Consider the following 51,698-nt stretch of genomic DNA (forward strand, 5'->3'; position numbering starts at 1 on the left):
TTTACAATGAAGCACAAAAACCCTCTTTGTATTAAGCTAGCTGCCACAGAAAGTACAGCTTAACATGCTAACCTTTGGTGGAGAGCTACAGTTAGCTAACTTCATGTTCAACACAACACCTCTAATGGCATTACATTGACGATTTTAAACAAAACGTAACTCTCTCAACTTGTAAGATAACGTTAAGTTAACTTACAACTTATAGCTGCATCACGTTTTTCAGGGGAAACACAAACTGCAGAAAACGTTAGCTGCTAACTGTTGTTAGCTAAGACAGCTAGCCTCCTAGCAAACGTAAGGTTAAGTTAACATTAACGTAACGTTGTAAGAAAGCAAAACGAACCTTCGAGAAAGCTTTTACTCTCAGACTTGGTGAAATTGTGTAGTGTTGCTTACCTCCAGAGGGACTTTTAGCGCGTTTCCCAGTAGACAGAGCTGTCAGAGCGGTGCCTCTCAGAAGAGCAGCTGCTGGGCGGAGTCACAGAAACGTTCAACTGATCTTCACTCCTCGACCGTTTGTGCCAGTCAAAACATACCGCTTTGTTTCAACCACTGCCGTCTCGCCGTTCCCCCGTGTCCCGCCCTCTCTGTCTGTCTGTGTCTATTTCAGTTTCGCTAGCAAGACTGCTGATAGACCAGCTTCACCAGCTTCACCAGCATAGACCAGCTAAAACCAGCATAGACCAGCATGACATCCATGCTGGGCTATGCTGGTTTAGCTGACCAGGCTGGTCTTGAACCAGCAAGAACAGCCTGGCCAGCTTGTCCAGCCTGGTAAACCAACTAAACCAGCCTAACACCAGCCTAAAACCAGCTAAAACCAGCAACCATCTTAAGCTGGTCTATGCTGGTTTTTTCAGCAGGGATGAGATACATGTATGCAAGACCATCTGCTGATATTAGAGTTGATATATGGAAACTCTAGCAACTTAGTTAGCACAGTTAGCACTGTGTCAATGGCTTAGCAGTCCAACACAGTTTACACATTTAAACAGTCTTGTTTGATAAATACATAAATAACAATGCAAACTTACAGGTTGTGTACCCGGATCTTCCCCTGCTCCAAACGGTCCAAACAAGCTGTGCATATCCGGCCTCAAACTGGGCAATGTTTTGGAAGCTTTCTTCTGTGAAATGCCGGTTCTTCGAACCTCTGGAGGAACACGCCACTGCTGGTGTGGCCATAGCTCTTCGGGATTGGTCCATTTCGTTCCGGGTACCGCATGACATCAGGCGGTACCCGGAACTAAATGGAAGACTCAAATGGGCAGTGACGTATCTCCAACGAGGCGTTTTGGGGAGGTATTTTCTGTGTTAGAGTTGTACTCGCTACAGGGTGTACTTTGAGGGTTTTGACTCTGCACACCGTTTACATGCATAAAAACCTTCATAACACGGGTCGGGACGGGTAATAACCGGAAAAGCATGACATGGGAGCTTTAAAGAAAGGATTGCCTACTAACTTTCGATCAATCGATTTATCATTAGGCGACTAATTGTTTCAGCGTTACAAGGTTTTTTCTTTTTTTTAATTAGTGTTTCACATACACACTCAATCCCAAATCTGACCAAAACATATGAGAACTAACTTGAATTACAAACAAAGACATTAACGTTTTATCTTTTTTTACTGTTCATGACTGAAGTAACAGACATATTTATAAACTCAAACATGATAACAGGTTATTATTTTGTGTTTCATATTTTGGTGTTGGAGTAACACTTCTGTTTACATGTGGTAGTTACTTTCAATTGTATGAATACCTAAGTGTGATGTAAGAGACAGTTACCTGATAACCTTGAGGAAAATGAATGCTTTGCTTTGTATTTGGTATTGTGCATAAACATTCTAACATGCCTGCAGAGTGACAGAATTCTACCCCAAATCCATTTGACTTTAATTAAGCCTATGAAGGTCGACAACATTACATTTGTGTTGACAGTTTTGCAGGAATACTTCATATTTGCATATGGAAAAGCTAACTATAGGGGGGTAAAGTTAATGGTGTGTGTGTTGTATTTTTCACACAGATCTGAGGAAGTAGTTCATCAGATGCATATTGCTTTGGAGCAGTTTTGCCAAACAGTAAAATGTCTGAACAGCTGGCGACTCACAGCGCACCGCCTGGCGCCCACAGCTCTCCAGGCTGATAAGTGCTCTGAGAGAGGTGGGGGGAGATTCATTTAGGGCTGAGACTCGCCATAACCTCAACAGCCCAGAGAGCTGTACAGTTAAATTAAAGAAACACCTCCCTGGTGATCTAGAGCATTAATAACACAGTTTATGTTGCAGCTTTATGCGCACAACAGAAGGTACGCGCACATGGGCGAACATTTGAGTCAGTGACAGAAAAAAAAACTTTGAGAAGTCGACACAGCGACCGAGGAATAAGAGGAAGCTACAATGTCTAATTCGGTTTCCTATCCCGGGAAGACACGGAGGTCTTCTGCTGTGGCACGTGCAAACAAACCTCCGGATTTAGAGCTGTCGCAAACTACTTTCACCCCACCTGAACCGGAGACACCTGTGGGCAACGACACGTTTTCTGAAAGAGACACAATGCAAGAGGATGGTAACTCTTCAACAAATGTACCAACTGTTCACCTCCACCCGTACTTATCTCATCCCCGGATGTCTGTGCGGATGTCGGTGTACAGTACCGGGGTTCGTCCAGTCGTCACCCGCGCCTACATCCAAGGACGTGTGTATAACTTCCTGGAAAGGCCGTCTGGCTGGAAATGCTTCGTGTATCATTTCACAGTGTAAGTATGTTTTTTTAATTTTCATAATCATCCAGATCCATGGGGTATTCAAGGGTATAATTGCAACTGTAAGATCTTAATTAAACAGGGAGTTAATTGCGCATGTAGAGCCTTGGAAGCTCTCCTTACAAAGAACTGTGAATTTGAGAAAGATGCTGCAAAGATATCATAACACAACTGGAGGTCCCGCTAGAAATATCATAAGGAAATGTAAGTCTAGCCATAGCAGATAAAAACACGGAATATAAATTCATAACAGACAAGAGAAACTCAGAGAAAAAAAAATTGCTCTCACAGGAACACTAAAGGAGTATAACATTGATCTTTCATTTGGGAGCCTATTATCCATTTAATTTTCCAAAACCGTTTGAATACAAAAACACAGAGCTGGGTCTGGTGCTCATTCACTAAGTTTTTCAATTTGAAATGAGCTTCTTTTTTTCCTTCCTGACTGTATGACAGCCAGGTATGTGAGACTAACTGGTTTAATGAAAATGAAACATAAATAATACAGCTAGTAATGAAAATAAATCCACTGTGGGATGGATTGTATCTGCTAAAGCTCCAATATCATGAATATGTCACATTATGGTCCGCCCCTCAGAATTGATGTGGCAGTTTTGTCAGGTAGCTTTAAAACCTGTCCTTTTCTGACAAATGAAATGTTACTCATGATAAGCAGCTCTCTTTACTCCACTGATGTAATGCCAAAAGATACATTTCACAATTTTTATTTTTTCGTATAAACCACAGTCAGGAAAGTGACAGTTCAATAGATCCAGTGTTCAGGCAGAGGTTTAGGAATGTGGGCTGTGATCTACCAGCTCACCCCCATGTGTGCTGTCTGTCCCCACTTGCTGGCACTGATAGCAGGCAGCTAAACTTGGCAGTGTGTGTGTGCTGGGGAGGAGGTAGCAGCCCTGTATGGCGCTGCCACCCTGTGACCCTGCAGTGTTGGAGGGGACACAGCCTGTCGGTGACTCAAAGGGAGCATGAGCCAACACAGCGCAGCGCAATAACAAGAAGCTAGTGACTGCTTTGTTTAGGCATCAACTTTCATTATATTATATTATAATACTCTACATGAGGTTCAAACCAGCAAGGGCGAGGTGCTTTAACCTTCCTGTAATGGCCACTACAATCCTGATTCCAAGAAGATTCAGCCTGCATGTAATGACAGGAAACCCCACAAGCATTAAAGAAGTGGCTGAGCCACGGTGTAGTCACCCTTTGGTTTTCACAGTATAGTTTTGAGTTTGTAATTTTAGCTGTCGCCATCTTGTTTTTTTTTGGAACCAGATTGCCAGATGTGCCCAAGAAGAAGGTCGAAAAAATAAATAGTTTGGCAGCCAGAATTGTACAATTTATTTTCATGGCCTGAAGACACACTGTAAATGGGTTAAAGGTAATAACATAAAGAAACCAAATCAGACCTCACAGGTATCAAACCTGTCCATCACAGGGCAGCCCTGTCCTAAAGCATATGCTTCTTTATTGTCCATTGTACTGTAAATGGGACCATAATTCACAAAACCAACATGCTGCTGTATTGAAGAATACTTGAAATAAGTGATTGAGACCATAAACTCAAAAGAAAATAACATACAGAGATGATCATTCAAGTTAGAAGAGGGGTCATTTTCTCATAGACTTCTATACAATCAGACATCTTTTGATAAACAGTGGATTAGCCCCCTAGGAATTGTTTTCTCTACAGTGTGTTATTAAAACTGGGCAGGTGACAAACTGTTCTAACAATTTGTGAGAGGGATGCCGCACTAAGTTGTTTGTGTTTCTATCGGCTGGCTCTGTACACATGGTCAAAGTTGAACCATTGTTATCATCAACATTTAAGTCCACTGCAGCCAGCGAGGAGATTGCACCAAATAAGGAAGCGCATCCTTGAATGTGTGTGTTGTGTGGGCTTCAATTGACGTGAGTGGGAGACAATATTTGCACAGAAGTGAAATGTGATCGTACCTTTACTGAAAAGGTTTGACAGGAAGCTGTACACCCAAATCCAGGCTTTACAAACATATAGCTTTTCGAAACTTTCAGTATATTCTGAAGTGTCAGCAGTACTCAGAGTTTGAGTTATGTTATATTTCATTAGATAGGTTCAAATTGAGTGGATTTAGCTTAAATCAAACTCTCTAAATTCTGTAATAAAGAAGGTGTTTGTTTTAAGAGCATGTTGCCAGCAGGGTTTTCGGATAACTTCGGTACCTTGTTTTGAAAATGTTTGAGTGGGAGCAGTTAAGAGCAAGCACAGCCTTATCATGGACCCAAAACGTGAACGTCAGAGTGACCAGAGTCCTTATCAGAGGTACTCCTATGTGTGTTTGAACATGCATATGTTTGTCAGTTTTTGCGTGTGGCTGCTCCTGTGTGTTTACTTAGCCTCAGGTCTGTTTTGGTGAAAAAGAAAGCAAGAGCAGTTGACTGGAAAGAAGAATTGTATATATTTAGCTTTATCCAATTAAAAAAAAAAAGTATATCCCATGCTCTCGCTGGGTGTCTGTCTGCAGTGTGCGGCAGAGTAAACGCAGTGTATATTGGTTTTAAACAGCATGAGTCCATCCCACATGCTGGTTGTAGATGAGTGGATCAGAGGAGTTGGGAGAAACCAAATTCAGAAAGCATTTTTCAACCTCGGCGGCATTAAAATGATCCAGATATTCGGTCAAACAGCATCAAGCTAGAGGTAATCAATACTGGCACAATTTTTTTTATGATTTAGCAAACCAGCTAACAGTCTATGTCCTGTTTTTCTTTTCAAAATGAGGAACATTTTTGACTCAAGCTGCTTTGTATTCCATGCTGTATTTTAGTGTCTGGGGAAAAGGCTTTCATATTTTTATCTTTTGCTTTCTTTAACAAAACGCAGGAGCTCAGATTGTTAATGGAGCATATAGACAAGGTCACTTGTTGGTGACTGCCTTATATCTCTGAAGTTTTACCCCAATAACAGCTAAAGTTTCTGAAAAAGGCTTCTATTGTCTGTCGAAATTACATAAAATAATCACTTGAATACATTGGAAGTTTATCTTCTATCGAAGTATTTATCCAAACATTTGTGTTGTGTTCCATTGCTTTTGTTAGATCTATCTTTTGTCTTATATTAATATGCTAAGTCACTCACTGTGATACAAATAAAGTTTGACTGTTGTTCCAAACAGGATATTTGATGTTGACAGCCAGTGACATGGTCAGTAGCGTCACAACTCTTATCCTGTCCCCTGCTTTGCCTTCACACTCACTGCACAGCGGACTGCAAGTGAATCTGCCCATCAATAATAGATAGGAGCAATGCTTTGAGCTTCGGTTTGTAGTTCAGTGGGGCCTATGTAGCTCAGCCTATGTATTGTTTTGTCTATTGCTCCACAAAGGCCACTGGAGGTAAAAAGTGAAATATGATGGGGCAGTTAGTAGAGAAGAACTGACGAGTCGGATCGTCTCAGATGGATTCAAAGAGAAGCAGAAGTGTAGGCTCAGCATACTGAGTGTGTATGTTTACTGGCATTTCAAATGCCCTGAAAGAATTCAGGCAGAGCTTCGCTGACAAATTGCAGTCATTAGCATAGCATAGTGTTTGCTTGGAAAGTTTGATGTTCATTTGTTTTTCTTTTGATCTTCTTTTCAACTTGCTCTGTCTTATTTGAACATAAGATTTCATAAATTATACTGCGTCCTCACTTATTTCTTTGTTTATGCTCTATGTGCCCTGCTCTTTGTAATAGACACATTTGTTACCATTTAAAGAAATAGGAGACCGTGGTTATTTTGCCAAAGACACTGTTAACTACAAATTAGTTTTTCTCACGAATCTGACAAAGACAAACAATGTTCCCACATCCACAGACCCTTCACACTAACCGAAAAACAAAACATAACGCCAACAATTACGTATTACTTTCAAATAAAGTTAGGGAAAACAAGAAGAAAATAAAAAATACATAGCAACAACCAAACGACCCAAAATTATATATATAAAGAAAATTGAAAGATAAAATATATTATTCTCAATGACATTCCTTAAGGTACATTTTTTTAAAGTAAACTATAAGATTGTTAACTACAGAGTCATTTTTCCGGGTGGTATTGTCTACTTTATCTGTTCCTTCAAACAGAAGCCGCTGCTTTGTTAGCCTCAAAACACGCCAGTCCATCTTCCCTGAGCAGGTCTCCCCGCGGTCTTTTATCTGTGTTGACGTGTGGCGTGCACGTCAAAGCCTGTGTGTGTGTGTGTGTGTGTGTGTGTGTGTTGTGTGTGTGTGTGTGTGTGTGTTAAAAGGGGGGTATTTGGATTCCTGGCCTGTCTTCAATAAACTCAGGCTGTAGCATGTGGTGATAAGCCTCCATGGTGCAAACACTGACTGGAAACTAAAACTCCCTCTACACATATTTTCCATCAAGTTATCTCATATATAGGAGCAAGACAGGGATTCTGTAAGGGCTGTTTTCTGAACAATAGCTTAAAACAATATCGACGATGAGCAAATACTTCAAACACTGTGCTGTATTTTCAAGATATGCCCATGTCTTTTTTACAAACCAGTACCACTCACACAAGAGCACTATCTGCAATGTCCTTGGTCAATGTTGTTCCTTATTTCCTTTTACCTTTAACTCATATTTAATAAAATAAATTAAAAGTTAACAACTAACTATAAACCCATTTCAAGTCTTAACCTTTCTCATTAACAGCAATGAGTGTTTTTAAAAAATATATATTTTCAAACAAAGTTTAAGTTTATTCATGTGTAGAACCCATTCAAGGTATCATATATTCATATTTTACTGAATCATTTTGCTTTTTGTTCAGTAAGCAAAGACATGCTCTTCTGTCACAGTACCAAGCATTGGAATACATATTGGCTGTGCAGCTATGTGTTAACAGAAAGCCATCTTTCCAGTGCCTCCATGTTCTTTCGATCGGTCCAATCGTGGAAGTGGGTTCTGTCAGCTGATTGGCTAATGAAATCAGATGGTGTCATGTGAATCCATTCAGAAGTTTTGCCTTCCACATCTGTTGCCAACGGAAATGAAAATTTAATCAGTTTGTCCTTGCCACAATGCCAAGCTTTTCACAAAGTCTAACACACATTCATATTCTAAGATAGCTTTCAAACAGACAAGCATAAAGAAACAGGGTGAAACATAACCTTAATTTCCACTCAAAAAGTGGACACAATGCTGTACTTACGCAAATGAAAAAACAGGAACTAATGCCTTTCTGGCCCTGTGGACTGAAACATGTAGGAACAAGCTTATACATATTTGGGGATGGGTTATCATCTTTATTTCAGGCAGCCATGCATCCCATCATACTCCCCTCCTATCGCATTAAACAGGATCCCTCCCTATGACTTTTATGAACAGCTGTGACAACATTACTACTTAAATGTATATGGTGTTACAAGATGTAAGCAAACACAAGATGTGAGCAAACACAAGATGTGAGCCTGAGTTGGTGTTTTTTTTTTTTAAATAACAAAAAAGACCCAGTACGTTTTTGTTGAAGATTTATGGAGTAAAACATCCAAGGCCACATAAGAGAGTGGTATGGTTTTGCATTGTGCTCTGAAATAAATGAAACATCTTCCTATTATGGAAGTTGAAAAACGTGTGACCTTGTGGGGGATTAAGGAGAATGTTAAGGAGCCATTTAGTGTTTGTTGAAACTGTGTGTGTGTGTGCGTGTGTGTGCGTATGTGTGCGTGTGTGTGCTCATTATTTGACAAGTTTATCATGCGTTTTGCATTCATGTGGAGTTCAGAAGGTTCACAGTATTTCCTCGGGAGGGCTGTCCTTGAATGTTTGCTCAAAATCAGTCAGATGCGTTTCCTGACAAAAATATAAAGTAATGTTATGCTGTCTTGTAAGTATTTTATTTTTGAAAGTTATTGACTCGAACCACACACCAAAGCTGACTGAAGTTTGCAGATGAAATCAAAGTCTGAAATGTTGACATGAATATGAGTAGGAGAGTGGATTGGGGAGATCCGTCTCTCCCTCTTAGACCTGCCTGATGACAAGTTATGTAAAGCTTTGATTCAAGCTTGTTTTTAAGTTAAAAAGGATTTGAGGTCTGGACTTCATCCAATTGAATGATATAAGAAAAAAAGAAGAAACAAAAATAACCACCCACATGAACTTTAATCATGTTTTATCTGCCTTATCTCCTACAGGTTTCTCATAGTTCTGGCCTGTCTGATCCTCAGCGTTCTGTCTACCATCGACCAGTACCAGGCTCTGGCTCACACAACACTCTTCTGGGTGGTTAGTATTCATTTGTTTAAAAGCAACTCTGGGATTAGCTGCAGAAACATTGTTCTTTCTGTGTCATTTCTGTCGTTTGTCAGAATGTATCTACCCAAACAGAGGTTTTAGAAAAGCAAAAGATGATTTTAATCCCAATGGGACAACCCTAACTCTCAGAGCTGAGAGCTGGGTTTTGAGTCAGATAGGCCAAGATGATTTATGCTGTAGGGAGAGGGCTCAAAACTAGAGATTTTATATCCCTGGTTAGACCACAAGGTGGCTTATGATATTCATAGATGTTGCTGTTGTAATGATTATGTATGGGGTAAGTTAGCTTGGTAAAAAACACGAGAATAAGTAAGTTCTTTAAAGTTACTTAACTTTTACTTGTATTACCAGGAACGGTGCTTATTAATCGCCATTTTTTTTTACATTTCTCTGGCACCTGACTTGCATGTTGGCAGCCTGTCTTATTTTCTCCAGGACACACTACAGCTACAATCAGAATAAGCTCCTAAACATCAGGACATGATGTACTTTATCTATTATAATCAACTTCCATACAATATCAAACAGTAACCTAGCCATTGCATTATTCCCTAAATATTTAGAATTATCGGGTTTCATTTAGATTTAAATGTATTTTTCTTTATTTTCTTTCTAACCTACTGTTTTCACTTACCTGTTCAACGCTGCTGTACCACCAAGTGTAGGTACATTTGTCAAATGAAGTGCTTAATGATGCAATTCAATACAAATAGAGTAAAAACATGCATTACAATAGTAGCAGGTATATACACAATGATAGTATTTAGCTGTGTTGCCAGAGATCAGGTTTTGTGGCTTCTCGTAATTGCAGTTTTGCTACCTCTTAACTTAATGTGTTCAGGTTAGGTGAATAAGTCATCCCACTTTATTCAATAGGACGATTATTCCAGTATCTGGTGGGTCTGACTGAGAATGCTGTTTGCCAAACTTGCTTTTGCTCTTTTGTGAACACAGTCCCCTCTGGTAGATGCCCTTGTTGACCTTCTGCTATTATCCTTCCACATTAAGAATTGACTAAGTGTGGGAGGTGCACGCCAACGTAAAACCTTGAAGACAGAAAATTGAGAAACTGTACTTCGAGGTAAATTCTTGACTAATTCGTATGCTGCTCTCCTGCAACTGCAGTCTGCGGATACATACCGGATCTCTGTTGTGGGGCAGACCAGGGTTATATAAAGTTTATATAATAAGATACTTTTCTCCTTTTTAGACTCTCCGGGTCTCTTTTTCCTTAACAAATCAGCACTACAGAGATATTTGTTCTCAACTCATGCAGTGGTGTGAAGCAATCAGAGATTGAAAGAGTGGAATCTGAAAGTAATCCCTGCAGGAGCTAAGGAGAGTTTGAGAAAAAGAGAAGAATAGCTTTAACTCCAGCTCCACATCTAATGATACTCCCATAAAGATTATATAGATCAGTGTAGCACTTTGACAAAACCACTGGTGTTACTGCATGTTAAAGGTCACCTATCATGCTATTTTTAGGCACTAGCATCGGTCTCAGATATATACAAATATATAAGAAAACATGTCTATGAAGTGTTTTGCTCAAAATACCAAACAGATCACCCATTCTAGCCACGCCTCATATCCCTCTATTTCACTTTCTGTTACTAAAGTGCTGATTCTGGGTATACAGCTTTAAAAAAAAAAATAATAATAATACAATTTAAAAAAACGTATGCCTGCTCATGCGGGAGATTTCTAGGGATGAAACGCCATATCAAGTTCCAAACCACATCAAGGATTATTTCTGAAACAGTATGGAGCTCAAATGCTTTTTCTCTTGCAGGTTTACCACAAGCTGAGTTCCTTTTTTATTTCCTGCTTCTTCACACATGCTCTCTCCAGTACAGGTTAGCTCTGAGTGTTAGCGATGCTTGCTAATGTAAACAAAGACCATATTACGTCCGAAACGTTGCACATTGTTTCTGATAGCAACGTTTCTGATAGTGCCGTGGGTCCACATTTCCGATATTACGTCATATCGGACGCAAATCTGGATCAGCTCCGTTGTACCCTCGTTTTTAGAGATGTGGGTACGGAGGAAAAGAGAGAGGGTTTTATTTTCTGACACTTTGTGAGTTCCCTGACACACAGGGGACATATATTTATCTATGAAAGACATCGAAAAGTGCATTTTGCATGATAGGTCCCCTTTAAATCGACTAACATTTTGGTGCATAACAAACTACATTTTCTCATTTAACCAATGAAGGTCATGACAAAAGGTTTAACGGTCAAGTTTCACACCCCGTGTCTGTAGCGATGCTCCAGAAGGTAGCAGTGCACCAATACCGTATATGGGCCCCAGGTATCATGATAAATAAATACAAAATCATCAGCTTTATGGATATTTTACGAGGTATCATACATCCAAAGATTGCCTCAAGGATTTGCGAGAATGTTTTAAGGCAACACACGAATGTATACAATTGCTGTGTGCAGGACATGTTTTAGTGTACTGAATCTTTAATGATCCTGATCACTGGTCCATGAACGACAGATACAAGCAGAGTGATTGAGATGTGAAAGAATCTAATCTCCATCTTATCTACATGTTGCATTGTTTACACTGTAGATGAAGCCTGCAGCCTTGTCTCCTGATCTGGTCTTTCACCATCTGCTCTGCACTTCTGTCTCTGTCTGTTGGCTGGCATCTGCAAACAGACCTGACTCTCATCTTCTGATAGTTTTGTTTCCGTTCCATGTCAAACAGCAAAGACAAAAAAAAGAGGATGCTTGTAAAACAATGCAGTTAAAAGACATCGATTTATTCATAACGCTTTTTGAAATAAAACACATGTTGGATAACCTTGTTACTATAAAAGTTTGTATATTTTCAATGGCATCACTATGATATTGGGGATGTTGCTGAAACAACAAATAACAAACAGTTTATTTTGTTTGAAAAGCAATTTCAAAGGTTTGACTCTCCTAACCGCTGCCTCACGAAAAAACAATTTAGGGACACTTTATTTGTAACTGCATCGACTTCCCACTCTGCAAACATTTTCAGGGCGTCCCGCTGGCCTAAGAGGGCGAAGGCTCTTCTTTTAAAGTCAATAGTAAATGGGATCAACTTAACCCTGAGAAACTAGCTGCTGAGCACAGGAACTGTTTGTGATGGGTGAGTCACTCAAGCCCAAACAAAAGAAAACCCAGAGAAAGGATAAAAAGGACTTTGCGGCGGCCTGGAGCGTGCCACATGTGACAAGTTCACCTTGGCCCGATGATAATGGGATAAAATGGTCATGGTGTTTCATGAGCCAGCATATAATCTGAAATCCTACAGGATCATTGGATTCACAGATTCAAGCTCTAGTCAGATCTATAATCATGAGGAAAAGTGAACAGCACATTTGTAAATAAATACCTCAATATCATGAAATATGCATCTTATGGCAAATGTGTTTCCGTCTTAAGTTTACCCTGGAGATATTTAATCTTCTTATTATTGTCTCCGACAGAGATTATGAATAATTAATATTTGCCACGCTACTAAACCAACCAAAATCTCAAACACTCATCTCTTTCCATCCTCAATCCCAAAGGGGTTGTTTTTGTACTTTTTGCTTTCTAGTTAAGATATTTACCGTGACCCCGCAACTCTTTCATTCTCTCCTCCCCACACCACAAAAGCATCTTCTTTGTGTTGTTTCTTTGTTCCTTCACACTCAAGGTCAACTACTCTGTTCTTTACTTGGAGATGCAGTGTTTGCTGACAGTGTTTGTAGTAGTGTGTTTGGCCAGATGCTTGGCAGCTAGCCCAAAGGATCCACGTTCCCAAAAGGGCTTGTTTGTTGTTTGGATCCAAAAATGAGTGTAAGCTTTAAAAAGTAAAGCTACACTTTATTTATTTATGGTTTAGTTGATGAGACAGAACCAACAGCTATCCAATGCAAATATCAAAGCGCTTATTCCCTAGAACGGCTTTCGCAAAACTAAGAGATTACAATAGTGAATTTGGAAGGAATGTGGAGAGATACGTGACTTCAAATGAGTTTATTGGAAAAGGGAGGATGAACAGGAGGGTTGGGGAGAGTGGGATGAAGGGGGACAAGATTGAAGAGAGGGATGAAATGAAGGTCGAGCAAGAGGGGATGAACCGAGAGTGAAATGGGGATCCATGATGGGTTTATGTCAAAAGATGTTGAGGATGAAATGAGACTCCATGTGGAATGACCAGATGAGGCATCCGAGCTATGTTGTCCCCCTTGTGGTTCCTTTAATACGTGGAAAAGGTGAGGAAGTAGAGAAGGGGGATTTGATGGGTGAAGGACGTGAGAACCAATTATTGGAAAGAATAGAGGGGTGAGGTTTAGGTAGATGGATGCTATTCAGTATTGGTTTTTGTTCTTTCATTTTCACATTTCTAACCAGGTGTCAAAAAGCTGTTAACCACCCAGATTGAATGTTTTAACCCCACAAAATTGTTATCAGTAGTCAGGCTTAGAGAATAACGGATTGCAGGTAACAGAATGACATAATCAGGATACAGAAATAGGTAACTGTTACAACCTTACAATTACATAAAAAAACAAGTTATCAGTTTACTGTTGCATTTTTAAAAGGTGGGGATTACTAGCAGGATTACAATGTTCCAATACTTTTTATATTAAAGAACCACATGAGATGAGTCTGAAATGAGTCTCGAGTGAGACCACAGATAATCTTCCAGGTAATCATCGAGGTCTCTAGTTCAAAGAATGCTTTTACTGACTGAACTTTTCGCCTTCATTTTGTGTTCAATCTGACTCTGAATCTGTCACTGCAGGGTTTTAAAATACATAATGTGCAGGCATGACATGAGCCTTGACACCTACTGTAGACATATTCAAAGTATTTGGTTACACCCAGTCATTTCATGCTAGGGCCAATAGTATAGCCTTTATTAGCTGAATGTGGATGAAGGCAGCAAATAGCCTTGGCTTCACAATGCATTTGAAATTTGAAAAGTAATCAGGTTACATTATGTTTATTGTGATACTTAAGTTGGGTTACTGATTCATTTTTTACAGGTCCTTTATAATTGGAATGTTGCAGACAATTCAAATGTTAAGCCAACATCTGGTGTTAAAGTTGTGTTATAGAGGGATCCAGCAGGTAAATGGACGATGGAGTAGACTTCTCTTTCCAAGGTCACAATGAAGTGCTCACAGCCACTCTCTTGATTCTCCTCTACGCCTGTTACTACTACCTCCCTGTTTGTTAATGTGTTGCGTCCTCGGATAGACAACTTGTTTTTCAACCTTGAAGTAGAAATCCTCAGTGAAGAAGTTATGGAATACAATATCGTAGATATTTGCTGCCAAGAACACATTTTAACATATTATTTATCCAATTTATGTTTAACAAGACGTGCCATTTTTGTATTCACTGCCATTTAAATCTCTGGCTGCCATGAATACAAATGCATCCAATAATTCCAAGCTGGAAACATCTCCTGCTGCACAGCATGCCACATCTTGTGCCTGATTCCCCCCAGGCTGTTCCTCCCATAATTCACTGCAAAATGATCAAGTCACCATTACAAATCTATGAAAGAGCATTGAGTCACTTTCAGACAGCTTCATTTCCAAATACAAGTCAATGATTTAGAGACGTGTGGCGGTATTAGCATTCTCATTCACTCCAGTTCATTAATTTCTACGTGTTGATGTAATTGTGTGCTGGAATAGATTTGATAAAATCCATTAGTCCTCAATGAGCACTGAAAGAACCTTACAGTACATGGAATTGAAATGGAGCAGCTTTGATTGAGAAGCTTTGATTGAATAATCTTCATGTTAAGCATTAGACACCTGCTGTTTGGGCTCATTTCAGTTAGTGTTATGCGAATTAGAAATAACAAAGAGAAAATAGAATTATACAGAATTATCCAAACTTTTTATTACAGAATCACTTTTTCCATCTACCAGATCCAGCTTCATGTAGCAGCTGAAATGGAGAATAAATCAATGTCTTAACAGAAATGAAACAGAGACAGATGATGCAGCTGCTGATTGAGAATCAATAATCCTTAATGAATTGCTGTGACAGCTTTAATGAGAGAAGCTGCACTTAACAGAGAAATAGGAAGTTTAGAGAACAGTTGTGCAACCGTCGCATCTACAATTAAACAATATCTGTTTTTGAAGCACTTTTCTGATGTCTGAGCAGCTGTTTAGGTGTTTTTGCACTCAATAGCCTGCAACAACACCCCATTCGTTTTTTCCACCTGTCCTTCTCCCTCATTGGTCTGTTTTGTTTCCCTAATTTCCCCAACAGGAGATTGTCCTTGTGGTGTTCTTCGGTGTGGAGTATTTTGTCCGCCTCTGGTCAGCAGGCTGCCGCAGTAAATATGTTGGCATCTGCGGCCGACTACGCTTTGCCAGGAAGCCGATATCTATTATAGGTGGGAACACAACCCCCATACACACTCATATCTCTGCATTTGCACAAAAACACATATCGCTCCCTACCCACACATAGTATTTAAACAATATCTATATCCTGAGCCTCTTCCCAAAATGAGATATCTCAGACAAATTCAGCGTGAAATTAAAAATGTCACTGCAATTATTTTTCTACCTTCAGCTTTTTATTCTTAAAATTGGAACCTCCAGGTGATATTTTTTTTAAATAAGCAGCAATAAGTATTAGCATTAATATTATTGGTAACCCCTTTGACTTCAATTAATTTATAGAATCATTTTTTTAATGAAAACCAAAGATAACTTCTTAATAGAGTACTTCCCATCCACTTTCTTTTACGACATTACAGAGGACAATGTTTGCTTTTGATATGCTGAATTTCTATATAATGAAAGTCTGCTCTCTTGTGCCTTTTTGTACTTACAGCCTCTTATTCTCTATCTTTATAGATCTGATTGTAGTTGCTGCCTCGATTATTGTGCTGTCGGTGGGCTCCAAAGGCCAGGTTTTTGCCACCTCTGCTGTAAGGTAAGAGACATTGTATATGGCCAAACGTATGTAGGCACTTTTATTTGACTTCTAGTGCGGGGGTTGTTTTTCAGTGTTTGAGTTAGGCCCCATGGTTCAAATTAAGAACTGGAATAGCACTCTGAGGGCAACCTCCGCAAAGGCCATACGGGATATTCCTTCTCCTCAGATGGCCCCATTTCGGATCGTTCTTCAGACATTGCTGTGTTCATGAGCTTTAAGTCGCAATGTGGAAACAACATAGAAGCCATGTAGGCGTATTTTACTGTATTTCTCAAAGTATTTCCAGTATTTAAATGACAGCAGAGAGCAAAGGAAATGGACCTAGTGAGCCAGTCGGTGATGTATTATTCCAATGTCTCCAACATCAATGTTAACAGCAGAAATACTTTAAGATTGTGACTAAAATCCTTTTGACAAATCGCGCCGAACACATAACCTCCTTAGTGGTGTTGAATATCTTGACAATACACCATACAAGGTCATTTGAGACAGTTGTGTCCTTCTAACGTTGTTGTTACAGTTTGGGAAAGGCCATTTCCCTTTTCAACATCACAATGCTCCACTGCACAAAACCAGGTCACATAAAGGGATGTTGTTTCCAGTTACCTGAGGAAGGACATGCCTGAGCTCCACAGCACCCTGACCTTAACCCATCTAACACCTTGGGATGAATTGGCCTATGGTGACATCATGAAAGAGCAAATCCTGCCACGAGGCTTCATGAGGAAAGCTGTTACAGGAGCAGAATAATGCCCATGGCTGTGGAATGATCACATACAGCCATACACATTTGGGAATCCACATATTTTTGCCCTGATAATGTGTGTGTACAAACATACGTCAATTGGCCTGAATACGAGATCAGCATTTAATCAATTGTGTTATTTTTCAGAGGGATTCGCTTCCTGCAGATCCTGCGAATGCTTCACGTGGATCGGCAGGGAGGAACCTGGCGTCTGCTCGGCTCTGTCGTCTTTATCCATCGCCAGGTACGCATTGCAGATTTGGAATCACTTTCCAGGTCCAAAGCATTCAAAGATTTTAGTTGTTAAAAGTAAGCTGGAGGCTTTCCGTCAGGAGATTTATAGCCTCTTCTCGTCATGTATTATGACGCTCTATTGTTCCTTTCTGTACTCTGGATTACAGCAAAAATTAATATTCAGCAGAGGCAGAAGAAAAGAGCCACTGTGCAGAGGGTTACGGCCATAATCTCCACTGCTGGAGAGGACTGTAGCCCTCTCACTATCATTGAGTTGAGAGATAGAGGTGTCTGTGATTATCCCCAGGGGCCACTGAGGTTGTCTTAGATGTCTGTGTAAAAACAGAGAGTGATGAAGGTGAGAGTCGGGGGTGTTGCTCATCCACTGCCGCCTGCAGTGATGCTGGTATTGGCCTGTGCTTATGGACATATTGCTCCTGGCTGAGGATGGTCATCAGCAGTCATTGACCTCAGCAGCGAGATATTCGGGCCCTTTCCAATAAGAAATCACTTTGCAGGAAGTAGCACCTGCTGCTATTAACTGAACTTCAGATTCAGGATATAAAAGGTGAACTTTGCACATTTTGTGTTGTTGCCGTAACCGTGAAACGTCTATCACCATGAATAATAATAGATCACGATTGCTTGTTAAGCTTTTAATATGATTGGTTTCCCTGCAAATGCACTACATCCCACTGGCAATCACGATGTGCAATAAAACAGATGCTGCACTCTTTATTAGAAGATTTAAAGCAGCATATGGGTATAAGTCATCAAATGCATTTATAAAGAGACATCAGTCATGGTTACTTTTATGTTGCTTTTATTTCATCCACCATGAAAAGGTTTTCAATGAAAACACTTTTGGCTTGTGACCAACAAAAGGAAAAGGATGTCTGGTTGTAACCCACTTCACAGGTTTAGGCTTTGGTTGTGTGCACGCATTTGTGCAGGAGTTTCTTTCTTCTTGATTTAGTTCTTCTCATATTGCTTTATTTGAATTACTTCTTAGAAGCCTTAAGGGGGTGACATCTAATATATCAGAGCTAACTCGAAAAAGTCTGAAATATGTAGCAGATGTACATTTTTCTTTTACTATTCCATGAATTATCTTGTGAACCCCTGAGATTTATTGAGCACTGGGTTGAGAGAACCTGTGATTTAGGCTACGTACATGACCGAAATAATATTAGCAAGGTGGAATTTAAATTCATACGATGTTTCTCTCCTTTATTCATCACCTCTACCTCCCATGCATTCAAGGTAGTGGAGGATAAGAAGTCGGCACTGGTGAGGACAAATTGAGCTTTTAAGTGGCTGGAGACCACTTCAGATTAGCAGGTTTGAGATTAAATTGAATATGGCGCATCTATCACAGAAATGTACAAATGGAGGCAGAGGGAGATGGTCAGTGTGTGATTAACATTTGGATAGTCCATTTTATAATAAATCCTGATTGGAAGTTGTTTTAACTGTGGTGTGTTCATTTTCATTTTTGTCACCTTGGACTACTTATTTTGACAATTAGATATTTATTTGTTAAATCCATAACAGCTCTTTTCACCCTACTGTGCACTACTTCTGAAATGTGTTCCTTTGTGACGTTCTGGCTATAAAATCCACACGAGACCTGAATATTTCTCTTACCCACGCACATGAAACTGCATCGCTTCCACAGTATGTCGACAGCTAAAGTTTGAGAGTCAATAGAGTGTCAGTCACTTCCATCAGTATGTATTCTTTGTTTAATTACAGCATTTCAATCCACATTGAGTATAGTAGGGCTGCTCAATTAATCGTATTTTAATCGCAATTACGATTTTGGCTTGCAACGATTATGAAAACAACAAAATCGAAATAAAACGATTATTTTATATATATATATTTTTTTTTTTATTGGTTTTTCAGTTGAATTATACTTAAAGTTCAGGGTAATCAACTGTTAAAAACATACTGTTCAATTTTTGTTTTGCATTAAAATGGATGTTTTCAAAGTAAATGGATAATTGTTTTTAATAATCGTGATATCAATTATTGACCCAAATAATCGAGATTATGATTTTTGCCATAATCGAGCAGCCCTAGAGTATAGTGCTTATGGCTTGTAAACACAATTTGCACAGTTGCTCCCCGTTTTGTCGCTGGCAGATTATGAGCATATGTTTCCTGAATGTGTTAGCCGGGTCGCAGCAGCAGCAACACATCTATTTAACCCCATGTAGTGACTCAAATGGGTTGTACCTGAACTTTTATGTTGCAAGCAATGATGTTATTATTATTGAAAGATGTTTCATGCTCAACTATTCACAGTCAAAGGTTTGATGACTAGAAAGTTCAAAATGTTCAAAAAGATGAGCTGTCAAATGAGGAAATGCAGACTAAAATGCAACGTAAGAAAAAAACCATAAGGACTTCTTGGGTAGGGTAATGTAGGAATGTATAATGTTGTTTTGAGAAATACCAACATAGCCAATCCCTGGGTTCTTTTTGTATAATCTACTGCTACTCCCCTGGTGCTCTGGGAGTGACAGTTTTGGGCCGATATACACTTGTGAATTTGACTGATCAGGAATTCAGTCTGATTTAGTACAGTGAATGTTCTGCCACTCCCTGGTTAAACACATGTTTAAATTATGTTATAGGTAAGTACGGACAGAACATTCACTTAAAGAGCTCTTTCACAAAGCACTATTCAAATTACAGTCAGACAGGATGAGAGCCAACACCAATTAGACCTCCTGTAAACACAGACCGCTCTTTACTGAATCTGCAATAAGATGCTTCATAATTATTTTTAATATGATGGAATAGATCAGCTGTCTGGACTTCCAAATTAATTTTAAATGAGTTAGTGCCCATCTGAATTCAATCAACACCCATCCAGTGATTATGAGTGAACATACTTTCAGTTTTATCTTGGCTGCCCTTTTGGTTCCTGCATGAAGCAGAATAATATGCAGGATGTGTGTTACTTTAGTTATACTTTTACATCAATTGTAAAATGAGGAATACATATACCTCATGATGTTTTGTTAATTTGGTTTAACATTTAGTTTTGAGATCATAAGTCTTTGTTTGTTTTTGTCATATTTATCAAATGTTATCCCTTTTATAATTTTTAATCTATGGACATGTGTCACAACTTTTTAGTTAAGACCAAAAAATAAGCATTTTAAACAAACGTCCCCTAATTGCTTTCAAATTTAATTTCATTCAATTGATTTTGGGCTTAAAGAACTAAAATAAGGATGATTGTATCATAACGTGTGCAGCTTTACAGAGACCCGGTCTGGTCTGCTGTTGTTTATTTACACAGTACATCCAGGCATGAAACATGTTCTAATTTACATGCTAATTTTAAACAAACCCAGTTCACCAAATAAGGCTCCTGGGGGAATGGAACATATGCTCTTTAAAATATAGTCCAATTATAAAGGCAGTCAACAACAACAAAAGACAGCTCTATAATTCAAGCCTTGGTGGTAGTGTGGGGATAGACTATATTGTGTTTAATAGCTTTTATGCTATGAACCAAATAGATTCAACAGGCATGGAACATTTAAAATTGATCAGACCTGACAGTTATATGTGTGTAGCAATTATTAAATGCAGGCTTTGGCATGGACATTATATCAACAAATCCCATGAAAATGCCAAAATCAACAATGAATTGATCCTATTAACAAGTGTTAACCGGGTAGCAAAAGCCGAATGCAACTTTATTCCAATGTGCAATCGAGCTCTGATGTTTTCAAATGCTTAAAAACATATCACTGAGCCACACCTGTGCACTGTGTAATATGTTACTTTATTTCACCACAATTTACTTTGAGGAAACTCCACATGCACCTGACGGTGACATGGACACTTAATAGCAAAATGAATGTGTTTGCAGTATTTAAAGAAATATATTGCAGTATTTATTCCCGTTTGAGCAACTTTTGCAAACAACTATAAAGCCCAGCTGTTTTGGGAATGTTCAGAGCTGTCTGAAAGGATGTTAAGTAGCAGCAAATGGGCTTGGGGCTGAGAGCCACAGAATTGAGAAATAGATTCTCACATTGTTGGTTTTAATTTTATTGATGGACTAGGCTACAACAAATTGTATTTGGGCAGCCCTGTAGTGCATAATGACAGCAAATAATGAATCCTTTAGGAACAAATATTTTCACCAAAAAAGTAGCCACTGTGCTTAAAGTGTGGATCCACTTTTAGTTTGCCATCAAGGCGACAGGGACTGCAGACTATTGAAATCATCATATTTACAACACATTCACATGAATATTCACACCCATATGTCCGATTAAAAGCAAACACTAGTCCCTAGGCAGAAGTTAAGTGATATAACAGACACATTTTGGACATAATGAAGGGTTTGCGAGAAAGTATATATACTGTATATATAGATTGACATATATATCATACAATCTCATTGTGTTATTTGACATAATCCCTTTGGCTTATTGATTTTGAAATATGTCGTGCGTATGTATTTCAGGAGCTGATCACTACCTTATACATTGGCTTTCTGAGCCTGATCTTCTCCTCGTACTTTGTCTACCTGGCAGAGAAAGATGCAGTCGACAGCAGCGGCTCCATAGAGTTTGGAAACTATGCCGATGCCCTGTGGTGGGGAGTGGTAAGCATATCTGTTTGTGTGTGTTTTGTTCACCTCTGATTTTGTACACATCTGATATATAACGGATATGATACGTTTTGATTGACAGAGTCTTCATTGCAGAATGATGAATACTTTATTTATCAAAGGAATAGTTTGACATTTTGGTAAGTACAGATGAGATGAAAAGATTGATTCCACTCTCATGTATGTAAGATGAATATCAAGCAGTAGCCAGGGGATGGTTAGCTTAGCATAAAGACCAGGAGCTGGGGGAAAAAGCTATCAAAGCTCTATCCAAAGGTTAAAAATAATCTGCTTACAAGCCTTTTTAAAGCTCACTAATTAACACGTTATGTCTTGTTTATTTTGTATAAAAAAAGGGTGTGAAAACAACAACGGTTATATAAGATTACTATGCCTGACTATTATCATATTTTAAATCCACAGAACTATTATCTTTCTTACATCTAAGTTGACCTTGATCATATCTATGTCCACCATAGATATTTTATTTTCTTAGAACAGTTGTTGGTTCTTTCCAATCTTGCCAAGAGTAAGATTGTGCAGAAAACACATATTTGTTTCAAACAGTATTTGGGAAGTGAAAGGTCAAACACAAACTGCTTCATCTGTACTACTGTTGCTACAGTGGGAGTTTTGTTAAGACCCTTGGGCACATCCAGTGGGCTGCTAATACAAACACAAAATAGTGCAGAGAATAGAGGATGGAAATGTATTTTCAGACAATAAGTCACTCTGCTTCTTGGAAACTTCAGAGACTCTGATATTAAAAAAAGGCCACACAGAGCAGAGTCAAAAACACTTTTCCATATAAATGAAAGTGTACTGTATATGCAATATTTACCCATTATATTCCAGGAGTTTTATGAGCTTTGGGTCAACTCTCTCCAACTCGCAGTCATGGGCCCTCTCAGTCCAATAATATCTAAGTGAGAGTCTGAGGGGTAAAAAGGTCAGCATTTTGGAGGGTCAGGGAAAGCTCAGGCCTCATGCAGTTCAGATAAGACTCACAGTGGATTGATTTTACAACCAATCTGAACTGTTTTTGTTCACCAATCATTTACATGTCAAACATTCTGGCTACCAACATGACAAAGCATTTTCTCTATAAGGCTGTATTCATATTGCTTTTAGTTTGTTGCTGTTGAAGCCTTGCTAGCTATGGCTCTATGGCAATGTTGGTTGGTCAGTCAATCTACTTGGATCCACTTTAATCTTGGCTGAAATAAATGTGTAATGGTTTGGCATGAAATACATATATTCATGGTGCCTACTGACTTTAGTAATCATCTGATTATTTACCTGTGACACATCAACATTCAAGCATTGTCATTTTCCTCATAGCATCCCCCTGAAATTTAGTTTAAAGTCAAGGCTCAAATTCTCATTTTTGGGGCAAAAAACTCAAGTCTTGACTATACAGATTTGTTGCTGCTCCAAAACGAATTCAAAATGTGACAGATAACTACAGGTGTTGATACTTTTCTTCTACTATCTATAAACCAAAATGTTGTGTGTTGGAACATTCTTTACAGCAAATATATGTGTTTTTATAGAATGAAAGTACCTGTATGAGTTCCTGTGTTGTTGTTTTTCAAAGGTGACAGTGACTACCATTGGGTACGGAGACAAAGTGCCACAAACCTGGATTGGAAAGACCATTGCATCCTGTTTCTCAGTCTTTGCCATTTCTTTCTTTGCTCTGCCTGCAGTAAGTGAAACGAGAAATTGTTGAACCAGGGTGGCTGCTATTCCGCCAAATGAATCCCTACTGAACTAAACGTGTAATTAGTTTAGTCTTTTATATGTACAGTAAATGAAGAAAACACTGTCTGCTAGTTTACATTTGATTACAAATATGTTCAGTTTACTGTTAATTTCTGAGTGAGGGTAACCCCCTTGCACCACCACTGTATTGTATAAGCTTAAATAGTTACTGTTCTAACATCTAAAATACCCTTTCCTCAAAAAGCTCTTTCTTTGAATGGCAAAGTAGGTTTTGTAGGAAGACAGTCTTAGAAATTAGGTACGCAAAATACCCATCATATTTTCTATAACTAATATATAATATAGTGGATATTTTGGGGCTATTACTATATTTCTTTGCACAATCTTTTGTCGTGAAATTACAATAAATTATCCTAATAAGTTGAGAAAATACCTAAATGTCTCACATCATCATCTATTTAAACATATTAAATTATAGTAGAGAAATATTTCAGCGTGAAACAGCCCATTATTCCTTAATCTTTGTTTAAATTGAATTTATTTTGGTCTTTTGAATCCTGCTGCTGCCTGTAAGTGAATCGTTAAAAGGGAATTAATGAGCAGGAACTCTGCTGTGCTTTTCTTCACAGGGAATCTTAGGCTCTGGCTTCGCCCTGAAGGTGCAGCAGAAGCAAAGACAAAAACACTTCAACAGACAGATCCCTGCAGCTGCCTGTCTCATTCAGGTATGTGACCAAATAACACAGAAACAGAACAATACAGCCGGGGGAGTGAACCGTCTCTGAGCCCCAGTGATATTATTGAAACAATCCTTTACTATCTTTCTCGCATGGCATGAAATTAGTCCTGTCCAACCAATATATTGCTTTTTTTCATGCCCCTTTAGACATCATGGAGATGTTTTGCTGTGGAGAACTTGGATTCAGCCACATTCAAAATGTTTTTGAAGAAGAGATCCCACTTCCCTGCCTCTTCTTTGTCCACCCCCAAGCCCAAGAAATCGGTTTGTAACAATTTTCATAGATTTCATTGCAACTGCTTCTCATGCTACTGCTCCATTTCCGTCTTAAAGCAAAAATGAATGCAATATGAAGCAACAGTCATGCAATACCGTAAAGTCTTAGTAGTGTAGAGGCTATGTTGGACTTCTGTAATGCTAAATTCAGCTGTAACTTATAAATGAAATAAATCACAGTCAAAGGAAGGCAACTCCACTAACTGTCCAATGTTAGACAGACTGAAGGGATTATTGTTAACATTGCATTATTTGATGTAAGTGTACCACAATTGTTGTGGGCGTTTGAAGGATTAACAAACTGGTATAATACTTGAAAGTGAAGTGTCTATAAATGACATTCAGAGCATTAATATAGCAGCAAAAACATGCTATGTTAATGTTGCTATCATGGAGTTATGTCTTCTTGAGCAGTGACACTCCTCCTGTGTGTGTTGTAGCCATACAACATCTATGTTTATGTTTGACTGTGTTTTGATTTGTTGAACTTGAAAAATCCAGACATAAAGTAAACGTTTCAGTTTGCTGAGATGTCGTTATCTTGTTGAACGCAGTGCTATATAATAATTTACAAATGCTGCACATGCGTGAATTTATTACAGCAGGTTTGTTGATTATCATACATCGTCTGTTATTCTGTAGCGTTGAAAAAGCTTAGCAAATCAAATTTAAACCTGAGCTCAGCAAACTTTATGTCTGGATGTTTCAGTGTCACAACACCAACACAAATCATCACAAAGACTCAAAACCATGAGCTACTATAAAGCAGCCGAGGGCAGCTAATACTTTAATAATTCATCCTTTGCATACACAGACACACAAGCCAAACAAGCACTACACAATTGAGTTTTTTACGCACAGTGACATTTCCAGGGACAGCTGCAGTTTAGGACATCAAACATCTGCACGTATGTTCACTCCATCCCTTCAGGTGAGCAAGCTCTGACTGTACTGTTATCGTTAGCTGCTAGCACTGTTACTTGCTAACATGTTAGCTGCTAGCTGACGGCTCATCCATTGCCCTGTTGAGACACACATGGAGGAAACCCCTTAAACTTAGAAGGCTCTGAATGTTGTATTAAAAAAGCTTTGAATGGCAAACACGTGGACTCGCTGCCGGACCAGCTACTTAAACAAAGAAGAGAGAAACTCAGAGTAGGCCTTCAACAAAAACAAAGGGAGAGTGACTATTCTCTGCTATTATTTCACTATAGCTTTACATGGACAGTAGTTGTTTGCTGCTGCATTCCACTGAATGCTTTTTGTAAAACATTTCAATAATTATCAATAACTCCATGGTGTTTATGTTGATGTGAAATCTCTGTGGGGAAAAACACAAGAAAGTAGGGCAGAAAATAAAATAGGGTATGCAACTGCCAGCAGAACGCCAGCTGCCGTTCAATATTAGTATTGATTATTCAATATTACTGCTGGGCCTACTTGGGTATTCGACCATGCCCACACTAATGCATAAACTTTAAAATGTTGTTTCTGTGTCAAAAGTGTTCCCTCTAGACTCAGGGTCTCACCTCAAAGTTGTGAAATCACAACAATATGACATTATTTAAATATAAAGTAGTCCATTTGATTACTGTGCTGCTGCACTTAGACCTCAATCAAATTGTTTATACATGAATTTAACAAAAATAGAAATCTACATCATTGACAACTTATTTTATTGGCTTTTTAACATACAGTCTACAGACTACAGATTCACAAGGCTGCATTTTTTGGCCATATCAGTGACAGCCTAATAAGTATGTCTGCATTTTTATCTTTCCATAAAGTGTGAACAGGGTTTTGCTATCCACAGGAAAACTTTCTTGAGCTGAGAATTTTGTATTTCTTGGGCAGGTGAAGATAAGGAGGAAGCTGAAGAGCAGTGACAAGGACAACGGTCCGACTTCTCCCACAATTCCCAGCATCACGTTCGACTCTGTATTCGACAGCGGCAGAGAGCTGAGCTCAGATGTGTACAGCACTGTGGGCACAGGTAAAGATAGGACAAACCGTACATTATTCTTATCTCTGATGCAGTAGGTTGTGTTGCTTTTTCCTTTATCAGTGCAAAGACCTTGTATACAACACAACGCATTTGAGAACACACTCTAGATGTTACAGTAAATAGGGCTACAATTTTTCTTTTAGTCATTTACGTGATTTAATTAAAATCTGCATTATCTCTCGCAATGTCACTCAAGGTGAACACAAGTTTGAAAGGAAAAGCCTGAAGCTGCGCTGGCTACAAACCACACATTCAGTGATGATAGAGTAAAAAGGAAATGTTGGAAGATTAGAGCTTCAGTAGTAGCCACAGGAGGTGGAGAGGACAAAGTCCAGGCATTAAAGATGGATGAGCACAATGCAGCAAGAAAATGTGAGGTTGCATTGATGAGCATGAACTCCACTATTGCACTGTTGAACTTTGATAACTCCACACAGTTTACTGTATACTGCAGGATCAAAAGTGTAGGGCTAAGAGTGATATAAAGAAGCAATTCAAATCATAAACTGCATCTCTCTAAAGCCATTTAAGGCAGCCTGCGTGTTCTCTCTTCACACGTCTCCAATCAATACATTTACATTTTTTGCAGTTTTTATAAAAGCAGAATTAGTGATAAAGTATTGGTTAAATTAAAAAAAATTTATAGCAGAATCTCAGTTGACTTTAATTTTACAAATGCTTTTGGTGCGGTAACGGTTCTGCACACGGAGATGTGGACTCACAGGCAGAGCAGTTCAAAGCAATCAAGCGTTTACTTGATCAGAGGTTCAAGGCCCAATCCAGCAATCAGTCAGCGAGGGAGAGCTAAACAGGCGATGGGGCAAGCAGGCAGAACAGGGAATCAGCTGTCTGGAAACAAAAACAAAGGATGGACCACTAAGACTGTGTGATGCAGACTATATGGCACATGACGGGAAGGTTGCTACATATGCAGGGGAGATTATAAGGGAATAGGGGAGAGTTGTGCCTATATAATGGCTTGGTGATCCCCTGGCTAGTGCCATCATCAGGTATGAAAACATATCATATAATGGATTTTCATTTGTCTGCACTGACAAAGAGCGCTAAATAAGGGTCCTTTCTTTGGATTTTGTTTAATGTTTTTTTTTGTTAGATGCCTGAAATAAGTTCAACACTTAACACTACCTTAAGAGATTTTCATGTTTTGTTATAACCATGTTTAATACCTCATCATAGCTTTGAAGTGTCTTAAAAAAGAGTGACTTTGACTTAAGATGATGTCAAGGAATTCTTTACTTTAGTCAGACTTTGTAGCCTCATTGTGCTTATACTGTTTTAAACTAGTATGTTCCAATTGTAATTTTTCTAAATTCTCTCAAAATCCAAAAACAAGTTGAACACCTTGTGGTGGTGATATTAGCGGCCTTCAGGGGTGGACTGGGACTAAAAATCACCCCGGGAATTCGCCACTGGCAGCCTTAGTGTGCTCATATCTCAAAAGTGAGCTAGGGAAGCTTTCAACTTGTTGTCTGTGTAAAGAGCAAAATAGTGTGTGAGTGTTTCACCCATCAACAGATCTCTCAAATATTAATCTGCCCTTGAATATCATCCCAGTCATTTTCTAATATCAACATGCTTTTAGCTCATATTCACTTCATGTTCTAGCGACCATGAGTTTGTTGGATCCTTTATTTTTTCAGCACAGAGAGCAGACTCAAGGTATTTAAGGAGTATCAAATAGAGCAGTGACAAAGAGTGATAGACATACAGCGTATTACAAATATGAATCAGAGCACAAATGATCCTCCGCCTTGGAATAAGAGTTACTGAGCTGTTTTTTTTAAACCTAAACACATCCCCAGAGCAACACACACTCGAGAAATTCAAAATCCTCCTTGACATAATTATTCATTTTATCCCTAATGATATCCCTTAATGTGTTCTCCTCATTGTGTATTATGCACTTATTTGAAACCATACCTTTTGAAGTCAGTGCTGCATAGAGGGCATTAATGGTCAAAATGAGATGCGAGAGAGGATAGTGTGTTGTTTTCAATAGGAGATAAATATGGATACTTTTAGCATGCTTGTAATATGTGGACATCGTATTAGATCACACTCTTTGTTGTGCTTATATAACCTTTTTATTTAACACCAGCTGGTAACCTGAAAAGCTGCCTGGCCAACATGTAGATGTGCAAATGGTTTTGCTTCGCACCCAGACCTGAGTGCAACAGCAGAATTTAATTTGCCCATGTTGTGAAGATGTATGCTTGTCTGTTCGCTTCGTGTTCAATGAAAATCAGTGTCTTTTGATTTGAAGCTAAATAGATTCCGCAGGTCGCACTGCACATCTAACATCTACAGCATGCTGCTTTTAACTATGAATCATTTAGCTAAATTGCCGCATTGCCATCTGGTGTGTGGCAACACTGGCTGGGTACACAAGTGATCTGCTGCTTGGAGTCAGCTAACATTATTGTCATGCATGGCTTTTAAGAAATACAACCTCTGTCTTTAAAATTCAATCATTTCAGACGGAAATTCAATTGTTACTGGATATTAGATTCAAGAGAAGTGTACTACTATTTCCACACAGTTGTCAATTTATTAGGTACACCTATTTAAAATAAATGCAGTCCACAACAGCAGCTGTACAATAAATGAATCAAAGTTATAATGTCAGCTTGTGTTGGATTTGTTGCAGAGGTGATGATTCAACATGAGTTTACACAACATTTCAATATTTTATGTGACCATTTGACTAGATCAACAGGAAATGGCACTCAGCACTGTTGCATTGACCAATGAGTAACAGGGGGTCAGGTCAGTCAGACAGGGCCTCCAGGTAGAGGGCTCCGCCTGTGTTTATATAACTAGGGTTACAATACGTAACCCCCCGTTATATCTCTCACAGGCTCCGCCCTCTACTGGACTCTATGGGTACAGTGGGCGGAGCCCCGATGTATAAACGCCCTGTCGTCCAACAACATCGACCCACCACACCGTCCCTGACCGGCTTTTGGCTAATTGGTCGGGGCCGCAACTTGGATAAGGCACACTCACACACGCTTACCTCGTGTAGATTGTGCATGGAAAAAAATTGTGCAGAGACTCCGTCTGGAGCCTACCCACCATGTTCCCCAGGTCCCTCAGGAGCATGGGAAAACATAAGTGCACCACATCCCCCACACTCACACACGCTCCGTGTAGAGTGGGCATGGACCATAGTGAGGAAGGCACTCCCAGGCAGGCGGGGAGAGTCCTCCAGCCCTGTATGGGGCTGATTGTACACCATGTCTCCCGAGTCCCTCAGGAGCATGGGAAAACACAAGTGCTTTATGTCCAGGGGGGGGAGGTCAGATACCTGCTGACCCACAGCCACCCCCCTCTCACCAGTCATGCGTTGCCCCGTCAAGCACAGACGACGAGAAGGAGCCAGACATGTCCAGGAGATAACATTTTATGAAGGGGCCTGGCGTAGACCAAGACGCCGCCGTGCATATATCTTCTACACTCACGCCGCTGAATAAGGCTGTTGACACAGCCACAACCCGTGTAGAATGTTCACGGACCCCAGTGGGGAGGGCTCTCCCCGCCCGTCCATAGGCATGTGTAATGCACCTGCATAGCCATCCTGTTAGGCGCTTCTTTGAGAGGGCTTTTCCAGCCACACCATCCCCAAAGCACACAAACAGTTGTTCAGTGCGCCTAATGGCAGCCGTGCGCTCTACATAGCATGCTAGCGCACGCACTGGGCAGAGGAGGTGCAATTTAGCCTCCCTGGCCCCAATATGGGGTGGAAGATTAAAGCCACCTAACTGAATAGCCCTTGATCTGAATGAACTTCTGATACTCTTAGGAGTAAAGGAGTGGTTCGGCCTGAGTGTCGCCCCGCTACGGTCACCCCGGATCAAAAGACAACTTGGGTGTACCGACAGAGCGGTCAGCTCGGACACTCTTTTAGCCGAAGTCAAGGCAAGTAGCAATGCTGTCTTCCATGACAGTGCTTTCAGGGAGGAGAGCTCCAGAGGCTCAAATGGTTCTGTGACCAGAGCCTCGAGCACCAACGGCAGGTCCCACTGCGGGGCGGAGGCGTGCACTACTGGGCGCTGCCTCCTGACCCCCTGCAAAAACCGCGCCATAAGAGGCTGACTGAAGGCTGACCTGCCTCCAAATCCCTCATGGCAGGACGAAATGGCTGCTGCATACACCTTAATTGTGGAATGAGCCAGCCCCCTGTCCACCAGTATCTGTAAGTAGGTAAGAATAGAGCCCAGCGTGCATGACAGAGGCTCTAGACTCCTTCCTTCACACCATCGCCGGAATCCCGCCCACTTTGGCCTGTAACAAGCTGTGGTGGATTCTGCTCTTGCTGCTTGGATAGTCTGAATAACGTTATCCGACAGCCCCACCTGTCTCAGCCTGTCCCTCTCAGGAGCCAAGCCTGGAGAGGTTGGCCCAGAGTGGGTAACGCCCCTATTGCACCTGCTTCCTGAGACAGCGCTCCCCAGACCTGAGGAATCGCCCAGGGCTGGCCCACCATCATCTGTGTTACCCCCGCGTTACCACGGCGCCAGGCGGCGATCTGGGGCCACCAGGATGATTGACAGCTGTTCCCGCCTCACCCTCTCCAGGAGGGGGTGGATAAGGTGCAGCGGTGGAAAGGCGTAAAGCAGCTTTCTTGGCCATGGCTCTTGTGCAAATGTGTCGACCCCCAAGGGCGGATTGTCCCACCGAGCCAGGGAGAACCACAGGGCACAGTGGCTGTTGCGCCGATTGGCGAACAGGTCCACCTCTGCTCTACCGAACTGAGTCCAGACCTGCTTCACCACCACCGGGTGAAGCCTCCACTCGTCTGGCAGGGGTCCGCCTCTTGACATGAGGTCGGCCCCCCTGTTCTCCCGTCCCGGGATGTGAAGAGCCCTTAGAGACAACACAATCTGTGAAACCCACAGCCACAGGTCAACTGCGGTCAACCAGGCTATTGAGCGGACTCCGCCCTGCCTGTTGATGTACGCCACTGTGGTGTGGTTGTCGCTCCTTACTAGCACCTGTTTGCCCTGTATTAAGGGTTTACAGTGCTGTAGGACCAACATCACTGCTTGCAGCTCCAGGAGGTTGCTGTGCCGCCAGAGGCCAGCAACCACCCACAGCCCTTTCTAGACACGTCCCCCCCCATCCTGTCACTTTCTTTTTCTTTGAAGCATCTGTGAAGACTGTGATATAGGAGGTTACCTGCCCCAGTGGAGCTCCCCTCCGCAGATTCTCTGGGGACCCCCAGAATCGGAGGTTGCTCTCTACTGAGGGGGGGGATGGCCACCAGACGTCGTTTGTGTCTTAAGATCTAAACGAAGGCCGGTAAACCACATCTGCATGCGACGTGCATGCAGCAGTCCGAGTGGCACTACGGAGTGAGCAGCCGTCATGAGACCCAAAGTCTGCATGATGATCAAAGCTGTCACCGTCGCCCCCTAACGCAGCCTGCAGACTGCCCGCAGCAGGGATGCCTGTCTGCTTTCTGTCAGGGTGACACGTAGTCTGCCTGCATCGAGCATCACCCCCAGATATTCTACCTGCTGGTGAGGTATGGGGGAGCTCTTCTTCCAATTGACCGCAACTTCTTTTTCAACCCAACTTGGTTAGGTGTAGGATCAATTGGGCTGTGTGCAGTATTGCCCATTCCCTGGACCTGGCCATAACTATGAGGTCGTCCCCCATGCCATGGTCCCGCAGCGGTTGCAGCGTCGTGGCTGAACGTGCGTGGGGATAGGGAGTAGCCGAACGGCAGTCTGTTGTACTCGTAGGCTACCCCCTGGAAGGCAAAACGCGAATACTTTCTGTGCTCTTGGAGCAATTTCGCCATGAAAGTAAGCGTTCTTCAGGTCGATGGTTGTGAACCAATCGCCTGGCTGCACCAGTCTCAGTAACTGTTTCATAGTTAACATATGGAACTTCTTGCATGCAATGTGCTGGTTCAGGCATTGAAGATCCAGAATGGGCCTGAATTCTCCTGTCTTCTTGGGAACCAGGAAGTACAGGGAATAATGCCCCTTCTCTCTGACTTGAGAGTGCACATGCTGAGAGGAAACCTCCTCCTGGGATGACAGATGTGCCTCTCTCCTGCCTCTGAACGGAGGAGGGATGCTGCAAAACTGGAGTGAATAACCCAGTCTCAGTGTCCTGTCCATGCACTCTGTTAATACACCACTGATTTTCCATTCCCCATAACATTGTGTTAGGGGATGTGCAATCAGCTGCGGCGCCGCAGCTATGAAGCTGTGGTACTCTCTGGTGGCCCACTCCGCCGTCAAACCCTCCATAAAAGGAAGTTTGACCCATGGGGGGCTGACACAGAAAGGGCCGTTTTTCTATAATGTAGTTTCCACTCAGAGAAAAAAACGGCCGATTTTTAACTGAGGTCCCTGAACGCACCACGGCATGCTCCCGTGAGAGCGCGCGCTCCACCATAATGCTGTTTTCTCTTAGAGAGAAATAAGCATTAATCGGAGCTTCTTCTGTCCATGAACGCAGCGGGCCGCGCGTCGTCATAATGCTGTCTCTTGAAACGGACATTATGGGGAAATGTGGAAAATGTGGAATGTGGAGAGAGATGACTCTTACTCTGGGATAAATGCAATCGTTTTTACTGAATGCATTTTACACACACATATCACTTTAGAACTAGAGTTACACTACGTAACGCACTGTTCTTCTGCGGAGGTCCCTGAACGCACCGCGGCCACTCTCACGGGGGCCGCGCCTCATAATGGGTGTCCAATTAACATCGTATGAAAACGGCCTTGCCGATCTCAACGAGACATTATGGGAAAATTTGGAATTGTGGAGAGATATGACTCTAACTCTGGGATAAATGCAATCGTTTTTACTAAATGCATTTTTCACACACACATCACTCTAGAACTAGGGTTACTATATACGTAACCCACCGTTCTTGCAACAGGGCCTCTTTTCGACTTTGGAGCCACAGCTAAGAAGCTGTAGTATTCTCTGGTGGCCTACTCCGCTGCCAAACCTTCCATAAAAGGGAGTTTTGGCATGGGGGCTGACACAGAAAAAGGGGCCGATTTTCTACTGAGGTTCTTGAACGCACCGCGGCAGCTCCCGTGGGGCCGCGGCTCTGTCAACTGCCATCTCTTTGAAACGGACATTATGGTGAAAAAATGGAAATGTGGAGAGAGATGACTCTTACTCTGGGATAAATGCAATCGTTTTCACTGAATGCATTTCTCACACACACATCACTCTCTTGAACCCGCACAGTGCTTTGACAGCACTACGGTTTATTCCACTCACATGCACGCGCCCACCTGCTGGCTCCTATACTGGAGTTTACAGAGGGGGCGGGGAGTGTGGGACAGTGTTCTTTCCGATCCAAAGAGCCCTTCCGTAAACACGGGGGCTCCCAGGAGATCAACACGGTCCTTTTTGAAAAGTGCCATGCGGCGTGATCCCTCACCGGGATACCACACGGCAGACAACGGCGGCGGCCCCGATCAAGCTACAAATAATCGCTCTGATCTGGCAAGCTGGGGGCATCTCCAGCAATGAGCGAGATGCCCAACACACCCGTGTTTATCTGCAGTCGCCCTGTCCCGCGGTAGCGTGGCAGAGCTCTTTTCAGCTCCCTGCCCAGCCTGCTGCCCGCTGGGAGCAGCTGCGCTCCGCCGCCATGGTCATCACCTAGGGCGGTGGACCTCCATGGACCGAACCCGGAAGTGCCCGACAACGGCAAACGGAGCCATTCGCCCCGCTGGAATGGCGAACGCGAATGGCACCGCCTCGGCCATATCCTGGTCCCCCAAACACTCTAACAGAGGTGGTGGAGATCGGTGCCCGCGATCAAACCAAGGCAGGTGGGGCATGGCCGAGATTCCAGTAATGGTGAGTCCATTTTTCGTTTCTTCTAATCTTCGTACGTTTATTTAACTCTTCGGTTGTCAGCTCGTCTGAAGAGAAAAAGGATAGTGGGGCGGCGGCTGTAGCCGCCTTATATACTGTGGGCCTGCGCGCGCATTCAGGTAGGCTCGCCCCGATTGGCCGGCTACGTTTACGTAGATTCAGTAGGTGAAAGCACGCACAGCATGATAGAGAGTAGTACCCATAGAGTCCAGTAGAGGGCGGAGCCTGTGAGAGATATAATCTGCTATGCTGTTTACAGATCCTTGCAATGGGAACTGTAAACAGTGTACAAATGGCTGCTGCTATTTCTATGGTCACAACTGTAGATTCTGTTTGAAGATGCGTGTGGTTCAAGCAGAGGGGGGGGGGAGAGAAGTATGAACGATCTGTTAAACTTCATCAATCATTTTGGAGGAAGCAGTTTTTGCATACATTATTTTAAACTGCAAAAATATTATTTGGTCCACCCTATTTATAACAATGAAGGGGACAGAAATGCCTCCCAGTGTATGTGTGTATATATTCTCTAATTCTGTGTCTAAATGGTATTCTTTATCTAAATCAACTGCCTATTTCTGTGTCCTTTTCCTCTCTTGATGTTTTGTCTGTAGCTGGTTCTGCAGGACTCCACACTATGGCAGGATGTGGTGAGCTGCTGTTAGTGTCCACGTCCAGCACATGTCCTCAGTGCCCTTACTGTCCTCACTTGCTCTCCTTTTTATCTTCTGTTACTCTAACAGCACCGTGTTTTAATCAGTACATGCTCCTGTTGTTTTATGTTTGAGTAATGATGTGAGTGATGAGTAGAACATTGAATGCTTTGCACCATAGCTTGCAACTAATATTATGTTTGTCCTTTTGTTGTGCTGTGGTAAAGATTTGTAATGGTTGTGTTTCCTTTCACGTGTGTTTCAGATTGCCAGCAGTCCTGGACATCTCTGTCCTCCCTTCAGTTCAGCTCACCACCTCCAGGTAACAACATGATGTTATGATATGATATTCAGGTTCTCTAAAGTAATAAACAGTCGCATCACATAGGTCCTTTGAAGAGTGAACTACAGTGTGATGCTTTTATAAGGGGCCTCATTTAGCTCATTTTCGGTTCATATTTTTTTTTCCGCCTCTAGGCAAGGCAAGGCAATTTTATTTATATAGCACTTTTCAGCACGTGGCGATTCAAAGTGCTTTACAAAATAAAAACAAAAGACATTTAAGAACAAATACAGCATAAATACATTATTAAATGGCATTTAAAAACAGGCATAATGAAATAAAATAAAAATATTTCATTTATTTCATCAAATAAAATAAATAAATAAACACAGCAGGTACAGAATACATGACTAAAAGGCATACTGCAGTGTGAGTATGAGCAGATCAATTAAAAGCAGCGGCAAATAGGTGCGTTTTTAGTCTGGATTTGAAAATAGGAAGTGTTTCAGCGGACGTGCACGATTCGGGCAGTTTGTTCCAGATTGTTGGGGCATAATAACTAAAAGCTGCTTTTCCATGTTTAGAGCAGACCCGACCCAGAAGACCTGAGACTCCTGGATGCTTCATAGTGATGGAGGAGGTCGTCTATATACCTCGGTCCTAAGCCATTTAGTGATTTAAAAACTAGCAGTAGTATTTTAAAATCAATTCTTTGGTCGACTGGAAGCCAGTGTAATGATCTCAGAACCGGAGTGATGTGATCCACTCTTTTAGTGTCAGTGAGTACTCGAGCAGCAGCGTTCTGAATCAGCTGCAGCTTTCTGATAGATTGTTTAGTGAGCCCTGTGAATACACTATTGCAGTAGTCGAGTCTATTAAAGATAAAAGCATGGACAAGTTTTTCTAAATCCTGTTGCGACATTAGTTTTTTAATCCTTGATATATTCTTCAGGTGATAGTATGCAGACCTAATAACTGTTGTAATGTGACTGTTGAAATTCAGGTCTGAGTCCATCACTACACCTAGATTTCTTGCTTTGTGAGTTACTTTATAGTCTGCCGACTGAAGCTCTGCGATTACTTTTAATCGGTCCTTCTTTGCTCCAAAAACAATGATCTCAGTTTTTTTCAGAGAAACTCCCTCTGGAGGGAACCTTGGGAATTTAGCCTTTGCAGAGCATTTACATGCACATAACCTATATAACACTACAGGGAAGGGGAAACATCCAACAACATAATAAGGCCTCTTTATTATGATCTGTGAAATAAGGTATGCCATTTGTTTTGAAAAGAGCTTAATAGTCATCTTACTCAGGGAAACAATTGTACAATTTGTATAATGTAAATATTATCAGAAAAATCAAGTGAAGGGAGTTTAAACCATTCAGAAGTTCTGTGCTGTGTTTCTATTTTCGCACTCCAGGGAGTACCAAAATGATATGTTGTTTTAATAAGACACCTCAGTTGAAGTTAATTTATATGAAAAATGTTGTTTTTATTGTGCACTCAAGGGAATATCAATCAAACGGATATAGGTGTATTCAATTTAAGAACAGCCTTTGTCTGTTTTTGCAAATGAGCTGTTCTGAACAAAATGTTTCTCACAAGCACCAAATTATTTTGAAATTGTCACATTATACAAGATAACTTTTTGCCCCATCAGAAAATGACAGCTCGGTAATTTTCTTAAACAGAGCAGGCAATCACACAGACCGGGTCATAATGTTCCCACAATGTATTAACCTTCCATAATGCATCAGGGATTGTGAAACCCTTTAACATATTATTCTTTATTTTAGCCATTTACTTCAGCTGTGACTTTTAGCTCAGCAAGCACATTCACCACAAAGGCTCAATTACTTCTGTTTTGTTGATAGAAGCAGCAAGAGATTAAAGCAAGCATTTAGATCAATTGAATTGTAAATCACCACACCTCGACCTGACCCGAGTCCCAATCTATAAAACAGCACAACTTAATCAGCAGCATCTGTGAATGTCCTGGATACACAGATATATGGATAACTAGTCTAATGTGTGTGTTTGCGTGTGATTGGCAGTGAAAAGAAGCCCAGGCCTGCTGGACGTCCACTCTCCCCCCCCCCTGCGGAGGAACTGCAGCTTTGCAGATGACCTGGAGCAGGAGGCGGAGCCGTACAATGAGCTGGTTCCTGTCAGCTCCAGGTCACAGTGAGTTCATCCCCGTTGCATATGCCGTGTTTACGAACGTATTTTAAAGATCTCCTAACATGCCATTTTTAGGCATATTCTCAGATATATAAAAATATATAAAAAACACGTCTATGATGTGTTTTGCTCAAAATACCAAACAGATCATGCATTTTAGACATCCCTCATATCCCTCTGTTTCAGCCCTGTTAGAGAATGGCTGATTCTGGTTCCTTAGCTTTTAAAAAAAAAAAAAAAAAAAAGAGCGGAGCAGCTTCTTTACACATGCTCTCTCCAGTACAGGTTAGCTCTGAGTGTTAGCGATGCTTGCTAATGTAAACAAAGACCATATAACGTCCAAAACACGCCGTGCATTGTTTCTGATAGCGACGTTTCTGATAGGGCCGTGGGTGTAAAGCCAGCCCACATTTCCGATATTACGTCATATCGGCAGAAAATCTGGATCAGCTCCGTTGTAGCCCGTTTTTGAGATTTCGGTATGGAGGAAAAGAGAGAGGGTTTTGTTTTCTGACACTTTGTGAGTTCCCCGACACACCGGGGACACATATTTATGTATATAGCATTTTGCATGATAGGAGACCTTTAAACACAACGTATGTCAGTGTTTGTGTGTATTTTTTTGTCTTTATAATTAACCATTTGAATATGCCAAGCCTCAGAGCAGATTTCTCTGCTGTGAAATTATTCTCTATTAGGGAAAAACACTTGTGCATGCTGAGACACTTTGGACGGCGAGAGACTCAACCTGATACGAGCAAATGAGCGTACAGTAACTATAAGTAGTGTAATATAAGTGCATAGTAAGTGAAACAAATGGCACGACAGTTTTGAACTATGGGATTTCCTCTTTTAGACACTGGGGTAATGATGCAAAGTGGGAATTGCATGCAGCAGCGTTCTTGGCAAAAATCACTTTGTGCTCTGCTGACTCCAAAATACGTTACCAGCTGTTCACATAGCAAAAGCCACATCACATCCCAATGCTAAATTGAACCTTTATGAGAAATATCTTCTTTCTTATCAATGAAAATGATAACGCCCAGTTTCAAAAGCTTGAAAATATTTGCTTTTGGTAAATAAATGTAAGATGCAGCTTGTATTCTTGATGTTATATTTCTGCAGCTGCCTTGCTATTGACAACACAATGCAGGATGTATTGGTAAATTGAAGATGATTGAGGTTTTAAGAGGTTTTAGCTAAACTACAAGACTTTTGTTACAAACAAACAGAAATTGCACCTCTCCTAACAGACATGGTCTTTAAAGTGAAACTAAAGAAGCTGGGATTGAAACAGGTAGGTAGGTGGGAGGCAAAGGTTTTCAGCCTCCTGGAAAAACATTTGTCATGTTTCTCACGTTGTATTGTTTCTTTCTATCTCAGGAAGCAGTTGGACCAATTTCTAGAGAAAACAAAAGGTGCAGAAGCTGTTCCATTTAAGCACCCATCACGCATTGAGCCGAGGCAAAATACTTTGCCTCAGTTGCAGTTTTAATTGAAAACATTGAAGCACAATTTAGTTGAAACATAAATAATGCAACTTTTTTAACAGGCCTTTCAGTTATAGCTGTTGGAGCTACTCCTAAATCGGTAGAAAGTCCACCAACTTAATGAACAGTCAAAGAATGGCGGATTTAGAGCAATGGGGGGAAAAGATTGGCATTAAAGAATGAGCTCTCAAATAGGGAAACCACCAGCTTGAGCAATATAAGAGAAGGGTTGTACATTTATTTTGAAATATACATAATAAGCATCGTATACACAGCAGATGCACTTATAACACCTAGTATTTTTTTATTAAAATTACACCTACAGTAACACTTTTAAACAGATTATTTCTGATCCCTCTCAGGTTTAAGAAAAAGCAGTCCTGGTGGTATGGCAGCATGTCCTGTTTTGTTAAAAGTATCATCCGGTCACCTTGTTTTAATGATAAAAAAAGAGTAAATTTAACTTGTATTCCGGTACACTATTACTGATCTGATGATTGGACACCAGCCTCATATCTGACCTTGTGGTTTGAGCTTATTTGAGAATAAGATTGATGACTTAAAAGTAATTTCGCACATCACCCGAAAAAACCTGAAATTAGATTTTTTTTACAGGCACTTTTTATGGATCCTCTCAGGTGGATTTATTTATTGCTCTGGGTAGACCCAGGCTAGCCGTTTCCCTGTTTTTAGCCTGTGTCCTAAGCTTAGCTATGCTCATCGTCTCACGATTACAGTTTCATATCGAGCGGTCTCTCTCTTCAAATTTACCAAAAGGGGTTAGGGTTCTCTTGACATTTCTTGATAGTTGTATATTAAGAATTAGAGCACGGTCAAACCTGCACAAAATGCAGGCAAGTGACCAAGCTGAACAAACCAGCTGCTCTTGTTTTTTAACCCTTTTGTTCAAATCTAATGCAAGTGTATGAGAGGCAAATGTAATACTGTAGTTACTTTACCTTAACCCTTGTGTTGTGTTCGAAAGCTGTTACCGTTCATGGTGTTCGCGGGTCAATTTTGACCCATGATTTATTTCAGTCCAAAACACAACCATCCAATATTGTTTTAACTACATCATAAATAACTTATTATGCATTCATAACCGTACAATCCTGTTGTAATTGTATTGTATGGCATAGTTCCCGTGGGGGGGGGGGGGGGGGGGGAGAGGGAGGGGGAGACCAGGTGCATGTTGCGAAAAAGTATTGTTACAGTGGATGAAGGGGGTGGGGGTGGGGTGTCTAAAGTCAAAGATGAATTTTGATTGGGCAAAATTTGACCCCGAGTGACCCACAACAATTCTGCTGGGTCTTCACAGACCCGAACACCAAAGTATACACTTCTTTTTTTAAGAGACCTTCAATCACTTTTGTAGTGTTTATATAGCTGTTGTGGAGGATATCAGTAAATTCAGATTGAACATAGTAAAAAAATGTAAATTATAGTGTCCGTCCAAAAAAAAGAACATTACTTATAGTGAAAACCACCCTTGAATGATGGGATAGTAGACTAAAAGCTTTAGGAATCCAAACTATAACATATAATAAGTACCCTGTATCAAGATTGATGCAAAACAAGTGACATTTTACCTTTTTAGAGAGGTTTAGAAGAAAAAAAAAACACTTCTGGGGTCATTTGGGTGGATTTGCCATATCTCTGGCCCCCCTCGGTCGATTTTGATGATTGACACCTCTTTTGAACCGTTAGAGCCAATAGAATCGAGGGGAAGTTCCTAAAATCCATCTAAACATTGCCATTGAGGAGTGAGAGTGATGCGCACGCAGTTTTCCCAAAACCGGAAGCTGGGTTGTAGCTATCATAGCAGCTAATATGAAATCTCAGTTTTTGACAATAATGGAATGATTGAAATGAATACAGATAATCCAAGTGACACAGACACATTGGATTAACCTTCAGCAGCGTTTTTTATCGTTTTAATGCCATTGAACACAACTTTTGATCAGAAAAACAGCAAAGGTAAGACATATTTGCCGTTTTGGCTCAGCTAAGTTGTGTGTTGTCTGGTTTCGCCTTTGCTGCCTGAGTTTTAGTCGCACAGTGATGATACTTATACCTCTAGAATCTGTGGTCACGGGAGACCCAAACACAACATAAGGGTTAACACATGTTGCAAACTTCCTACTTTTAGTAGAATAACTAAGAGTTGAAAGAAATGATTTCCCTGTGTGCCTCACTGCATGAGTCTTTTTTTTAAAGATATTATTTGGTCCAGACAGAGCATTTATTATACAGTGTTGAAAGGGGGAGATAGAAGGGATGACATTGCCCGAGGCTTCTGCTCAGGAGTCAAACCTGTGTACAGCTCTAACCCAAGCCCCCAGGAAGTGTGCCGGACTCTGAGGAACAAATCCGTAGTGGCCAAACGGCGGTACTACAATTTCCGTATCAGTCCGTGAAGTCACTGGGCCCAGAAAGACTTTTTCCCATTGACTAACATGGGGAAAGAAACGTCTGTAAATCAGCGGATATTTTTTTATAAACTAAATAAACTACAGAGTATGAACTATTTGATGGCCCTTATTAGAATCATTCGGTCCTTAAAGTTGTAAAATGAACTAAAAGCCGAATCTAGATTTATTTTCTCTCTCCATTCATTCTACTGAGCCAAGAGTGGGAGCTCGGGGAGCGGGGCTTAAGGGGCGCATGCTCTGTAAGCGCACATACGGGTTCTTCTGCTCTGACAGCCAGGCATGATAATAACCCAATAATCTGTGACGTTTCGCTCTCTCAAAAATTGGGCCATTTTGTCCTCATGCGCCAATGAGCAGCTCTCATAGGAATAAATGAGACCCCGCCTCCGACGCTGTATCCAGTTCTTATTATACATCCATGCTCTAACCACTGTCCGGCAGCCATGTCACTCATTTTGCAGTTATACAACCACCATTTGTTGTGGAAATGGATGTCAATAATAAGGATCTACATTTCGTTGTAAAAAGGATCTACATTTTGTTGTGAAAAGCTGCATACAAGATGATGTATATTGCATTGCCAATGAAAGCCAATTATGAGACAAACACACACTTTGTTCCTGTAGTCTCACCTGGACTTGACAAAGCACGGCTCAGCCCTCACACACATTACCTTTCAATGGTAACGAACCCAGATTGTAACTGGTCAATTAATTCCACAATATTATAATAGAGGCAAAATGAACTACAATTATTGTGGGCCTTTTATGCAGGATTTAAAACCCTTACAAAACCTTGATCCCATTCAAAGAAAGTCATAAGGGAGAGGCTTTTGATGTGGACTGAACATCAACAATTCTCACCTAAGTTTAGGTGTGAAGGCCATATTAACCATCTTTTCACGATGATGTGTGTGAAGAAAAATAAATGTGGAGTTTTTAAATGGCTGACCTTGATGTTAAAGTTTCCAGGGTTATTCTCTGTTTTCTAATGCTTTCTCTAACACATCTGTGAAAAGTCCTTTTCACCACACTCTCAGCTTCGTTTCGTTTTCTCAGGAGAAACTTCAAAGCATTCATATGGAACTCTTTTACACAGATTGACTGAGTCTCACCGAAAAGCCATCCGGGTGATCCAGAGAATGCGTTATTTTGTAGCCAAGAGAAACTTCCAGGTACGTGAGACACCATTTTACAGCTTTTTCTCACAGGCTGCTTTTTCAGTGTTCACATTTGAGGTATCCAACTTACATGACATTGATTTTTTATTAAGGGGTTATATAGGAGGTACAGTTATTATTTAGCATCTGACTTGACAAGCAAACACACACTCTGCAGTAGAGGATAATGTTTTATGCAGGGGAACGTACACTCGTGCTACAGGTGGATAGATGTTGATAACAGCCAGAGTTTGGAGTAGTCTTACAGCAGAGTTTGCAAATGAAAAGTGAGCAGAGCTTTGACAGCTTAAATGGATTGCCTCTTTCCAAACAATTTGCTGCAGCAAGTACTCTACTAAAACCTGCTCCCAGGGTTTGTTCATTTTCTATCAGTCTACGTAGAAGAATGATATATGAGGAAAATACAATGTACATTTGTTACATATTTGAAAGGGGTTATACCTAACAAGACGTTTATAATGAAGACAAATCTTTGATGTAAAAGTTCCAAACCTTTTTTCCCCATTTGTAGCAAGCTCGTAAGCCCTATGATGTGCGGGACGTGATCGAGCAATACTCCCAGGGTCACCTCAACCTCATGGTGCGAATTAAGGAGCTGCAAAGAAGGTACAGTGCTTGATGAATAACAGCTTCATACAGTATGACTAATATACCCTGAGAAATGCAATGGTAGATGATGGTGTTTTTGAGACAGAAAATGTAAGACAATCTGGAAGCCTGCTTACTTTCAGAAAGTAAAATCAGCTCTGCGCCCAGTAGACAACGATATCATATGTGCAATGATTTGAATTCCATGTTCATTTTGACACTTCATGTTAGGTAAATGGTAAATTGACTGCACTTATACAGCACTTTATCAGGTCTTTATAACCCCTCAAAGCGCTTTACATACTACAAGTCACTCACCCATTCACACCTCATTCATTCCCTCACAGCCACAGACGCCCCGTGTAGATTTGGTTTTTAAACGGTTGACTTACTAATTATACTTTTATTCTTCCCCTTGTTGATGTACTGTCCCATTGCTGGTGTACAACTTTAAATACCGCATTGTGGGATTAATAGAGGATTATCTTATTTTCTAAAAAAGAACTATCTAAAACACAAGTGAGGGATGGCGGAGAAAATACAGAGGGAAAGTGTATACAACTCTCATTCATTTCCTGTTGTTTCTCTCAGACTGGACCAGTCTATGGGGAAGATAACTGTGTTCCAGTCGGGCTCCGGTAATGAATTACTCCACTGCTCTCAGAAAATATTTGACAGTAAATATGGAACAAACCACAGTCCTAATCCCCCTGTCTTTTTATTTACTTCCCTCTGAAGACCGAGACAAAGACAAAGGCACCAACTCAATCGGAGCCCGACTCAACAGGATGGAGGACAAGGTGGGGTTTGTTCAACATCTGTCAAAAGCTTTTGCAACATTACTCTGAAGTTTAATGTTTCAGTATTATTATTATTTTACCTTTTTATATGTTTAGCCTTTATGAAAATAAATGTAAACATGTTTTTATTGACCATACCAGAGCAGTTAAAAGACATTAATAAGACACTTGAAATTGGGTAATGCAACAAAGGTTTACTTTGCTTTGTAATATAAAATAACTTTGCATAGACATGTGGCCCTGTTATTGTGGATTCAAATGAAAAACTTGAACAGCTTGTGCCAGCAAGCAGCAAACAATGAGTAACCTTGATGTTGTTTTCCTTTCAATTCTTTTTTAAGATGTGTCAAAACAAAGAAAAGCACTCATTTTGACAACCTCCCTTTAACTTGTTTTCCAAATACTCCTGACATACCTGCCTCTAAACCATGTGAAATCAAATCAAATGATTTAGTCACAAAATGAATTTAGTAAATAACAAGGTTTTTTTTGTTTACTAAATACAACTTAAAGGTGGGGTAGGTAATTTTGGAGAAACCAGCTCGACTGCGCTAGAATTTGAAAATACACAGCCGGAAAAAATCTGCCACTTCCTTACAGAGCCCCTCCTCCAACACACACGAACGCGCACATGACCAATGAGGGCACGAGATAAGTTTGTGCACAGATGGAAGGCTGACAGGCAGGTAGGCCATCCAGTTATTTTAGCCGGGCCGGCTACAATGATTGGTCGTGCTTTTTACAGCGCTACGGCTTCCACAGATGATATTTTTTATGGATTTTTTGTCAAAGCACTTAAGATATTCATTGCTATCGGGATGTTAAGAGCATTCCATGGAATATAACAAAAAGTGTATCTCGAGCCGGTTTCTCAAACTTACCTACCCCACCTTTAATGGTTGTGAATGTGTGGGTTTTCCATGTTTGCTGTTAAAGGCTCAGATGTATTATTATGGCTTTAATTTAATGTTTGTTATTAACTCATTTCTTTTACTTTCACCAAATATAGTTTTGTCTAATGAGCCATGCACAATGCAGCAATAAATCAATGTGGCACAGGTCAATACTATGATGCCTTTGTCACACAATGGAATAAAAAGATATCTCTACATCATAACATTTAAATAACTCTCAGCCAGAGCATTTTGTTTACTTTTATCAACATCTATTTCATCTTTCGTAGATATCGCACATGGACCAAACGCTAAACCGCATCGCAGAGTCCCTCACCTTCCTGCTGGCCCAGAGGGACCCGGGTGACTGTGAGGGTGGAGCTGGAGGGGGAGGCGGGGTGACAGTAAGGCGAGGAAGGACCTGTAATGTCCTCCCGAGTCAGGACAGCCTGCCAAGCTATGACCAGCTGTCTTCATCACCTTCCCCCCTCTCCTCCAACACTGCAGCCGGCCCCCACCATGCCAGTCGGGAGGAGAACTGCTGAGACCAGGACGTCTTTCTCTTTTTAAAACAATTTATAAAATGTATTCAGATCAAACTAAGTTATCTATTAATCTATTTATCTGTTCGTCAGCTGCCCAAAATGTTGATAAAAGTATCCTTTATGACTTGATTTAGATTTATTGACGTTTGATTTACTATACCTTTCTTTTAGGAAAACCTAGGATATATTATATAAGTATAAATAATTTATGTGAAAACAGCTTTTAACATTTGTGTTAACTAAGAGTTGTTTTTTTAGTTTTTTTTTTTAATCGTTTATTTGAAGAGGGAATGCATATTGATGAACATTTAAAACAAATAATGCTTTAAAACGTAAACATGCCAGATTTGAGCTTTGAGCTAATTTCCTTCCGTAGTCCCTCACAGAGTTAGTTAAAAACTAAGTTTAACTGCAGTAACTAAACTTTAGTATAGTAATCCCTTAACTCTAACTGCACTTATTGCACTCAACACAACAGAGATACTGACAACTGTAGCACTTAGGCAATAAATGCATATTGATGGAGAATCTGTAGGAAGCATGAAAAGATAGTGGTATCCAAAGTGTTGTGGTTTCTGGTTATGGTCGGAAATGTGTTGGCCAATCGTGTTAGAGCGGCTTTTAGTTTAATGAAAGTAAACCGTTTGTGTGTAGAGCAAAGAGAAGGAATGCAAATGTTGACTAATCATTAATTGTTTGACAATGATTTTTCTTTTTGTTAGCTTAAAATGTGCTTGTAAACGTACTTCTATTGACTTAGAATGCGTTTCAGACAAATAATGAGCCAAGCACGGAAAAGGAAGTCTTGACCTACTTGTTGATAAACACCTCAGCTTAGCCGTAATGCAAAGCGGTAACATTCAGCAAAAAACGTAACTTTATAGAGCAAACTGCTGTTTATTGACACTGAATGTAATGTACTGGAGGCCACTCCCACTTTGGCCTTGTGGGCCTGCCCACCCCCAACTCTCAGGTCCAAGATTTGACCCAGTCTCACCTTGTCATATTACTCTGTGCCTTTATCTATATATCTAGCAGCTTTGCTGAATGTTGGCACAATGATAGTAACAATTCATTCAATCCATTATTGACATCTCAACAATTATTTTCAACATGTTGTGTAAGCATTAGTTTCCCATCTTTTCTTTAAGATATGATTTCCTTGTAGGATTTAAAAAAATATATAACTTAACATTTATTCAGGTTACAGCAGTGTTGTAGTCAAGTCACCAATTCACGAGTCCAAGTCACACTCGAGTCCCCACTTTTCGAGTCCGAGTCCAAGTCAGAGTCACCTAGGGAGAGTCAGAGTCCAAGTCCGAGTCACCCAAGGAGTGTCCGAGTCGAGTCCGAGTCATCATTACCTGTGTCCGAGTCCAAGTCCGAGTCACCCAAGAAGAGTCCAAGTCAAGTCAGAGTCACAAGTCTTAATGTATTAATCTTCGTGGATACATTTATTGAAATGTAGCTGCTCCTCTACATTGCTTTTATCCTGTCATGTTATACTAATGTGTCTATTGAACTGCTGTGAAGCGAGTTTGGCTACAATTTTTGTATAAAAAGTGCTGTACAAATATAAAGCTTATTACTAATATTAATATTATTATTATTATTATTATTATTATTATTATTTGTATTATTGTAAATTACCTTTAATATGTCTAACTATATTTAAAATGAGTTACCTTTTAGAGAAGTGATTATATTTGTATGCCAATATTTTCCTATGGTAAAGTTTTAGTTTTGCACTTTTATTTTGATAGTAATAAGATCGGGACTCTGAAACATTCACGAGTCCGAGTCAGAGTGGGTTAAAAATTCACGAGTCCGAGTCAGAGTGGGTTAAAAATTCACGAGTCCGCATCGGCACTCAAGTCCGACTCGAGTCCGAGTCCAGGCACTCGAGTCCGACTCAAGTCTGAGTCCAGGACTCGAGTACTCCATCTCTGAGTTACAGTAATGCCAAACACTTGCCCCTGCTACAGCATCGTGTACTATAATTCAATATGCTGTATTCTTGTGGAATAAAATACGATATAAATCATATCTTATGAACAACAGTCTGCCCCTGCATGTGAGGTCGGCCCAGACCCTAGGGGTTTTTAAATCCTCCCTGAAGACTCACTTCTGCTCTCTGGCCTTCTAGACAGAGCTGAGTACGACTCCTGACATTTCCCTGTGTTTTGTTTTTATATTTGCTGTTGTAAATGATTGTCTTCTGTTGCTATTGTAGTAAAGTGTTTTTATTACATGTAGGCTACAGCACTTTGGCACGACCAAAAATCGTTTTTAAATGTGCTCTATAAATAAAACCTGATTTGATTTAATTTTATTTGAACAACGCCTTACATTTCAAACCTTGACTTTCAATGTAATCAGATGTTGTTTTCACATTTGTAATATTTAGAAATATTCTTCTGTAGCAATAAAAGATTGTAGTTATTATTAACAAGTGTCTTTGTGTTGTGTCTGGTGCCTTCAGGCGAGGAATCTCTGACTAAAACAAATGAGCTAAATATTTCAGTTACCAGGGAGAGTTTGTCTTTCTGCCAGAGGTGGTTTGATACAAGCAAAAAGTAATTTTTCATATTAAAAAGTGAAGGTTTTTGCAGTTTCTCTTCTCCTCAGTCATCTATCAAACTGATTCAAGGTACTGTCTCCCTAAAATCAGTGTATCTCTGATAGTGGCAGGCAGCAGAATTAATTTTATTGTTTTGATGTGGGGGTGGCTTTGTCTCCGCTGACTTATGGAGATAGCTAACACCATGGCTAACACCATGCCCTTTGCACGGGTGATCTTTGGGCAGCAGATGGTGACCTTTTCCTCGCTGGCCATCCATGGGGTGTCCAGGAATTCCTTTACACAAGTGGCCATGAGGAGAAAAGGCCCAAGTGACCATCTGCCTCTGGTGTCCGCAACAATGGACCCCACCCTCCTAAAGTGTGCTGAGGGTGGATGGCCTTTGTGCTACTCAGGAGCTGAGGGAGGGCAGAGATTCACTACAGGGAGGGTGTAGAGGTTTTAAAAGAACCACAACAAAGACCGCATCAGTCAACAGTCATAAACACAAAAAAATGTAAATGCTCAATTCATGAAAACAACAACAGAGCTTTACTGCTCTGGCTAAATAACTTTAGTTGAAGAAGAATATTTCCAACCAAGGCTTACTCTGCATACTGAGTTGCAACTTTCTGAATCATAAGGTACAAAGCTTAAAATGTAGCAACATACTAAATTATTTTTAGAGTTATTTTGACTTTACGTTTTAAAACTGTGTATTTCTTAAAACGCTGAGTGCTCATTTATCAACTTGAGGAAATGTAAAAAAAAAAAAAGGTCACTGTTGGAGTTGCAAAACGTAATCATTCTTCTCATTTAGCTTCTTCTATATATGGAACAAAAGGAAATTAGTACAATAGCTTAGGTTTTATATCAGTTTTTGAACCTATACAGAGTACAGGTTTAAATCATTCAGCAATATGACTGCATTAATTGACACAAACCCTGCACTAGGGAAAGCTTCATTCACTGATAATGTACTAGCAGCTTGTAATGTGCATCTTTTAATGAATCTAATGAAGGAGTTGGGCGGAGAGATTGGGATCCCATGAGATACTTTGCACCCAAGGGATGGTTACATTATTGATTTCTTGACTGGTAACATGAATCCAGTGGTGCATTATGTAAGATCATCTGTTCCTAATGCAGAAATAACACACTTAACATTGACTCTCCTTGGCATTAAAGCATTTAAAAATGTAAATGATGTTTATTTTATGCTTGCTTCATGCAGGAGAATACACAAGTAAACATGAGCCAAAGTCAGAATAAACATTAGTGGCATTGGTTTGGGCACATGTCAGTGATAATAGGTGATTGACTATGAAAAGAGATGGAGTGAAAAGAGGGGAGTTGAGGGGAGACCTGGGGGGTCAGGGAGCTCTAAGGGCTGATTTGCAGGTGAAATGGATGGCACACTCTGCTTTGTGGCCATTGTTCTGCTCTGCGGCCAGATGGCCTCTCCTATTTCTTTAGAGCTGATACCCCAACACTGTGGGAGGGAATACGCCTCTGTGGGATTTGGCCTCTTTAATGGGCTAATTTGGCAGTTACAGCTCATATTAACGGATATAATTTCAAGCCTGACAGCACAGTCCTTATAATTTTGTGATTATGAAACATCTCATAATACAGCCCAGAAAATGCAATTACTCCAAAAGGTTTTTTTCTTCCTTCGATTGCCAAACTTGCAACATGAATTGATTTTTCTATGGCTTTAGAGGCATACTTATTATAAGCTTATTCAACCGTGGCTGCCACAAAGTCAGCATAAAACCAAAGATTTACTTTCTCATAAGACTGCAGTCAAATTGAAAAACGAATCATTTGAAATTCAGTTCACAAATCTATAAAATTATTGAACTCCAGGGTTTTTTTTTTTTTTTACCATAGTGAGTTATGACAGCAGCTTTTGGGTAAAGTGTTTGTTTGTACTCTTAAAGCCTGAAAGTGCATTTAAAAATACTGTTTATTACTCAAAACACACTTTCATTTCATTTTCGTTTCCAATTAATATGGCTTGCAAGATGTTTGACAGACATTTTTAAAAGTGTAAAGGATTTCCAAATAGGTTTGTGTCTCAACTCAAAATTGCAATGCAAATGCACAGTTTGTTATAATTATACCTTGTTTAGTATATTATATAAATCATTGTTTTACATTCCAAACTATGTGCAGTTCTGCAAGGCACAGTTCATTTGGAAGCTTCAGATAGACAAATCTAAATCATGACTAAAGAGTTGTGAGGCATTGTTTGGAAAACTAATTACGAAGTTTTCCGAGATACTTTTTGCCCAAGTTACAAAATATAAACCAGTTTTTTAGAGTGTGTAAATGTATAAGCATTTAACACCAAATTAATATGGACAGTAGATAATTGGGTCTTTGTCTGAATATGTTAAATGTGCTTTATCTGAAAAGTGCAGATCCTCCAGGGAGACAGGATATATAATAATCCCTCAATCCGAAATAGTGTCATTAAAAACATAGTTTATTTAACATTGCAATATTTGTAGGCTTTACATTCTCAGTTAATCTAGGCAAACATGACAAGGACAAAACAGTGCTGTTCCATTTAGCACGTCATAATACAACAATCCACCAACAAGATTGAGAAAGAAATGAAACGTACAGAAACAAAGGATCAGTCAGTCGTACAAATGTACTTTCTCACATAATAATGCAAATGAGAAATCTTTGAACAGACATATTTGCGAAATGAAACATAAAAAAGCAAAGTCGTTAAATAAAAAGTTCATAAATAGAATAAATAACAGAAAGTGGTATAATTTAACCATGGTTCACACTCAAATTGGCAATAAAATAAAACGAAGTAATAAAATAACATAACATAAAATCCTTTGGTGCAGTGAATGGGCTTTGATCCAATCCATTAGGTATACATATAAAAGAGTCCATTATTCCAGAAGCATGATCATCTTATCGTTTTGCACAGAGCAGCTTCACTGGAACTTGTGTGGAAAGGACTGAGGATGCTCTTGGTTTCTGTGGTCCTCCTTCTTTTTGCGAAGAAATCTGTCAGGAAAGAAAAACACGTTTACTCACTTAAAAAGACCAGAATTATCAGAATAAACTTGTGTTACAGCTTAAATAGTAGGCTACACTTATGGATCGGCAGGGCTTGATCCTCACCTGTAATTCGTGCATTGCTCCTGGGCTTGGCTGCAGACTTTGAGAGCGTCCTCTTCCTCCGGACGGGCGTCCCCTCTGCGGGACACTTCCGTGTGTTGGAGACCCTGGAGCAGTTCTCCTGGTCGGCCCCTGCGCTCAGCCTCTCCTCTTCTTCCTCAGTGTGTGCAGAACAAACATCCCTTCTCTGCTGCTCGGACTCCTGGTAGACATTAGCTGTGGACTCTGCGGGGATCTCCTCCCACTGAAACCTGCCCTGCAGCGGAGTCTCCGTCTGGAAGTTAAAGTTCCAGCGGCGGCTGTCCTGCTCCGTGATCTCCCTCATCTTCAGCGTCAGTTCCCGGCGCAGCTGCTCTCGGTCCACCGGGCCAAACAGACTCCTGCAAACTGACTCTCTGCATCTGATGGGATCCATTCTTTAGTTTTTACTTAGGTTTTTGTGTAGTGGCTGCTGTTGCTGTGTTCCTCTGATGTGCTCTGGTCATCACTTCTCCTGCAGGGCTATTTAAAGGCTGCAGGGCGCACGAGGCTCTGTTTGTACACAATGAGCAGAGGCTGCTGATTGGCTGGTGCTCTCTGAATTGGCCGAAAGGGGGCGGATTCTTTGTGTCTGGAAGACTATTGTGACCATCAACAAAAGTCTTGGGTCCGTTTGGGATTCTTATGA

At 40.5% G+C, this 51,698-nt stretch overlaps 2 protein-coding genes across 2 annotated transcripts; one reads left to right on the forward strand and one right to left on the reverse strand.

Annotated features, from left to right (window-relative positions):
• Window positions 1-2,202: 2,202 nt before the first annotated feature.
• kcnq1.1 (potassium voltage-gated channel, KQT-like subfamily, member 1.1) lies at window positions 2,203-46,597 on the forward strand. The gene is made up of 17 exons (XM_034116780.1): window positions 2,203-2,763; window positions 8,955-9,045; window positions 15,346-15,472; window positions 15,942-16,020; window positions 16,916-17,012; window positions 21,501-21,641; window positions 23,245-23,355; window positions 24,002-24,097; window positions 24,259-24,375; window positions 26,242-26,380; window positions 35,192-35,248; window positions 37,267-37,396; window positions 42,414-42,489; window positions 43,007-43,101; window positions 43,675-43,721; window positions 43,822-43,883; window positions 45,067-46,597. Exons 1-17 carry the CDS (start codon window positions 2,405-2,407, stop codon window positions 45,319-45,321), a joined length of 2,079 nt encoding a protein of 692 aa, XP_033972671.1. The 5' UTR covers window positions 2,203-2,404; the 3' UTR covers window positions 45,322-46,597.
• A 4,162-nt stretch (window positions 46,598-50,759) lies between these two features.
• On the reverse strand, window positions 50,760-51,446 carry cdkn1ca (cyclin-dependent kinase inhibitor 1Ca). Its single transcript, XM_034116781.1, has 2 exons — window positions 51,035-51,446; window positions 50,760-50,917 (listed from the first exon to the last, which is right to left on the reverse strand). The coding sequence occupies exons 1-2, from the start codon at window positions 51,444-51,446 to the stop codon at window positions 50,817-50,819; spliced, it is 513 nt and encodes a 170-aa protein (XP_033972672.1). The 3' UTR covers window positions 50,760-50,816.
• Window positions 51,447-51,698: the final 252 nt, after the last annotated feature.

This window comes from Trematomus bernacchii, unplaced genomic scaffold (assembly GCF_902827165.1).
Source record: "Trematomus bernacchii unplaced genomic scaffold, fTreBer1.1, whole genome shotgun sequence".
NCBI classification, from domain to species: domain Eukaryota; kingdom Metazoa; phylum Chordata; class Actinopteri; order Perciformes; family Nototheniidae; genus Trematomus; species Trematomus bernacchii.

Bases quoted from the DNA above. Each gene is read 5' to 3' on its own strand.
- kcnq1.1 (XM_034116780.1), top strand. From the start codon at position 2,405: ATGTCTAATTCGGTTTCCTATCCCGGGAAGACACGGAGGTCTTCTGCT. The intron at 2,764-8,954 runs GTAAGTATGTTT...TATCTCCTACAG, and splicing joins TTCGTGTATCATTTCACAGT to GTTTCTCATAGTTCTGGCCT. The intron at 16,021-16,915 runs GTAAGAGACATT...GTTATTTTTCAG, and splicing joins TTTGCCACCTCTGCTGTAAG to AGGGATTCGCTTCCTGCAGA.
- cdkn1ca (XM_034116781.1), bottom strand. From the start codon at position 51,446: ATGGATCCCATCAGATGCAGAGAGTCAGTTTGCAGGAGTCTGTTTGGC. The intron at 50,918-51,034 runs GTGAGGATCAAG...CTTTCCTGACAG, and splicing joins GAGCAATGCACGAATTACAG to ATTTCTTCGCAAAAAGAAGG.